This window comes from Lolium rigidum, chromosome 1 (assembly GCF_022539505.1).
Source record: "Lolium rigidum isolate FL_2022 chromosome 1, APGP_CSIRO_Lrig_0.1, whole genome shotgun sequence".
Classification (NCBI taxonomy): Eukaryota; Viridiplantae; Streptophyta; class Magnoliopsida; order Poales; family Poaceae; genus Lolium; species Lolium rigidum.
This window is the reverse complement of record NC_061508.1, coordinates 201460588-201524182: the sequence shown is the minus strand read 5'-3', so window position 1 is coordinate 201524182 and position 63595 is coordinate 201460588. Positions and strand designations below refer to the sequence as shown.

The following is a 63595-nucleotide window of genomic DNA, read 5'->3' as shown; positions in this document are numbered from 1 at the left end:
AGGAAAAAATTGAGGCAATTGTACCAAAGCTTGTAGATGCAATTGAAAAGGTCAGAAAGGGAGAGTACATTCCCGATCGAGAGAATGACGAGCTGACACTCGCTCTGGGGAACCCTGAACACGTTGGACGGGTACGAGCTCGCCCAGGTCTCACCATGAAGGAAGCGTGGCCGGACAGCGCTGACACTTATAGAAGCCGTTCGTGAAAGAAGAAGAAGAAGGACGCCGACACATTAACGGAATTGTTAAATAGGGTGGAGGCTCTTGAGAAAAATCAGAGGCCACCTGATCAGCCGCTGTTTTTACAGGATCCACAAGCCGATGCTGCCCCATCTCAGCGAAGAAGCAGTGTCGGTTCCTCGCATCTTGACGGATGTGGAGGAAGCTACCCCGTGGATTATGTCACGGAGAAGACAGATTGCGAGCTACATATGTTATTCAGGACCGCGTCCGTTAAGGTGGCGGTCGGCTATGTGTACCCAAGTGAAGATGGAGCAATGCACCATCATATGCCCATTCCACCTAGCTGTGTTCGTGTCGGGGTGGATGAAGTTGTTCAGGGTTTTGAAACAGTGGAGCTTGATATTCCTAGAAGTGAAGATGAGAGGACACTGGCCGATGTCAAGCACGGTTTCGCCCTATGGCCGAAGAAGTACGTCGTCCTTTTGCAAAGGCCACCGACTCTTACACATGAGAAGCAAATGCCATCGACTCTTCCTGGTGGCAGTCCTCGTGAGCAGCCAAGTCCACACCTACCTGAGAGGGACCCCAGCGTGAGTCCACCATCTCGAGATCCTCCGCGTAAGACAGCGTCCGTTAAGCGGAACGGTACGCCGCCCAGGAAGAGATCTAGAAAGGAGAAATCACAGCCGCCCATTGAGAAGTTACCTTGGGAAAAAAGAGTCGAGGAAAACAGGGAAGCCGTTCAGGCCGAGGTGAAAAAAAATTTTGCACCGAAAGTGCCAGAGATACCTTTCGAGAAGACACTAGATCCGGTGAAAGTTGTGCGTACCGTTCAGAATCTATATGACCCTGTACCATCGCCGCCATCTGACTATGCGCGTTCTATTGAAAGGTCGTATGACAAGATGATCGAGGCGACAAAACCCGTTCAATCAGGTATCAGGGAGATAAAAGGGATACACCAAGTCTACCAGCTCGGACAACAACCCGTTCAATCGGTCGCCCCTCTCAAGGTGTTTGACGGGAAGCCCGTTCAAAGTTCTCGACAAGACACAACTGATTACGCATTCGCTGAACGAGCATATCAATTTGTTCAAGGGAAAGATTTGGTCGAGAATCTCAGGAAGGTACCAACATGTATGCGTAACTTGCATTCGTGGTACCTTAATGCCTCAAAGGAAGGGATCGAGACTATCATGGTGCGAGTTAGGGAAGAGCACTACTTCCAGGAATACTGTGTGAACGTTGACTTCGGCGAACTCTTTCAGTTATACAATCTCCGGGACCTCGACAAATCAATCATCAGTTTCTATTATCTGTAAGTGATTTATTTATTTAATTTGAGAAGTCTTTAGATTAGCTCGTTCATTGTCTGCAGATTATAATCTTTTGTGCGCTATATTATGCAGATCGAAGATGCTCGAATGCAGAAGGGACGAAATCACAGACATTGGGTTCATTGACCCGCACACAATGCATGTTAAAACCATAGAAGATCCCCTCTATAACAAGGATACACCGGATACTTTGCTAAGGTTTTTGAAGCGACAACGTGACAAAAAGCTAATAATTTGGCCTTACAACTTCGAGTGAGTCTTACTGTCTTATAACTGTTATCACCAGATTTTGGCCAAATTAGGAGGTGGGCCGCGATCAAGATGGGCTTGGAAGATTACACGTGAAAGATCTCTGAAGCGGCCTTGCTCGGTGAAGTTGGGCCAGATTGCCCGTGTATCTTTAATTATAGTAGATTGTATCTAGATTAAAAGTTAGAGTTTATCTCGTGCACGGTTTAGTGCACGCCCACATTAGAAAGTCCGCTGGACTATAAATATGTATCTAGGGTTTATGGAATAAACAACAACCAACGTTCAACCACAAACAAATCTCGGCGCATCGCCAACTCCTTCGTCTCGAGGGTTTCTACCGGTAAGCATCATGCTGCCTAGATCGCATCTTGCGATCTAGGCAGCACAAGCCTGCCTACGTTGTTCATGCGTTGCTCGTACTGAAGCCTTTTTGATGGCGAGCAACGTAGTTATCTTAGACATGTTGGGGTTAGCAGTGTTCTTCGTGTTACATGCTATCGTAGTGCAACCCTTGCATGTCTAGCCGCCCTTACACCTATCTTAGGTGTAGGGGCGGCACCCCGCTTGATCATTATTTAGTAGATCTGATCCGTTACGATTGCTCCTTGTTCTACAAGGATTAGTTTAATATCTGCAATAGTTAGGCCTTACAAAGGGGGGAGGATCCAGCGGCACGTAGGGTGTCGTTCGTTGGCCCTAAGCAGGATGTTCCGGGGATCAACCTCGTGTTGGTTTTTAGGCCTTGTTTAGGATCGGCTTACGATCACCGTGCGTGGCCGCGAGGCCCAACCTGGAGTAGGACGATCCGATTATGCGGTGAAAACCCTAAATCGTCGTAGATCTCATTAGCTTTATCTTGATCAAGCAGGACCACCATATATTCGGACACCTCGTCTGAATCATGGGTGGATCGGCTCTTGAGCCGATTCACAGGATAACCTGAGAGCCGATCGAGGCTCGTATTTAACGTTTACGTGTGTGCCCTGCAGGAAACTAAGCGAGGCATCATCCACACCTTCCTGACCAGGTATAGGTCAGGTGGCACGCCCTTGTGATAAACATCGGTCGTGCGACCGAGGAGGCTTTGCGGGCCGTCGCTCGAGGGACTGGGGCCAGCCGCAGCCCTAGTTGTTCCCGGCTCTACCGTGTTGACTGTCTCTGCCCGCCAGGGGGTTTCTGACGTCAACACATTCTGGCACGCCCGGTGGGACAACCTTCGACATCCGCAACATCGCCATCTACATTCGAGATGGCGGAAGACACTCCGGTCACATACGAGGATCTGCCTGATAAGCTCAAGAAGAAACATGACGAAATCAAGGCGGTCCTCGAAGCCGAACTCATCGGCTCTTTCCACCGAACCCGCTCCCATGGCGTCAGGTGGAAGGGTTTCGCACCTGAAGGCGCACTCGATGGAGTGGATCTGTCCGCCCCGTCAGAAGAACGCACCAGGTCACTGAAGTACGAGGATCTGCCCGAGGAGCTCAAAAGAAAACATGACGAGATCAAGGCAACCCTCGAAGCCGAACTCATCGGCTCCTCTGAGAAGACCCGTGCGCACGGTAACACACGTTTGTTGCCTGGCGACAACATGGTGGATCTCAGCCACTCCATAGGCCAGCCAAAGTTCTCCTTTGGTGTTAACATGGCCGGGCTTGCGAGCCGCCATGACAAAGATGAAGCAGAAAGCAGCCACTCCCGTGGCAAGGATAAAGAGGAGGCCGATCCACGCGACCGGCCCCAAGATGATGACAGGCGGTACCTGACAGGGGAGGGAATGAGAAGCGTGCGGTATCAACATCCAGTCTCCGAGCACCTCCTCAACAAATATGAGCAGCAGTACGATCGACGTCGGCACTACGACGTAGGTGATGAGAGAAATTGTCGGTCTGATGCAGAGGTCAGGAGGTACCGTCAACATGATAGAAGCAACGACGGGTACAATCGTCGCGCTGAAGGAAGGCCGAGGGGGCAGGATTACATGGATAGGCACTGGGACTGTCCGTTCTTCAAACATTGCTGGGACTCAGGAATGAGCCGATTGCCAACAATCGAGAACTGCCCGGAATGCAAACAAAGGAAGAAGGATGCCGCTAACGTGTCCGTGTTCAGCCGTCTAGGGCCTCTCCCGCCTCGGAATAAGCATGCTCGAGTCCGCTCGGGTGGAAGATCTCGAGGAACTAGAGGACGATGATGAAGAAGACAAATATCATCGGCCCGGGTGGTGCCCCGATGGGCTCAGCCGTTCCCGAAGTGAAGGGTTCAGCGTCCGCGTGGGTTGGAAGAAGCCGAAAGATTGTACCTGCACACGCTAAGGAAGGCACGGCCTGATCCGGCCGCCGGAGTCGGCGAACCCCGGACGAAGAAGGTCGGCCACAAAGAAAAGAGTGGCGCCCCAAGCGAGAGGAAAGCCGATGATGATACATCGGCTGGCACAAATATGGTCTTCATTCTTCCAACGGAGTTTAGCGCTCCAAGATTATATGAAGCACCCGTGGCGCAATTAGATCGCGGCCCACGGCCGGTCATCTTTGAGAAGCCGAAAGAAAGAAGTTACAGGCATCTGAAGGCCCTGTACTTGCGAGGATACATCAATGGGCAGCATGTCAACAAGATGTTGGTAGACACCAGAGCGGCAGTCAACATTATGCCATACTCCATGCTACGTCGGTTGGGACGCTCCAGCTCGGATCTGATCAAGACCAACGTAACACTGAGCGATTTCAACGGCCAAGCATCTGACGCGCAAGGTGTCCTGAATGTGGATCTGACCGTAGGAAGAAAAACTGTCCCTACGACGTTCTTTATCGTCAACAGCAAGAGTACCTACGCTGTCCTACTAGGGAGAGATTGGATCCACGCCAACTGTTGCATTCCATCCACGATGCACCAATGCCTGATACAGTGGGATGGAGATGAAGTAGAAGTCGTCCATGCAGATGATTCAGTCGAGGTTTCAACGGCCGGCATGGACATTTGGGAGACATCAGGCCAAGAGCCGCTCTCAGGCATCAATCTGGACGACTGTGAGCGCATCGACGTGACAAAGAACGGGGTTAGGCTGGTTTTATCCACCGGCCTGACCGTGTAGCAAGAGCAAAATGTCGATGGATAAACGTGGCGAGACTGATCCTTGTGATCGGCCCCAAGAATTTATGAAGGGACATCACAAAACCTTCACCGAGAAAGCAACAGGAGGCCGATTCCAGCAATCGGCCAAAATTATCCTCACCATCCATTCTCGCTCGGGTTCAACATGTTATCCAACGAGCCGATACCATCAATTCTCTTGACAGAATCGGCTCCGGGGGCACCCGGTGGATAAAACACGAGGATATGCAGTGGAAGCGTCTCATCCTTTGATGATGGGTATTGGAGTATGGGGGCCGATACATAAATCGGCCGAAAATTCAATTTTTTTTGGTGCAGTCGACTTGAGGATGCCCAAATGCAAGTCATCTTCGCGGAGGTTGTTGTGCCTCGAAGACGATGAGTCGTCGCAGTCAAGGATTGAACTGAAGAAGCTCGGGGGGGGCAGCTCGCCCGGAAGGTGCTCTGCTCTTGGGGCCCGATTCTGTCGGGATCGGCTGGCCCTGCTCTACAAGTCGGAAACCAAGGATGGCTGAGTTGGTCGGTTCACTGCTGTCCTCACTCTGGCTGAGGCTCGGGGGGCAGTCTGCCCTGAAGGATCCTTTACTACAGGAAGCCGATTTTGTTGGAATCGGCTGGCTCTGCATCACAACTTGTCTGAAGAATGGGGCTGATATTGCATAATTATCAGTTTTCAGCATGCCAGTCGATTCAGCGACAAGCCCAGGGATCTGTCGTAGATACCTGCCTGAAGCCAGATTGCCAACCTGGTAGATGGGCTGGTTAAATTAATGATCAGATTTAATGATCCCTTTTGAGGTGTTTCGTGATGCAGAGCCGATGCACGGTTATCGACCCCAGTACAAGTGCGCGAGGTTGCCAGGTTGCCAGTTCAGCAGTACTATCAGAGGAATGTTGGCATGCAAGTCAGCCGTGTCCACGGAGCTGTGGGTAATCATCCACCATATCGACTGCCAACGAAAGAAAGGTGATCGGCTGGTGGCTCTGCAGGATAGCTCTCTTGGACGTAATTGAGCCCGCCCTGAAATGTCAATGATCCGGGAAACCGATTTGTTGGAATCGGCAGATGTGGCACCACGGTTGGAAGCTGGTGATGGTCCATTAGACTGGTCCATTTTTTAAACTCGCCTTGGCTGAGGCTCGGGGGGCAGCTCGCCCTCGAGGTTTAGCCGATTTTGTCGAAATCGGCTCACTGTTCATAACAGCTCGTTTGAAAGACGGTGGATTATTGCAGAAGAAAGCTGCCGGAGCTGAGTGAGCGGAATTTGGAGAGGATAATGCGGCAGAAGAATGTCTGAAATTTAAAGTTAATGAGGAGACTGGACATTATTTCAGGAGTTTTGCTGCTAAGTTTAACATGCCATCCTGTGAGATCTGCATTTACAAGTCCTAGGATTTGCGCGATTATGGCTTGGCCTCGTTTGACCGGGAGTTTGGGTCCGGGTGTATCCATCTCGAAAGTTATCGTGAGGGACCGACGCGCTGCCGTCGGCTCACTGGGCTTTGACTAAATTGACAATCGGCAGAATCAGCACAAAGGACAATCGGCTAAATTATCCTAAGGGGAATCGGCAAAAATCAAAATGGGGAGTTTCTTCATTGATAAAACAGGTTCCTTACACAAAAAAGCTGATTGCTCTCAAAAGGGAGTATTAAGGGGATACATTGCCCCGGCTACTGCTACGGATCCTATGCTAAGGGCCCTATCTATGGGCCGTTGCTGCCCTCGTCGTTACCGTCACCGCCGCTGTCGGCGCTGCTCCCGGCCGGCTCGTCGTCGCTGCTCCAGCGGCCGCCGGCAGGACCTTCGTTGTCCTCGTCTTCCTCGTCGTCGTCGTCGTCGCTGTCGAAGTCACTCAGATTCCCCGGCCAGGGGCAATGGCGCTTGGCCGGCGGCTCGTCGGGGAAGCTGTCGTCGTCGTCGTCCTCCTCTTCCTCCTCCTTCACCTCCTCGGAGGTGGTAAAGTCGTCCCAGGAGAAGCGATCGTCATCGCTCTCCTCCTCCGATTCCCCGTCGACGAGGAAGTGGAGGTCACTCTCCCCATCCGTCGAGGATTTGTCATCCTCCGACCAGAGGGAGAAGTCATGGCTCGACTCTTCCCCGGCCTCAATAGCGCGGCGGATGTTGGCCGCGTGGACCACCGCTGGGTTCGGCTCCGGCGTCGTCTCGCGAGACGAAGAGGACTGGGTGGAAAGATCCGACGAGGCGGAGGAGGAAGAAGACATTGTGGCAGAGGAGGGTTTTTGGAAGTGCTAATGCGAAGAGGATGAAGAGGAGAACTGTTCGATGCGGTTAAATAAAGGGGATGGAGATTTAATTTTCGAACAGTTTTCGAGGACATGGTGCCAAAACTGTCAAATTGTGCAGAGAAGTTGGGAAGGCAAGTCGTCATGATGAAACATACTGCGACGGTTCTGCTCTGCCACGACATGACCCTTCGAAGGAAAAACAGAGTGGTTTTGAAATTATCATTACCAAAACCAGGGGGGCATGTGTTATCACCAGATTTTGGCCAAATCAGGAGGTGGGCCGCGATCAGGATGGGCTTGGAAGATTACACGTGGAAGATCTCTGAAGCGGCCTTGCGCGGGGAATTTGGGCTAGATTGCCCGTGTATCTGTAATATAATAGATTGTATCTAGATTAGAAGTTAGAATCTTACTCGTGCACGGTTTGGTGCACGCCCACATTAGAAAGTCCGCTGGACTATAAATATGTATCTAGGGTTTATGGAATAAACAACAACCAACGTTCAACCACAAACAAATCTCGGCGCATCGCCAACTCCTTCGTCTCGAGGGTTTCTACCGGTAAGCATCATGCTGCCTAGATCGCATCTTGCGATCTAGGCAGCACAAGCCTGCCTACGTTGTTCATGCGTTGCTCGTACTGAAGCCTTTTTGATGGCGAGCAACGTAGTTATCTTAGACATGTTAGGGTTAGCATTGTTCTTCATGTTACATGCTATCGTAGTGCAACCCTTGCATGTCTAGCCGCCCTTACACCTATCTTAGGTGTAGGGGCGGCACCCCGCTTGATCATTGTTTAGTAGATCTGATCCGTTACGATTGCTCCTTGTTCTACAAGGATTAGTTTAATATCTGCAATAGTTAGGCCTTACAAAGGGGGGGAGGATCCAGCGGCACGTAGGGTGTCGTTCGTTGGCCCTAAGCGAGGATGTTCCGGGATCAACCTCGTGTTGGTTTTTAGGCCTTGTTTAGGATCGGCTTACGATCACCGTGCGTGGCCGCGAGGCCCAACCTGGAGTAGGACGATCCGATTATGCGGTGAAAACCCTAAATCGTCGTAGATCTCATTAGCTTTATCTTGATCAAGCAGGACCACCATATATTCGGACACCTCGTCTGAATCATGGGTGGATCGGCTCTTGAGCCGATTCACTGGATAACCCGAGAGCCGATCGAGGCTCGTATTTAACGTTTACGTGTGTGCCCCTGCAGGAAACTAAGCGAGGCATCATCCACACCTTCCCGACCAGGTATAGGTCAGGTGGCACGCCCTTGTGATAAACATCGGCGCGTGCGACCAGGAGGCTTTGCGGGCCGTCGCTCTGAGGGACTGGGGCCAGCCGCAGCCCTAGTTGTTCCCGGCTCTACCGTGCTGACCGTCTCTGCCCGCCAGGGGGTTTCTGACGTCAACAACGCCGCACTACATCCCGCTCGCCGTATGTCAAACCTTCAACTGATGACTTCATATATGACACTACCTACTTAACGTGTATCGATTAAACCTTGGTCTTCTGTCATCAATATGAAACTTGCCGCTGTGCGCATCACACCTTCCTCTTGGGGTTCCCAACGGACGTGTCAATTACACGCATCAATTGGTTATTGGTCGGAGTGAGTACTCAACCATGTCCGCATAGTTCGCGAACCGTAGGGTGACACACTTAAAGTTGGATGTTGAAATGGTAGAACTTGAATATGGAATGGAGTTCGAATATTTGTTCGGAGTCCCGGATGAGATCCGGACATCACGAGGAGTTCCGGAATGGTGCGCGAGAAGTAAGTAGTTCATACATAGGACCAGTCATTTTATAAGATTATAAAATGATCCGAAGGTTCTGATGGAAGGTTCTAGAAGGTTCTAAAGAAAAGTCCGGAAGAAACCACTAAGGAAGGCGGAGTCCCGGAGGGACTCCACCTCCCATGGCCGGCCAACCCTAAGGGGGAGGAGTCCCAAGTGGACTCCCTAAGGGGGCCGGCCACCCCCACATGGAAGGGGGAATCCCACCCCAAGTGGGATTCCCACCTTGGGTAGGTTTCCCTATCACATGGAAGGTTTTGGGTTCGGGTCTTATTCGGAGACTTGTAGTCCAACACTTGGGGCTTCCACCTATATAATGAGGGGCCAAGGGGAGGGGGCCGGCCACCCCCAAGACCACAAGGTGGCCGCACCCCTTAGTGGCCGGCGCCCCCTCTCCCAAACCCTAGCGGCCCTCTCTCCTCCACCACATCCCGCACGCTTAGCGAAGCTCCGCCGGGTTTCTCCACCACCACCGACACCACGCCGTCGTGCTGTCGGATTCAAGAGGAGCTACTACTTCCGCTGCCCGCTGGAACGGGGAGGTGGACGTCGTCTTCATCAACAACCGAACGTGTGACCGAGTACGGAGGTGCTGCCCGTTCGTGGTGCCGTGATCAAGATCTTCTACGCGCTTTTGCAAGCGGCAAGTGAACGTCTACCGCAGCAACAAGAGCCTCATCTTGTAGGCTTTGGAATCTCTTCAAGGGTGAGACTCGATAATCCCCTCGTTGCTACCGTCTTCTAGATTGCATCTTGGCTTGGATTGTGTGTTCGCGGTAGGAAATTTTTTGTTTTTTATGCAACGAATCCCTACATTATATACACCTGAGCTAGATTTTCTAGTCTTTTCTTTCTTTCTGCCAATAATCTTTTGTAGTTTCTCTTTTAGCTTTCCTCATTATTCAGAAAAACACTTCAACATCAATAACTTCTAGGTTTGTTGGTCAAATACCAATAACCTTGAGGTTCTTACTTTGAAGTTGATCATCATATGATAAGTGTTCCGGATTTCACTATTAGTAACCTTTTAATATGATGAACAATTTCACTCATAATTTTATCCATCATATCATGACGACTTTTCGAGACCATGTCTGTACATGCTAGACTCGTAAAGTTTAACCTCAGTATTCGCACGTGCAAATCTGGCTTGCACCCGTTGTATGCACACGTAGAATCTATATCTTAGTATTCGAAACGACGAGTCTTAGCAACGGTGCATACTAAGGACGATCACTTCATGGATATGCGAATATCGTTAGTGCCCCAATAGTTGGAGGATTGGGACGCCTTGCGTCTTCAACCTTCGTACATTCCCATAAAACTTATGAGTTTATGTAGTCTCACCAAATTATATTCTATCATCTTGCAATAAGGTCTTAGATATCACATATATCTCATACCTTGATTATTTCTGAAAACTAAATTTTCAGCTCCTTACTTTTCAAACAGATTTGAACTTCAAGTTTCACGGAGACAAGATAACTTTAGGTACTAATTGAAACCATACTTCTTTGAATCAACAATGTGAGGTTTACTAAAAGTTTGCAATAGGATTTAATCATTTCTTGATTCTTTAACAATACGGTACCAGTCCGTAAAGTTTATTGTCAGATTTTAATAGTATTTCTATCTCAATAACAAGACTAACGCTTGGTAGAAAACGGATGCCAATACTACAAATTAATTCAAAATACTACTCAGACTATGTTTATGATAATTAGTTCATGTTTTAATCTAATTACTAATGAACTCCCACTTAATACAACATCCCTCATAGTTGTTAAGTGGTACACGATCCAAATCCACTACACCAAAACCGGTCATCACGTGAGATGATGTAGCTTCAATGGTGAACATCAACATGTTGATCATATCATCCATATGACTCGTGTTCAACCTTTCGGTTTCCATTGTCCCGAGGCCATGTCTCGTACATGCTAGGCTCGTCAAGCAAACCCAAGTATTCCGCGTGTGCAACATGGCTTACACCCGTTGTATGTGAACGTTGAGTCTATCACATCCGATCATCACGAGATGCTTCGAAACGACAAACTGTGCAACGGTGCATACGAGGGGAGAACACTTTATTATCTTGATATTAATGTGAGGGATCATATTATAATGCTACCGTCGCGATCTAAGCAAAATAAGATGCATAAACGATTAACATCACATGCAATTTATATGTGATATGATATGGCCCTCTAATCTTTGCGCCTTCGATCTTCATCTCCAAAGCACGGACATGATCTCCATCAACAACGGGCATGATCTCCATCATCGTCGGCGTAGCTTCAAGGTCCATGGCGCCGTCTTCATGGTTGTTCACCTCATGTAGCAACTATTACAACTACTTTGAAATACTACTCAACATGAAATTTAAAGACAACCATAAGGCTCCTTCCGGTTGCCACAATACAACAATGATCATCTCATACATATTCATCATCACATTATGGCTATATCACATCACCAAACCCTGCAAAAACAAGTTAGACGTCTCTAATTTGGTTTGCATATTTTACGTGGTTTAGGGTTTTCGAGTGAGATCTAATCTACCTACGAACATGAACCACAACGGTGATACTAGTGTTGTCAATAGAAAGAGTAAATTGAATCTTCACTATGGTGGGAGAGACAGACACCCGCAAAGCCACTTATGCAATACAAGTTGCATGTCGAACGTGGAGCAAGTCTCATGAACGCGGTCATGTAAAGTTAGCCCGAGCCGCTTCATCCCACAATGCCACAAAGATGCAAAGTACTCAAACTAAAGACAACAAAGCATCAGCGCCCACAAAACATTTTTGTTCTACTCGTGCAACCATCTATGCATAGACACGGCTCTGATACCACTGTTGGGATTCGTAGCATAGAAAACAAAAAATTTCCTACCGCGAGAACGCAATCCAAGCCAAGATGCAATCTAGAAGATGGGAGCAACGAGGGGATGAACGAGACTAACCCTTGAAGATTTCCAAAGCCTACGAGAGTAGGCTCTCGTTGCTGCGGTAGACGATCACTTGCCGCTTGCAAAAGCGCGTAGAAGATCTTGACGGTGTCACAATCCGGCAGCACCTCCGTACTCGGTCACACGTCCGGTGTTGATGAAGATGACGTCCTTCTCCCCGTTCCAGCGGGCAGCGGAAGTAGTAGATCCTCCTCGGAATCCCGGCAGCACGACGGCGTGGTGGCGGTGGTGGTGGAGAACTCCGGCAGGGCTTCGCCTATGCGCTGCGGGAGTTTGTATGCGGAGGAGGGGAGGCTAGGGTTTGGGGAGAGGGGGCTATGGGCGCCGGCCTCAAGGGGGCAGGGGTGGTGCGGCCAAGCCATGGGCAGCCCCCTCCCTCTCCTCCTCATTATATAGGTGGAACCCCAAGGGTTTGCCCAAAGTCTTCGAATAAGACCCCAACAGAAAAACTGCCTTATGGACGAAACCTAGAGGGACAGGGACTCTCCCCTTCCCTCTTTTCTTGGCCGGCCAAGGAGGTGGAATCCATCATGGACTCCACCCTCCCACTTGGTTGGCTGGTTAGGGTTTGTGGAGTCCCTCCGGGACTCCTCCTTCCATAGTGATTTATTCCGGATAATTCTAGAAACCACCTTCCATAAATTCACCGGATCATTTCCAAACTTGGAAAGTGACTTCCTATATATGAATCTTATTCTCCGGACCATTCCGAACTCCTCGTGATGTCCTGGATCCCATCCGAGACTCCGAACAAAACTTCGAACTCCATTCCATATTTCCATATCTACTTAAACGACATCAAACCTTAAGTGTGTCACCCTACGGTTCGCGAACTATGTAGACATGGTTGAGACTTCTCTCCGACCAATAACCAATAGCGGGATCTGGAGATCCATAATGGCTCCCACATATTCAATGATGACTTTAGTGATCGACTGAACCATTTACATATGATACCAATTCCCTTTGTCACGCGATATTTTACTTGTCCGAGGTTTGATCATCGGTATCTCTATACCTCGTTCAACCTCGTCTCATGACAAGTACTCTTTACTCGTACCGTGGTATGTGGTCTCTTATGAACCATTCATATGCTTGCAAGCTATTTAGACGACATTCCACCGAGAGGGCCCAGAGTATATCTATCCGTCATCGGGATGGACAAATCCCACTGTTGATCCATATGCCTCGACTCATACTTTCCGGATACTTAATCCCATCTTTATAACCACCCATTTACGCAGTGGCGTTTGATGTAATCAAAGTACCTTTCCGGTATAAGTGATTTACATGATCTCATGGTCGAAAGGACTAGATAACTATGTATCGAAAAGCTTCTAGCAAATAACTTAATGACGTGATCTTATGCTACGCTTAATTGGGTGTTTCCATTACATCATTCATTAATGACATAACCTTGTTATTAATAACATCCAATGTTCATGATCACGAAACCATGATCATCTATTAATCAACAAGCTAGTTATACAAGAGGGTTACTAGGGACGCCTTGTTGTTCACATAACACACATGTATCAATGTTTCGGTTAATACAATTATAGCATGGTATGTAAATATTATCATAAACACAAAGATATATTATAATAACCATTTTATTATTACCTCTTGGGCATATCTCCAACAAAGCCCTCGGACGTTAGAGTCCCTCCGAAAAAGATGGAACTACATCAAGCAAGAGACAGCCAAGTTTTGCTCGGCGGTCGAACATGTTGTTAACAACCCCGTAAGCGGCGCTGGCGTCATGACAGTGGTAAACACGATAGAACCATCATCATTCAACACTATGTGCATCATTGTATGTACATCATTGGCGGCTATGAATGCAGGTATCCCGCGCCTTGGAGAAGTTCAGGGCGACGCATAAGAAGGGCTTCCATATGGTCCATTGCTGGGACGTGCTCAAGAACGCCAACAAGTGGATGACAAGCTATGCGGCCTACAACGAAGCTGTGAGGAATGGGACAGCGATCAACCTCGACGGCGAGGACGACGATCAAGGCCGTCCAGCCCTTCCACCTCGTCCACGAGGCCACAAGGCTACCAAGGCCGATCTACGGCGGGAGGCGCGAGGCCCTTGCGTTCACCATGAGCATGGAGAAGATGATGGCCGACAATCATGCCGCCATGGCTGCTAGGGACGAGAAGAGGCGTCTGGAAAAAGAGGTCGCAGCTGCCATCTACCACAACCTCGCCAAAGAGGTAATTGAGGTCCAAAAGGCAGACGCCGAGACCAAATTGCTTGACGCCGAGGCTAGGAGGATGGACGCCAAGGCCAAGATCCTTGCGGAGGACACTAGGATCATGCTAGCCGACTTGAGCAGCGTCGACGACGACACCGGGGCCTGGTTCATGAAGAGGCGCGCCGAAATCCGCGCGCGAGACGCTCGATCGCCGGCGCCATGCGCCCAGCACCTTGGCCTCCTTTTGGACATTTTTATTGCTGCACGGGCCTTGTTGTGCCCCTTTTGGTCTCCACTTTGCGCAGTCCGATATGCAAAGTGGGGTGAACTTGTTTCAGCCCTCAAAATGCGGCTGTAAATTTGGTGCAAAAGTTTATGCGTGCTTCTATTTTTTGAATTCTGGCCTGCGCCCAAAATGCGTCGCCCCGCTGGAGTCAGCCCCAGACGCAAACGGACACGCGGCCATTTCCACGTCCGCCTCGCGACGCAAACGGACGCCCGCGGATATTTTAGGTGTTCGAAATGCGTCGCGCCGCTGGAGATGCCCTTACAGGAAGGACGAACACATTTACTGAAGTGCTGCATTGATCGAATCTTGCCGGCCGGCCGGCTGGCTCAAACACGTCGGTCGAGTTAAAGCGATGTCGCGTCCTGCGCTATAGTTATTGCTCTGAAACGCGGACGGAATACACCGAATACACATATCCTAAATCTCTGGACAAAGTCGGGATACAGACTTAAGGCCTAATACATTACTAATCTCCAGCCAATGGACGATGGCAATGTCATCCTCGCCCGTTGCCAGATTCCGTTCAGCATTTCCGAGATTGTTACCTTATAAATATTTATTAGGGTCACTCTATGTTTCCTTTATATTGGGATGACAATCTTTTATGGATGCGGCTAGCTAGCATCCGGTGCTGGTTTGTCCATGCCAGCATCCGGGTGCCGGTTTGTCCGGCCCAGCATCCGGGTGCTGGCTCGTTCGGCCTAGCACTCACCCGAAAAACAACAAACAATGGATCAGATTCCCGAACGCTGGACTAGCCCTCACGTGCTGGTGTAGCCCCATCCGCTCGTCCATGTCCTCTATCAGGTTCCCACATTGGACAAGCCCTCACGTGCTGGTGTAGCCCCATCCCACGAGCGCTAACCAAGCCCCAGCTCAGGACCATGTGACGCCCCTTCCCACCACTTTCTCTTCTTCCTCCGTTGCATATCACCATTAACCCTGCAATTTATCAATGATTCAAAATTTAGCTCCAAAAGAAAACAAAACGAAGGAGGTAATGTAATCACAAGAACCTAACTTCCTCTATCCCCCTTTATGTCTCTTCTTGTTTTACTCTTGGCTTAGGATCTGCATGTCTCTAGAGTTCTGGAGGAAACCTATTCCTGGAACACAACTATCAAAATTAAACAAGCATAAACTTCCATGCATATTAGATCCATCTAGAACATACGCTAGGTATAACTGTGGCAGACCCAAGAGCTTAGCAGATACTTTGTACACAAGTTAGCAGAAATTAAGGAGCAACTTGGCAGAAATTGGGGAGCAACTTCGCAGCAACATAACTGCAAAACTTAGTTGTGCTTAGGGGAAAACTTAGGAGCAATTAAGGTGCAACTTAAGAGTTTCTTTGTCTCCGACTTAGCAGCTACTTTGTACACAACTTAACAGTAAACAATGTGCAACTGGCACCTACCTAGAAAGCAACTTAGCATCAATGTACACCCAAATTAACCATTACCAGAAACCAACTTAACAAAGCAGTAGTAAGTTAATTAAAAATGGATAAGAAACCTGCGTTCCTCAGGAGCCATGGCAGGCTTGCGCTCGCGCTAGCCGTCAGTCCTGGGCGTCGCCACCTGCTCGAGCTAGGCGCCATGGCGTCCTCCACCACCGCGCTCAAGATGGTACTAGCTGTGCAGGCGTGAAGCCCTACATAAACACTTTAAGCGTGCTGACAAAGCATCTTAATTAGAATAGTGACCAACTTATGCGTGTTGCTCGAAAATGAAAACCTATATAGATTGTACCAATACCGAACAATTTAAGCATACCGAAAAGAATCAACTTAATTAATTTTCACATCTCAACTTAAGCATGTTCACGAGGCAACTAATTAAACTAGCTGACAACTTATGCATGTTGCTCAAAAGGAATACCTAGATAGATTGTACCAATACCCAACAACTTAAGCATGCTCGAGGAACCAAGTCAATTAATTTCACTAGTCAACTTAAGCATGTTGACAAGGCAACTAAATAACCCAATAATTGTGGCAAACTCAACAACTTAAGCATGCTCAAAGAATCAAATTAATTTATTTCAGTACACAACTTAAGCATAGTGATAAAACAACTTAAGTAAATTTCTAGACAACTAATCCATATAGCTCAAAAAGGAATCGGAAGAACTAAAACTACCCCTATAAGTATGTATAATCTGTCCAGTTTGGTAGTGGTGAGTAACATAAGGAGCTGATGCACTCTCTATCCACTTAATCATGTTGATAAGGCAACTAAATGACCCAGTGGACAACTTATGATGCTCAAAAGGAACACCTAGATAGATTGTGCCAAACTCAACAACTTAAGCATGCTCGAGGAATCAACTTAATTTATTTCAGCACACAACTTAAGCATAGTGATAAAACAACTTAAGTAAATTGCTAGACAACTAATCTATATAGCTCAAAAAGAAATCGGAAGAACTAAAACTACCCCTATAAGTACCTATAATCTGTCCAGTTTGGTAGTGGTGAGTGGAAAATGTAGTCATTTTCACGTTACCAGATTTCAAGCTTGTCTCTAAAAAAGCAAGTTTCTAAATAAAAATAAATTTTTAAGTTCAAGAAGGCCGTTAGTTGTTTAACCAAAAATTAAATGCATGTTGGAAAGACCCTTAGTTAGGTGATATAAAACAACGCAGCCAGATGACAAGAAGCAACTTAATTAAATATGTATACTACTAAGAGGCATTTTTGTGTAAGTCAAAAACTTAAAGGATGTTGACAAAAAGCAACTTAGGTAGATTAATAGAGAACCTGAGGCATGCTGACAAGCTGAATCATTCTTGCAATAAAGTAACTTAAAATATATACGTAGTAATGTAGTATGTAACTAGGGGTAGTGACCATAATCAACTTAGTTTAGATGACGAACCAACTTAGTGAGATGATAAAAGTAACTTAGGCATGTTGTCAAAAGCAACTTGATCAATAAAGAAGATGATAGAAGCAGAAAATAGAAAATATCTCCCCCTCGACAGACATTTCGCACTTGCAACTAAAAATACCATTTTACAAAGCAAGTAGCTGCACATTAAAAAAGCGTAACCAAAAACATGACAGTGGGAAATGGGTTGTGGAAAAACAACTTCCTAAATACATGGATAAGCAATTAGAAATCCATGACTTCCGCCATCGCTTGTAGGGTGCCACTCTGGCCAGACTCCACAAGAAGTTGTTCGCCAAGTCGTCTGCCTTCGGATGCGCTCGTGGCCTACGCTGGCCGGCAATGACCACCGGATCACGTGCGGCCCCACCATGACCACGTCACCGTCGTCATGGAAGAGCAGGTGCATCTAGAGAAGCTGAATGGAGACCGCGGCGACGAGGTCATATCCCACCCTCAGGTCTCACTTTTCTGTCCAGGGAATTTTCTTGCAGATCTGGATGATGCCTTCCTTGCGGATCTTCTATATGCTGGTCAAGCAGCTGAGCTTGCCGCCCAACAGCCAGAGGAACATGGTTGAGACGAAAATGAGAAAAGCAGAGCTCGACGAGTGTGATGAACAAGAGCGCAAGGCACCGTCAGTACTAAATGGTTTCGCGATGCAATAAATATTGACACATGTTAACAGTGCAACACTGCAACTAGCAACTGGTATAGAAACTATTTACAGTGGGGCCTCTTCATGCCCTGGCCCCACTTCTCAGGAACTTGTACATTCGAATACACTGGACAGTGCATCCGAATACATAACTTATAACATTCCAAAACATGTCCATGAAGTGGGCCAAGAGACAGATGGCATGCAATGCCGTTGGGCAGTGTACTAGAACCTGTGAGCACCCATGCATTTTCCCTTAGTTAACCCAACTTAAGCATGCTGAATAAACACAGCAACCATATATCAGTAACTGACTTAGTTGATGTTGCTATACAAAACATGAAGCTAAGCTAAATTTTAGGGTATTCTAACAACACTCCCTAGCTACTTTAGCAGCAACATCGGGGTTGGGCATGTTGATTTTTATCCACATCATTCCCTGAGACATAGTCGAACTTTGAGCCATTATGGAAAACACTGTGAATCTACTTCACCCTCGCCCACCATTTACTTTACAAATCCCCCTGATAGGCATCGACAGCAAAAATTACTACGAATTAAAAATCGACATCAATTCTACAGAAAATACATGTTGTGCTCAAAAATAGAGATGGAGCGGGACAGCCGCTGGCATAAATTTCATCTACGAGCCCCAAAAATCATACACAAACCATGGCATCTATGAGAAACACAAACATGGCGTGCTATTTCATACCTTAATTGCAGATCTCTCGCGCCCAATAGACTCTGGGGTCAATCCCTGAGGCTCTTGCACACAGGAACCCTCCGGGGCCAATCTGTGACCGCCTGCGCACGAGAAGCCCTCCACCGACGAGCTTGCGCCGCCCTCTCGCGTGCGACGCTCTCCGCCGACTAAATCCCCGCCACCTGCGCGCTCCCTCTCTCCACCGACGAGCAAACCCCCGCTCGCTCTCCGGCGCCGAGGTCGAAGCCCTCCCGCCGCTCCCTCCCCGCCGACGACCAATCCGCACTCCCGCGTGGCTCGCCCTCCGACGAAGTGGTCGAAGTCCTCTCGCTCACCGCCAGAGCAATAGCAACCTTGCCGCCGAGAGATTCGTCGGGGCAATCACGGGAGAACCGCCGGTAAGGCACATCGGGGAGAATGGGGAGAAGAAAATCGAGAGTGTATACTGGAGAAACACGTCACGCCAGCCCTGGTGTGAACGGTCAGGGTCCAGGTGGGATATGGTCTGGCCCCAGGTGTCGGTATGTCAGATCAGGGCTCAGCCGTGGGACGCCGGTTCGCTCGATCGCGCGCGTGACTTTCGCATCGGACGGTCAGAAACCGGATGCTCGGTTGGACAGATAGCATCCAAGCACTTTTTAGCACTTGGGATCTTTTATTATTTCCTTTTCCTGGATCATATCGTATCTCTTCTCGTACAAGGAATTGCAAAAATGGAATCAGAGAATTAGGGCGTCTTATTAGTATTGGCAAGTCCACGATGGGTCGCCTCCGATAGGTCCATTTCGAAATTCCCTACCGTTGCTCCTGCCTCCCCCCTCCCCCTCCCCAACGGCTACCCTCTCCACAGGAGAGAAGCATGGCGGCGGAGAGCCCCACGTCCGCGCTCCGACGGGCGGCGGCGGAGGCCAAGAACGGCGCCGGCCTTCTCAGCCCCCGGTTCCGCTCGGTCGCCGAGCTGGCCGGCTGGGACGAGGAGTCCATCCTCCTCGCGGCGCTCGTCGTCGAGGACACCCCGGTCCGCGAATCGCGCCGCAAGAGGCGGCCCTCCTCCTCCGCCTCCGCCGGGGGCAGCGCTGGATCTAACACCAGGTAGCAGTTCGCGCACCCCACGAATCCCTCGCCTTCGTTTCTTGGCTGGTTTCTTCTCGATCCATCCGAATTAACGCTTTCCTGCAGGAAGCGGAGGTCGCGGAGGCAGTCGCCCGGCGAGACCCCGATCCCGCCCGTGACGCTTGTGCTCGACGACGACGACGGAGACGACGACAAGCCGAACAACCCTGCAGGTCGGTAACTGCTTCCTCGCGCCAGTCCCGCCTGTTTGGGAATTTTCGATCTGGCGTGGTTAACTTGGGAATTTGCAGATGCCAAGAAGGAGGAGGAGCAGAACAAGGTTTCTGCGTTGGAGGGGAAGGAGGCGTCCGGATCCGCCAAGGATGCTGTGGCGATGCCGTGCATGGATCGGCTGAGGGAGGAGCTGTCTTGCGCTGTAAGGGCATCTCACAGATCGATCTGTTTGTTGTCGTCTGCATATATGTGATAATCTTTGGGTCTGATGATTGGTGTTTGATGTTAATTGCACAGATCTGTTTGGACATCTGCTTTGAGCCCAGCACCACGCCTTGTGGTCACAGGTAAATTTGCATTTATTTGTTAGTTGTGACTTATATCCATGTTAGCTGGAGCAGAAACGAGTTCTCCTACTGAATTTAGAGATGAAATACTGAATTCTTGAACCTCATAGCATGGTTGCTCCTTTCACTGATTAGCATCCATGTTAGCTTGAGCAGACACGAGTTTCCCTACTGAACATATCGATAACAACTTTTTATCTCACTTGATGCTTTACCCATCCCTGGCCCTGTAATTTAGAGATCCAGTACTGAATATTCTTGAACCTCATGGCACTGTTGTTCCTTTCACTCAACAGCTTTTGCTTGCAATGCTTGAAACATGCCGCCTCTAAGTGTGGAAAGCGGTGTCCGAAATGCCGTCAATTAATCAGGTAAGCTTCAAGCGTTCAAGTCTTTGCACTTTCCCAAAAATATGATAGAAAGAACAAGCATGGGTTAATCAACTAATTTTTTTTCATTCTGCAGCAACTCAAGATCTTGCACTATCAACACAGTACTCTGGAACACCATTCAACTCCTGTTTCCTAGCGAAGTTGAGGCCAGGAGGACTTCGATTGCGTCATGCTCGGCAAGTATGGACGATGATGTGAAGCAAAGCGTTCCAAGAAGCAGCAACTTCACACAAGGTGGCATGAGAACTAGGAACACCAGTACCAGCTCCGTTGTGCAAGACAGCGCCAGAACAAACAGGAGCTTCGTGACTCCAGGTAGCAGAAGAAGCATGCAGGGCCCTGGAAGCATGAACACCAGCACTGGGAGTTTCGACACACAGGATAGGAGGAGCACAAGAAGCAGAGGCAGCAGCAGAAGCTTTGTCCAGGCGTCGCAGCTGCTCGCCACCGGGGGGTCAGCCCAATCTGATGACTCTGCACTGGCATACAGGTTGCAACAGGAGGAGTTCATGACGGCTTTCCATACTGAAGATGGAGAGAGGCAGCCGCAGAACGCAGTATCTACTGCCCGGGATAACCTGAGGGCTATGGCATCTCGGATGACGGCTTTCGATACTGAAGATAGAGAGAGGCAGCCACAGAACGCGGTATCTACTGCCCGGGCAAACCTGAGAGCTATGGCCTCTCGGGCTGTTCGCCTCCGTGCTCGAGGCTGGCCTCTTTAGATTTGCCTGCTTTTCAGTTTCCCAATACGTGAATCTTCTTCTGGAAGACCATACTCACCTGTACTAGCTTCACTTTACTTGTCAGTGTCTTCAACAGTTTGCATTATCCTTCTTTGTTTCAGAAATCCTTTATGTGGCGTGTATTCAGTTTACATTTCATTAAAGTCAAGTCAACATTGTTGGCTCAAACTGTAGCCGGTTCATCGTTTCAATGACTCTTTAACGGTTATCATATTGTATATTGCATTATGGTCTACATTGTTGGATTAACCTGTAGCTGGTTCAGGTATTTGATGTATGTTTGCAACTCTAGTACACTACTATACCGGTTTATGCCTTTGTCTTGCGTTTGAGAAATATTGATTTCAAAGAGGACTGCCTACTTGCCGTCCTGTGTAAACCAAACCACATCAGTGTAATGTGCTCCATTCCATGCAACTTGTTATTATTTGTATTTACTTATTTATGTATGTGCTTGCTGCCAAAGTCCTTAAAAAGCAACTGTGAGTCTAAGCGTTACTCCAATTTGAGCCTTCCAATTCACCACTAAATATATATCAGATCACATGATGGTCTTGCTTTATTTGTTTTCTATGAAAGATATAATGATATATTTAGTTCTCTTGCTATACAGTACCGTACGTGAATGAGTTATTTGTTCAAGATATATGGTATGGGCTTGTAGTTTCCTGGAAATTAGGCTGTAGCAGATTTGATTGACGCTGCAGGCAGGTGGGATGAGACTAAAATCAGGAAATCTCTTTTTAATGCTACTGATGCCGAAGCAGTTCTGTGTATCAAGAGGCCAAGTGGTAATTTTGATGATATATGGTCCTGGGTTTAAGAAACGTCAGGTATCTATTCAGTTAGATCAGCTTACAGAATGCTAATCAGAAATGCTAGTTTAAATTCAGATGATGCTAGCTGTTCTAATGCTGAGGGTGACGGTGTGTGGATGAAGCTTTGGAATCTCGCTGTTGTTCCAAAAATTAGAGTTTTCTCGTGGCCTGTCGTGAAAGATCTTCTACCCTGTTATAGTAAACTAACAATGAGACTTTTTTTTATCCAACTACATGCGAGCTTTGTGGGACTGCGGAGGAGACCCTTTTTCATGCTTTAACTGAATGTGACCATGCCAAGATGTTTTGGTCAGCCTTCGAAGAACAGCGAGGTGTTTCCCTTCCTTGGCTTCATCCAAGGAGTTAGGCCTCGTTTTTCTCAGTTCATGATGCTGTCTCCAACAATGACAAGGATTATGTATTACTCTCAGGTGGTGTAAATGGACTAGCAGGAACGAGTTTGTCCATGGAGAGGATCTCTTTGAACCACTTCGGTCCGTGCAGCTTGTGGAAGAATTGGTGTCAAGTTTTGCATTGTCCCCAAAATCTTCAGCTACAAATGCTAGTACCCCCTCCTGGAACCCGCCACCGACAACAAGAGTGGCCGTGTCAGGCTATGTGATCCGTGATAGTGATAGAAATCTGGCTTCTCTGGTCATCTCTACGTTGACGATCCCAGGGCATCTTGCAAACAGACTCTGCAACTTTGGTTTCAGTTTGGCATGATGTGAGACAGGTGCGGATAGATGGTGTCCACATTCTGAATGAGCTCAAGTCTATTAGTCGAACCTTCCAGGCTTTCGAGCTTCTCTATTTAAATTTTCCCCTTCAAATTTTGCAGCCCATGTTTGATGGACCGAGTATCAACCGACCGGATCAAAGCCCCGATCCGATCCTACGAATAAGCGGTTGCCGTTTTGGTCTCATAAGCCAATCCGGTCCCGTGATTCCCTTCCTCAACCCTAGATATCCCCAGTTCCCAACATCCGTCCCCGATTCATCTTCTGCATCTCGCCGGTGCATCCCGTCCCCCGGCTGGCGTCGTGCCTCCCTTCCCGTTAAACCTTTGCTAGGCCGCGGATTTAGTTGCGGGATGTAAGTGTATCTTTTCTTCTCTCTGCTTCTGTTCCAAATTGAGTTTATATTGTTCACGTCGAACTGTAGTTGGGTTATCTCTGGATCCTCGAAACGATTGTCTACGAGTTCTATTTTTCAAGTGAAAATATGGATTGCTCCACCTTTGTTATGAGGCTCTGTTTCAACCTGGAAATAACGTTTAAGATAACATCCATCCATGCATGTGGGGCCTTTTTTTTTCTTGGTTTATTAATATTCCAACAATATAAACCAGTATTTCATACTGATTTTGAGCATAAATCATGTAAATTTATTTCCTCGGAATACACACTTCTTCACTGTATTATTATTGCTGTGGTATACTGTTATCCCAGGCTCCCAGCACCCTATTTTTTGATGCTGGGGCTTTATGATGAAACCTTACACGAGCCCTTAGTTGCTCAACCAAGCTTCTGCATTTGCTTCCTGCTCCAGGACTGCAAAGACCTTGAGAAAAGAGGGGGGAACTGATTGCACAGAAAACGAGCGGAGAGCCAGCCCTAGAGCGGCTAAACAACATGCATTGATGAAAATTCGGGCATTAACAACTTCAAGTGGGCGTAATCACCAAAAACCAGGGAGTAATGGCCAAAAACCAGGAGGCGCCACTAAGTTGAGCAAAGCCGTGAGAAGCATGTTAAGATGTGAGTCACATTGATGCTGAATTTGCAGGTTCTTGCTTTTCTTGCACCTATTGGTCTAATAGAACACTCACAGTTGCCATGCATCATGTTTGTTAATCAGACCGTACGCGTGAGGAGGCGTTGTCTGCTGCTGTGAAGAAAGAATGTGATGCTGAGGAGGAACATTATGGTCGACTTCCTGATCGTTCTGTTCCATGCACTACCTTTGAGGAGAGACAGTTTGGTGATCTAGTCACAAGTGATATCGCTCGAGATTTTCCTTGCACTGTCGTCTCACTTGCTTTGTTTGATGGTGTGATTGTGCTGCCATATGTTTATGTATTTTCCTAATCTATTTTTAGTCGTCACTTAATGATTTGAATCATATTCTTGTGCAGGAGATATGATGTTATTTGCATGCTCAGGCATACCTCTACCACATGGGAGAAGTAAACTTCAACTTACTAGATATGTGACTTCAGCATGTTTGGCTACAGAATATATCAGCAAAAGATATAGAGATGATAAATTGAGGGTTGGCGCTGCTCATTATTTTTCCTCCCATCTTGCTTTGTTCATTCAAACCAATTATTTCCATTCTATACTGATGTGCAGGGACGGAGACACGGGGGGACGAGGGGGGGCTGAGCCCCCCCTATGGTTTGGATTTTATGAAGAATATTGCTCACTAGAACTGTAATTTCTTGCTGATTTAGTTTACTCTGCCCCCCTCATGAAGTTTACAACACTATTTTGCCCCCCTTAAGGTCGAAAGCTGGCTCCGTCCCTGCTGATGTGCTCCTTTTATCACTATAGATTGAAGTGCGCCTTCCTAATGGCCAAAAAGTTGATGGGTTCTTGGAGCTATATAATCGTCACATTGCTATTGTCACTTCGTTGGGGGAGCAAGATGTCTACTCTGTGGATGTGGAGCTTCAGGAAGTACTTCCCTCTTCTGATGGTGAGATGCTAGCTGCCGGGCGTACCTTTAGGTCGGGTTGTTTGATGGCCGCAAAGGTAAGGCTTGTGCCCTGTAGTGATGACCTTGGTTGGTTTGATCAAATCAGACTTCTGGTCGATCTACCGACTGCCCAGGAACGTCTCAACATCTGGAAACCTGTCGGCGGCTACGAAGGTGGCCCAGTGGTATGTTGTTGATTTATTCCTTACTGTTTGGCATGATGGAGAATTTGAAACAATAAATGCATTGTAATATCAGTTGATGTATCACTGTGTGCACTGGAATTAAATTGCAATATTCTGTATAAACCATAGCACCTTGCTTTTGTATAGGCTGTCCTTGGAGGGCCAGTTCTTGGAGAAGATAAAAGAATTATTGGGATGAACACTGATTTTGGTCATGATGGTCCACGCGACATTGCATATGTATCATTTCTACCACTTACACTACTGTGTAGATACTTGAAGCACTTTCGGATACTCAAGTATGTCTTCTACATTTCCAGTATTTATGAGCTACATCTTCCACTGTTAGCCTATATTAAACCCTTGTACTTACAAGCATTGGAGCATTAGGATTTTAACACGGTAATCTGCAGGTTCATACTAATTTGGTTCGTGATACCTCTACCAGCTGATGGATACCTCCGTCACTATATCACTGACATGTCTCTTGTTGCTAGTTTAGTGCTCGTGCATAATGTTACAACTAGGATTGTTGTATAAATGAGTTAAAACTTTAACAATTCACTTTGAAAATATAGACAATGCAATGTATGTTAGTCGGATCTGAATTTGCTCAATCCTCTCGTGTCTTCAGTTGAATGTTTGTAGGCCTGATTCATAAGCCTTTGTTCCATAAATATTTTTTTTCTTTATTTATTTTTCATAACAACTATACTGCGTTCATCGCAGTCCTAAAGAAATCCACTTCCGTGGATATTTGTTGCCTTCTGGTGTACACACCATAGTCCATTCAGGTAAAAAAATAATGATTCAAGCCATCATTGTAAATGTTATCTATTGATACATTTCATCTGAGTGCTATTATTGATCGCCACTGCATCAGGATCTATGAAAAGAATTAACCGGATAAAACACTATGGCTATCCCATGCCACCGCCTCTTGTGCTCGAACGTAAGTTCATTGCTTTTCATGTATGCTGATGTCTCCCTTGTGCAGTTCTGCATGTTTACCTTCTGAGCTTGTTTCGTTGAACAGTTAATGGGAAATTGTGTAATAATTTTGAAGAATGCTTTGGTGAATCACTTGCATGGAAAGGGTATCCTTTTAATGTACGCTGTTGTACTAATCAGGGTGTCTGGATGCAACTTCGAAAGGATGTTGTGAAAGATATATCCCGCCGTGTTGTCTCAATTGCTTCATTCCATGGTGATTTTTACAGCTGCATGCTCACTATTTTTCCGTGCTAGTATTTGATACTTACCAACTAATAATTAAGTTCATGTTGTGTAGGATACGAGAGGTATTTTGTGTGCACAGGCTTGCTTATAAACTGGCATCGACGCACAGTTGTTCTAACTTCAGCCAGTTTGGTTAGGAGTTGCAGTAATGATGAAGAAATTGATAATGCCTTGAAGGTTGATACTCTTAACCATTTCTCATAGTCTTTTAAGTTATACATGATAGTTAGCTGAGCTCACTTTATTATTGCAGATTGAGGTGTTCCTCCCACCAAAGCAACGCGCTAGTGGGAAATTGGAATTCTATAATCTAAACTATAATATTGCTATTGTTAGCGTTGAGAAGAAATTCATTTCTATTTGTCCAGAAGACATTTTCAACCAGGACTCAACGCCGAAGTTGTCTAGAAAAGTAGTAGTTGTGGGGCGTGAGTCTCGAAAAGGATTATTAATGGCCTCAACTGGTGAAATGAAGCGTAGAGACAAGGATTGCAAACTTGATTGCAAAGATCTTAAGCTGTCCACTTGTAAGATCAAGAAGGTATTTCTGTAAATCTTTCCCTGTTTTTATGCTTGGTAGAGCTAGAATAAATAGTCACACCAGCTGAGTTATCTCTCTTTAATCATGGTAATACATCTCCTGAACTATATATCAGGATTTACAAGATTAACCTCGTGCTGGCATTTTTTTTTTCTTCATTTGCTAGGTTGGAATTGGAGGTCCTCTTATCAGTTTTGATGGGAGTTTTGTTGGCATGAACTTCTTTGATGGAAGGATGTTAACTCCTTTCCTGCCAAGGAGTAAGATTGTCCAAGTTTTAGGATCTAAGATTAGTCTATCGCTTCCATCGGAAAGGTACCTTTTTTCTGTTGTCTCAGTTCTAACTGGGTACTTGTTCTACGAACTTACACTAAAAAAATAAATAGGGGGGATCACGTTCCTGTGCACTTAAAAGATACCGGTGGGGAGCCGCGAGACAACAGGTATTCTTTCTGTTTTCTCATAGCCTCTTTGGTTGTGTTAACTTATATGCTGTATATACTATTTATTGAAGAGCCAGCTGACATTGGAAAAATAACCAAAGATATTGGATTGCAGGTGGCCTGTGCCCGAGCTATATTGGTACCATGGTCTACTTGATGTGGATAGGAATTTTCACAAGCATATCGGAACGATACTCCAATAAACGTTTTCATGCTGCTCATCGTCCTCGTTCTGCTCATCTAGCAACAGGTTTGAACACTGGGGTATGTGTTCTCTCATGGTTTTCCTTGTTCTGTTAGTCCACATCTAGCTCGTGTCTTGCTGACAACTGTTACTTCTTGTCTTATGGTTGTCCTTGTTCTGTTAATCTCGTACAGGCCCACGACGTGGGGTCCAGCGAGGTGTTGCGGTTGCAACGGCAGAAGCTTTGTCTAGGCGTCGCAGTTGGTCGCCACAAGGGGTAAAGGCCAATCTGATGATTCTGCGCTGGCATACAGGTTGCAGCAGGAGTTCCTGAAGGCTTTCCATACTGAACAGCCACAAAACGCGACTGCCCGGGCGGGCTATGGCCTCTCGGGCTGTCGCCTCCGCGCTCGCTGCTGGCCTCTTTAGATTTGCGCCTGCTTTTCAGTTTCCCAATACCTGAATCTTCTTCAGGACGACTGTAAATCTTTTTTACTAGCTTCGCTTTCACTGTTTTGAACAGTTTGCGTTAATTATCCTCTCTGTGGGTCTGTGGTATTGTCTTTCACTACTTGTCAGTGTCTCCAACTCAACAGTTCGCATTATCCTTTCTGTTTCAGTAATCCTTGATGTGGCGTGTATCCAGTGGAACTCTATGATGTCAAGATTATCAATTTTTATTTTATTATAATCAACTCGACATTGTTGGCTCAAACTGTAGCAGACTCTAAGAGCATCTTCAGCGGCGTGACCCAAAATGATGACCCATTCGATCCGATTCTGCCAGTTTGGGTCACGTTGTGAACAGAAAATGGGTCACGGTCTGGCCTATCCCTAGCAGTGCGACCCATTCGATTTACGATGGCAATTTTGGCCCATTGGCCAAAGAGAGCAAACTAATTAAATTCAAATAAAAACTAAAAGCACGCCAAATTTTGAAAAAAAATCATTCATTTAAGCATAATTTGCATAGGAAATAAATAAAAGAAAAATTACTAAACCCTAGCTACGGCTTCTGCCCTCGATGGCGTCGCCGCCTACTCGTCTCCGTCGTCCTCGGTGAGGTTGATGAGCGTGGGCGGTGTCCATGGCCTCTGATGCGGCCACGCAGGGTACTCTGGCGCCCCATTTTGTGGCAGTGGCCACGCAGGGTATGTCGGTGCTGCGGTGGAGGCGGAACCAGCTTCCCTTTCCACGCGGCCAGCGGCGGCGCATGCAGCAGCAGTGGTGGTGGCGATGGCAGTGAGGCGGTGTGCTCCGCCACCAAGGCAGTGAGCTAGACGGTATTGTGCAGCCCGTCCCATGACCACTTGGCCTCCTCCTCGGCCTTTGGCTCCTCGATGGCTCGGGCGATGGTCGCGGCCTTGTCGTAGTCGTCGGGCATGAGCACCTCCTACTTCACCGCAGTGGGAGGCGCATCGTCCTCCTCTTCCTCTTCGTCAGTGGACGCGGTAAGGTCGCCGTAGTCCTCGATGGGCTCGAAGTCCCACACCTCCCTGGATGCCAGCCGCGTCTCGTGTTCCTAGGCGAGGAAGTCCCGCTAGAAGTTTGCCCCATTGATACGTCTCCGACGTATCGATAATTTCTTATGTTCCATGCCACATTATTGATGATATCTACATATTTTATGCATACTTTATGTCATATTTATGCATTTTCCGGCACTAACCTATTAACGAGATGCCGAAGAGCCGATTCTTTGTTTTCGCTGTTTTTGGTTTCAGAAATCCTAGTAAGGAAATATTCTCGGAATTGGACGAAATCAACGCCCAGGGGCCTATTTTCACACGAAGCTTCCAGAAGACCGGAGAGCTGACGAAGTGGGGCCACGAGGCGGCGCCACGCTAGGGCGGCGCGGCCCAAGCCCTGGCCGCGCCGACCTACTGTGTGGGCCCCTCGTGACGCCCCTTGACATGCCCTTCCGTCTACAAATAGCCTTCGTCGCGAAACCCCCAGTACCGAGAGCCACGATACGGAAACCTTCCAGAGACGCCGCCGCCGCCAATCCCAACTCGGGGGATTCAGGAGATCGCCTCCGGCACCCTGCCGGAGAGGGGAATCATCTCCCGGAGGACTCTACGCCGCCATGGTCGCCTCCGGAGTGATGAGTGAGTAGTCTACCCCTGGACTATGGGTCCATAGCGGTAGCTAGATGGTTGTCTTCTCCTCATTATGCTTCATTGTCGGATCTTGTGAGCTGCCGAACATGATCAAGATCATCTATCCGTAATGCTATATGTTGTGTTTGTTGGGATCCGATGAATAGAGAATACTATGTTATGTTGATTATCAATTTATATCTATGTGTTGTTTATGATCTTGCATGCTCTCCGTTATTAGTAGAGGCTCTGGCCAAGTTTTTGCTAGTAACTCCAAGAGGGAGTATTTATGCTCGATAGTGGGTTCATGTCTCCGTGAATGCAGGGGAGTGAGAGAAACCTCTAAGATTATGGATGTCTTGTTGCCACTAGGGATAAAACATTGATGCTATGTCCGAGGATGTAGTTATTGATTACATTACGCACCATACTTAATGCAATTGTACGTTGTTTGCAACTTAATACTGGAAGGGGTTCGGATGATAACTTCGAAGGTGGACTTTTTAGGCATAGATGCATGCTTGGATAGCGGTCTATGTACTTTGTCGTAATGCCCAATTAAATCTCACAATACTCATCATATCATGTATGTGCATGGTCATGCCCTCTCTATTTGTCAATTGCCCAACTGTAATTTGTTCACCCAACATGCTATTTATCTTATGGGAGAGACACCTCTAGTGAGCTGTGGACCCCGGTCCATTCTTTACATCTGAAATACAATCTACTGCAATTGTTCTACTGTTCTCTGCAAACAATCATCATCCACACTATACATCTAATCCTTTGTTACAGCAAGCCGGTGAGATTGACAACCTCATTGTTTCGTTGGGGCAAAGTACTTTGGTTGTGTTGTGCAGGTTCCACGTTGGCGCCGGAATCCCTGATGTTGCGCCGCACTACATCTCGCCGCCATCAACCTTCAACGTGCTTCTTGGCTCCTACTGGTTCGATAAACCTTGATTTCATACCGAGGAAAAACTTGCCGCTGTACGCATCACACCTTCCTCTTGGGGTTCCCAACGGACGCGTGATGTACGCGTGTCAAGCAGATTTTCTGGCGCCGTTGCCGGGGAGATCAAGACACGCTGCAAGGGGAGTCTCCACATCGCAATATCTTTACTTTGTTTTTGTCTTGCTTTACTTTATTTACTACTTTGTTTGCTGCACTAAAACAAAACACAAAAAAATTAGTTGCTAGTTTTACTTTACTTGCTATCTTGTTTGCACTCTATATCAAAAACACAAAAAATTTAGTTACTTGCATTTACTTTATCTAGTTTGCTTTATTTACTGTTGCTAAAATGGGTACTCCTGAAAATACTAAGTTGTGTGACTTCACAACCACAAATAATAATGATTTCTTATGCACACCTATTGCTCCACCTGCTACTACAGCAGAATTCTTTGAAATTAAACCTGCTTTACTGAATCTTGTTATGCGAGAGCAATTTTACAGTGTTAGTTCGATGATGCTTGCTGCCCATCTCAATAATTTTGTTGAATTGTGTGAAATGCAAAAGTATAAAGATGTAGATGGTGACATTATAAAATTAGAATTGTTCCCTTTCTCATTAAGAGGAAGAGCTAAAGATTGGTTGCTATCTCTGCCTAAGAATAGTATTGATTCATGGACTAAATGCAAGGATGCTTTTATTGGTAGATATTATCCCCCTGCTAAAATTATATGTTTGAGGAGTAGCATAATGAATTTTAAACAATTGGATAATGAGCATGTTGCACAAGCATGGGAAAGAATGAAATCTTTGGTTAAAAATTGCCCAACCCATGGACTAACTACTTGGATGATCATCCAAACCTTTTATGCAGGACTGAATTTTTCTTCGCGGAACCTATTGGATTCAGCTGCTGGAGGTACCTTTATGTCCATCACTCTTGGCAAGGCAACAAAGCTTCTTGATAATATGATGATTAATTACTCTGAGTGGCACACGGAAAGAGCTCCACAAGGTAAGAAGGTAAATTCTGTCGAAGAAACCTCTTCCTTGAGTGATAAGATTGATGCTATTATGTCTATGCTTGTGAATGATAGGACTAATGTTGATCCTAATAATGTTCCGTTAGCTTCATTGGTTGCCCAAGAAGAACATGTTGATGTAAACTACATTAAAAATAATAATTTCAACAACAATGCTTACCGGAACAATGCTAGTAACAACTATAGGCCATATCCTTATAATAATGGCAACGGCTATGGTAATTCTTATGGGAATTCTTACAACAATAATAGGAACACACCCCCTGGACTTGAAGCCATGCTTAAGGAATTTATTAGTACACAAACTGCTTTTAACAAATCTGTTGAAGAAAAGCTTGGAAAAATTGATATACTTGCTTCTAAAGTCGATAGTCTTGCTTGCTGATGTTGATCTTTTGAAATCGAAAGTTATGCCTCATGAAAATCATAATAATAAAATTGTTACTACAGCAAATGCCATCCAAGTTAGAATTAATGAGAATATAAGATTGATGGCCGAATTGCGTGCTAGGTGGGAAACGAGAAGAAAATGAAAAAGAAGATAATATAGCTAAAGTTTGGACTATTACCACCACTAGTAATGCTAATGCTACACATGTTGCTGCACCTCCTACTAATAATGGTAAAAGAATTGGTGTTAGCAATGTTTCCACTTCAAATGCAAAGCGCGAAAAGCTGCTCGAAGCTGCTAAAGCTGCTTGAAACTGCCTGTGATAAAACTGCTGAAATTTTTTCCAACATTGGGGATGATGATCCCATTGCTTTAGATTATAATGGTTTAGATTTTGATGATTTCCACATCTCTGAAGTTATAAAGTTCTTACAAAAACTTGCTAAGAGTCCTGTCGTTGCCTAATCGACGGTACCTCGGAGGAGGGATCCTCACGAGGGGGAGAAGAAGTAGGGGCCATAGGGCGGAGTGCACACGGGACGGTGGTACGCGAGTTACCCAGCTTCGGAACACCTGCACGATGACGGGGCCTCTCTGCTGCTTGTGCGGAATTATCCGGGCGCTTTCGCGTTGTTACAATGAGTTGTGGTTGTCCCTCTAGGGCTCCCGGGATCCGGCTTATAAAGGCGCACGGATCTAGGGTTTACATGGAGAGTCCTAGCCGGATTACAGATAGCCTAGCTACGGTACAATATCTTGCCGTGCACGCCACGGATCCGCCTTCCATACTCGTCGTCCTGGATCCGGGTCCCTCATGGGCCTCCATGGATCCGGGTCACTCCTACGTCGGTACGGATCCGGCCTGCTGATCCTGGGCTGGACTTCTTCCTTCATGATCAACAGCAACTGGGCCGCCCGATGGGCCACATGCCTCATCACCGTCTGTGGGCCACCCGGGCTTGCCGGATCTAAGCACTGTCGATGGTACACCCATGAAGTATACCCACAACAGTAGCCCCCAGAGTTCTCCGAGTTTCGCCTGTAGTTTCCGCCATGCTTGCTCCTTGGGTTTCCGGCATCGTCGGCAACGCGGAGAAACTTGAAGAGCTCCAACTTTGCATTTTCTTCTTTTTCCAACTTACAGCCGGAAAATGCTCTCATCCTGCGGGACTTCATCCATCGATGTTCCAAAGAACATTTCCGGGTTACTCCCTGCTCGCGAACGAGAGCCAACTTATCTTCACGCAATTACCCGGAATCTTAAAAGACTCAAACGGTTCCGCCAATTCTGGCGCCATTTTCGCGCGATTCGCGCGGTAACTTATCTCTAGCCATTTTTACCGCTAGGGTTTGGGACACGTGTCACGCATCCAACGGCGCGACGCTTGCGTTCCGACCACAGGATGCGGAACACGAATCTTATCCCCTCAGCCTATAAATATCGGCCGTCGACCCCTTTACCCCTCATTCACCCCCTTCTCACCTCTCTTCCGAGCGCCGCCCGTGAACCTCTTCTCCGCCGCGCCGGAACCCGCCGGAAAGCTGCCGGAGCATCGCCGGAGCGAGCCCTCCGCCGCAGTATTCTTCGTGTTCTTAACTCCGGTGAACCTACTGCGCGAAAAACTCGCCGCCGGCAACTCCGACCACCGCACGCGCCATTACGGTAAACCCTCGAGCTCAAACTTCGCGTCGTAGTTGGTAGGGATGAATCTGGGGAAGACGAAGTGGGATCCGACTGAGGAAAGTTTCCGCCAAACTCTTTTTCTTCAGATGTCTTCAACAACTCCGCCTCCGACCTCGGAATCGATCATGGCGACGCCAATCTCCTCCGCCCCTCCTCCCTTCGCTCCAGTGAGGCTGGATCCTTCAAAGGATTCCGGCAAGGAGACTGAGGGGACCTCAGCTCACCCGGAAAAAACCTCCGGGGCGGGTCAGACGGAGCAGCAGGCGGAAGAGGCTGCCAAGAAATCGAAAGCTCGGAAGCGCGACTCCGAAGCTAAGGGAAAGTGGTGGCCCTGTACCACCACCGAGATGGAATTGAAGAACCTCGAGGCGGAGGGTTTCCTGCAACCCGGAAGCTGGAGGTCAGTTCCAAACGAACCAGCTCCGGCTCCAAGGGACGACGAGATGGTGCTGACGAAGGCACTGGTGGAGCGCGGATTTTCGTTTCCGCCTTCGGATTTCTTCCGGGAGATTCTGAAGACGTATGGGCTCCAACCCCATAACATATCTCCGAATAGCTTGCTCGCCATCAGCAACCACGTCGCTCTCTGCGAAGGCCACCTCCGGGTAACTCCAGAGCTTCCTCTCTTCCAATACTACTTTTCTGTCAAGAAGGAGAAGATCCGCCAAACTTCCGAATTGGCGACTTGCGGATCCGTCACCTTCATAATCCGCCGGGCCGCGTCTACCCCCTACCGACCGCCATGAATCCGCGAGGTACTGGTGCGGGGGTTTCTTCTACTTGAAGGACGTCTCCGACCCCGCGAGCGACAGGAAGCTGCCGCCATTCAAGAACTGCCCCGCCACCGAGCTTCCGTCATGGACGCACTGCCCCCACTTCTCCGACTCGCCTCAGCTGACCCGCGCTGTCAGGCGGATCTGCAAGCTTACGGAGGAGGGGCTGACAGGGAAAGACTTAACCCTTTCCTGGTTCACGAAGCGGATCCAGCCGCTGCAACACATGGATCGCCTGATGTTTGAATACACAGGGTGCGACGATCCAATGCGCGCCACCAAGGACAATCTCTCCACCGACGCCATCGACAAGAGGATCCGGGTCCTCATCAAAATCCCACGTGAACTCCACGTTCACGTATGCAACAAAGACATCCACACGGAGGGATCCGGAACTGCGGTACGTCGTCTTGACTTTGGTTTATCGCTTTTCTTCAAACTTTTGGCTAAGTGTAACTTTGAACTAGCTCGAGGCGCTTGAGGAAAATCAACTCGGAACTCTCCTCCGAGTCCCATCCACCGGCCACGCGGATCCGGAAGCCACGTCAGAGGCGGAAGCTCCTGAAGCTCCTCGTCCCGCGAAGAGGAAGAAGCCAGCCCCTTCCAGCCCTCACGCGAAACGCCCCCGCGAAACGCTCAGCATCGCGGCTACCCGGAAAGCTGAGGCGGAAAGAAGCGCCTCGCGGCTGATTAATACCGGCAACAAGGGGCAGCCTGCCATCCGGCACTTTTTCAAACCTTCGGGTAAGCGTCTTCTTCCGAGACCCAAGTTACGGTTTAACACTCGCTCTTATATTTGTATGTTTTCTCGAAGTTCCGGAAGCCAGCCTCCCAAGGCCCCAAGGGTCCTTAAGAAGAAGGCCAAACCATCTCCGGCTTCCTTCCCTATCACTCCTGAGGTGGAAGTTCCGCCTAAAGCTTCATCTGCCAGCAAGCCGGATCCGAAGAACATCATTGACCTTGATGATCTTCCGGAGGACCCTGCCCACCATGGCGACTCCGCCCAGGGGACCTCCTCACCCACTCCTCCACCAGATCAACCAAGTTCCGCTTTCGCGGGACCTACTGAAGAAGAGCAAGAGCAAAAGGTCAAGCTCCTCCAAGTTACCAATGCGACCCGAGTCAGCCTCGAGCCAACTCCATCCCTCCAAAAACTTTCCCTCGCCGAGCGTCACGCGGAAGTTTCCGCCATGCTGAATAAGGTATGGGGGAAGCCGGAAGAGGAGGTGGGTTATCTCGCGGAACTGGAGGACAGCTACGAAGGAATTTTTCGCCAAGCACAAGGAAGTGCGGCGAGGTAATACTAGCCCCCAAGCATTGGGTGATATAGTTCCGTGTAACATGTATTAGCCGATGCTTTCTCCAAATGTCTTGTTAGGCGGAAATTTGAAATGTTTATCCAAGCCTTTGAAATCTTCGCCAGCCCCCCAGATTTTAATATCCGACTAACTCTCTGCTGCTTCTCAGTCCACGCGGAAACTGCACGAAGATTTGCGCATTCACGTGCTGGAACAAATCAAGGAGATCGAGGGACTGCGCGAACACGCGGAAAATAGCCGAAAGGCTATCCAGCTGCTTGAGACCCGACTTCAAGGTACGAGATCCGGATCTTTACTTTTTTTGTGTGCTGACAGTTGTTCAGGGTGCATAACATGTTCAATTCTGCTTTCAGAAGAAGCGCCAAGCATTCCTCGCTTGATGAACTATCCGCCAAGGTCAAGGTGCTTGAGGCGGAGAACGAGTCCCTCCAAAACTTCGTGAAAGAATCTTCAAGCAAAGAGACTGAGGCGAGGAAGGAGCTCTCCGAGAAGCATGCCCGTGGGAAGGCGGAACTGATCGACAAGCTGGAGAAAAGCCAAGGCCGCGTGCTCTCCATAATTGCCAAGAACAGAGCCCTAGAAGCGGAGGCGGAAGCCATTGACAAGCTTATCTTTCGTAAGCATTTGTCCGCGTCGTTGCTCCGACCACCTTGCATGTTTTCTCTGACGGAACTGAACCTCTCTCTTTCACAGCAAGCCTCGGCTTTGAGTGGACAAAGGACTCAAACCTGACGAGGACGGAGGCGTACGATGAAGCGCGGATCTCAATTGATGCGCTGTTTGGAGCCTATCGCGGAATCGCCACGGCTCGTCGGCGAAGAAGGCCAAAACCACGGTCATCGACACGATGACCAAACTCATGCGACGAGTGCCGGAGTTCATCAGGGCTGGCGAAGTCTTCAGCACGCGGAGCCGCCTCCTTAGTCTTGGCCACCTGCAAGGCTTTCTTCCCCTCACTCAACCTGGCGCAAGTTGCACGCGGAGCCCCCGAGAGTTCCGACATGAGCGCCCTCCTCGCGGAGACTGAAGGCTATGAAGAGCTGTTTGTCAGGCGAGTGGATCACTCGTTCTGGTACAAGCAGCACAATCTGCCCGAAGGTTTTCCGATGCGAGAGGAGGAAGCGAGGCGAGCGAGTATTATGGGGAAGGATCCGGGTCCGGCGGCGAGCACTCCGGAGAAAACTGCGGAGACGACTGCGAAGCCGGATGCGGCGGCGGCGACGACGGCTCCAGCTACCAGCAATCTGAAGAGGAGGACTCCGAGTAGAGTTCCTGTTTGAAACAATGAAACAAGTTGCATCATTTTGGCCCCGGCGAGGGTTTGTAATAAGACTTTAAATTCTTAAGTAGCTAGGAACGAAACGATTATGCATGGGGCGGAAACACTTATCCTGCTATCCGTTAAGTATTATGTGCATGTTTCGTTTTATGTCGGAAAGCAAGTGCTGACTTCGTTATTTTCCGGCTTGCCCGCTTGACCTTCCACGAGCCGGAAAACCTTAGCCGGAAACGCTCGCCAGCGGCGACGAAGCCCAATGGCAGTCCGTCCATAACCGCGGAAACAAGCCCCCAGGCATAGGTGCCGGAAATCGCTACTAGGAATCCACGAGTTCGCAACAGATAACAACTTAATCGAGAAAACTTAAGCTTACGTCCTAAAGGACGATTTTGAAAATCACAACTTTCATACACGCCTAGGCGGAAATATCCAGCCCTGCGGTTTTAGTCGGAAAAAACATACACGATCTAAAATGAACAAGTAAAGGAGGTAAAAGACTCAAAGAGTGAACCAGAAGCTTTATTTCATTGATCATGTATAACTATTACAGAGTTTATAACTCGGAAAAAATATGCTAAGTGTAGAAAGGACGTAGCTGTGCGATATTCCAAGGGCGATCTGTTTCATCGTAGATGTCATCCGGATCCTCACGCTTGCGTTTCCGGTGCCAGTTAGCAGGTCTATCCCTTAGCTCGCGGAAATCAACAAGGTAATACGACCCGTTATGAAGCACTTTGCTAACGACGAAGGGTCCTTCCCATGGAGATTGCAGCTTATGGTCTTTCACTGTCGAAGGCGGAGGACCGGGTCTCCTGCCATGAAGGAGCGTTTCCGAACTCGACGGCTGTGATAACGTCGGAGCTTTTGCTGGTAGATGGCGGATCTCGCGGTCAGCTAAGTTCCGAGCTTCCTCGATCAGGTCCACGGATAGGCTGTGCGGCCTCGTCGAGCTGTTTCTTCATTGTAGGCGGAAACTCGCGGTGAATCGTGGATGATGTCGGAGGGAAGCACGGCTTCGGATCCGTATACCGGGAAAAAAGGGGTAAACCCTGTTGATACGGTAGGGGTAGTTCGTAAACTCCACAGAACAGCTTCCAACTCATCAGCCCAAGCTCCAGCTGCTCGTCGCAGCGGTCCTTCAAGGCGTGGTTTAATTCCTGATAATATTAGGCCGTTAGCCCTTTCAACCTGACCGTTAGATTGTGGATGAGCCACAGATGCAAGGTCCAGTCGGATCCCCATTGTGTCACAATAATCCCTTAACTCTCCTTGAGCGAAGTTTGTGCCATTATCTGTGATTATGCTGTGTGGGATGCCGAATCTCATTACGAGGCTGCAGACGAATTTTAGTGCCGTAGCACCGTCGTCTTTTCTCACTGGCTTAGCCTCGATCCATTTGCTGAACTTGTCAACAGCGACCAGGAGGTACTCAAAACCGCCAGGAGATGATCTTTCTAACTTACCAACCATATCGAGCCCCCAGACCGCAAACGGCCAGGTGATAGGTATGGTCTTCAGCTCTTGGGCTGGAGCGTTTGGTTGAGTAGCGTAGTACTGACAACCGCGGCAGGTCTTGACTATTTTATGAGCGTCTTCTTTAGCTGTAAGCCAATAGAAACCCAACCGAAAAGCTTTTGCAACGAGTGATCTGGGAGCGGCGTGATGCCCGCAATCCCCTGCGTGGATCTCTCTGAGGATTTCAATGCCATCTTGGTTGGAGACGCATTTAAGAAATACCCCTGCTGCACTTCGTTTGTAGAGCTGACCATCAACTATTGTGTAGGTTCTTGCTCGTCTGACGATCTGTCGTGCGAGGACCTCGTCCTCCGGCAACTTCGATCGATGAGGTAGTCCAGGAAAGGCTGGGTCCAAGCCGGAATGATAGCCATCACTTCCCTAGCCGGAGACACCGCCACCTCTGGGTTTTCCGGGTTAGCGCCCTTAACTGAGGGTATCCGGAGATGCTCCAGGAAAATGCCAGGCGGAATTGGTTTCCTGCCGGATCCGAGCTTGGATAGCATGTCTTCCGCTGTGTTATCATCTCTCCTGACGTATTTGACTTCGTATCCGAGGAAGCCCTTGGCGATCTCGTCAACTTCGTCTCTGTAGGCCGCCATGACGGAATTTCTGGCGTTCCAGGTTCCGGCTACTTGCTGTGCCACCAGGTCGGAATCTCCACAGCATATGATGTGCTTGATCCCCATTTCCTTAGCGATGCGCAGACCGTGTAGTAGAGCCTCATATTCCGCCATGTTGTTAGTAGCTTCGAAGTGGATCTGCAGAACATACTGCAGTTCTTCTCCGGTAGGGGATTTCAGGGTGACTCCGGCTCCTGAGCCTTGATGCTGCTTGGATCCATCGAAGTGCATAACCCATGTCTCTGGTTCCGGCTCCAGACTTGCATCCGGAGCTTCTGTCCAATCTGCAACAAAATCTGCCAGAACCTGGGATTTTACCGCAGTCCTTGGCTTGTAAGCGATGTCGAAGGCGGATAATTCGATGCCCCATTTAGCCGTACGTCCTGTTGCGTCAGCGTTGTTGAGAATTGTTGACAGCGGAGCCTTGCTCACGACTGTTACTGGATGCTCTTGGAAATAATGCCTCAGCTTCCGGCTGCCTAGGAACACGCCATAAGCTAGCTTCTGAAAGTGAGGATATCTCTGTTTTGATTCCGTCAGCACCTCGCTAATGTAGTAGACAGGTCTCTGGACGTCATACTCATGGCCTTCTTCCTTTCGCTCCACCACAATGACGAGGCTGACGACCTTGTTGGTAGCTGCCAGATAAAGGAGCATTGGCTCTGACTCTACTGGAGCTGCCAAGATAGGCGGGGAGGTGAGTATTTCCTTCAACCCTCGAAGAGCTGCATCAGCTGCGTCGTCCCAGACAAATTTGTCTGTTTTCTTCGAGCAGCTTGTACGGAGGTAGTGCCTTCTCGCCAAGACGGCTAACAAACCTACCGATTGCTGCGACACAACCGATTAGTCGTTGCACATCTTTGAGACAAGTTGGCCTTTTGATACACAGGATTGCCTTGATCTTTTCCGGGTTAACCTCAATGCCTCTGTGAGAGACTATGAAGCCAAGGAGTTTTCCGGCTGGCACGCCAAAAACGCACTTCAGCGGATTTAACATCATCTTGTACCTGCGGAGGTTGTCGAAGGTTTCTGTGAGGTCGCTGATCAAGTCGGATCCTTTCCGGGTCATGACCGCGATGTCGTCGACGTAAGCGTGCACGTTCCGGCCGATTTGGTCCTTCAGGCACCGCTGCATCGTACGTTGGTAGGTAGCACCTGCATTTTTCAAACCAAAGGGCATAGTAACATAGCGAGTAAGTACCGAACGGGGTAATGAATGAAGTCGCCTTTTGGTCGGATTCCTTCATCCGGATCCGATGATACCCGGAGTACGCATCAAGAAAACACGAAGTTCCGCCCCCGCCGTCGAATCAATGACTTGGTCAATGCGCGGCAAGGGGAACGGATCCTTCGGGCAATGTTTGTTCAAGCCAGAGTAATCGATGCACATTCTTAGTATTTCAGTGTTCTTTTTGGGTACAAGGACGGGATTCGCGGCCCAATCAGTATGGATTACTTCCATTACAAAACCTGCTTCTAGTAACTTTGCTAGTTCCATTCCTATGGCGCGGCGCTTCTTATCTCCAAAGCGTCGCATAGCTTGCTTCACTGGTTTGGCCCCCGGATTTATGTTGAGGTAGTGCTCGGCGAGTTCCCTAGGTACTCCGGACATGTCGAGAAGGTTGCCATGCGAAGATATCCATGTTAGCGCGGAGGAACTCGACGAGCGCGCTTTCCTATTTGGGGTCCATGTTGGCTCCGACTGAAACCTGCTTGGAAGAGTCACCTGGAATGAGGTCATGCTTCTTGGTTTCTATCGCGGGCTTGAAGGAGGTTTTCTGCTCGGAGATCTGCTTCTTGGTGGTCTGCATCTCAGTCGGATCCACCGCGGCTCTGTAGCCTTTCAGCTCTTCTCCGGATATCACAGACTCGCGAAGGCGGCTTCGCCTAACTCGCACTCATGAGCCTTTTTGTAGTCTCCGGATACGGTAATCATACCTTTAGGACCCGGAATCTTGAGCTTGTTGTAGATGTAGCACGCTCTTGCGTGGAACTTGTGGTAGGTGGGCCTGCCGAAGATGACGTGGTAGGAGCTCTTGAAGGGCACAACTTCAAACGTGATCTTCTCTTCGCGGAAATTATGAACATCGCCAAAAGCCACGGGAAGTGTGATGCTGCCGAGGGAGTTTGCCTTCTTACCCGGAACCACACCATGAAACTCGGTGGTGCTATGTTTGAGCTGTTCCTTGGTGAGGTTCATCCGCTCTAGAGTCTCCAGGTACATGATGTTCAAGCTGGCTCCGCCATCCATGAGGCACTTGGAGAAGTCATACCCGTCTATGCGGGGACTTACAACCAAGGCGTAGCATTCCTTTGGCACAATTGCGGGATGATCCTTCCGATCAAATGTGCACGGAATTTCCGACCACCTGACGTACTTGCGGCACGGCCGGAACTATGGCGTTCGGGATCCGGGTAGCCGACTTGGAGGCGCGTCTTGTTGGGGTTCCGAGGAAAGTGTGGTAAGCCCCCACGCTCTTTTTGTCGAATGGATTGGATTTACTGCGGCTCCTGCCTTGGGATCCGGCGAGTTATCATCCTCATCCATCGCCTCGGAACTATCGTCCTCCTTGTCTTTGTTCTTGCCCTTGCCACCTTTTCCGCGAGGGCGGTGCTTCCGGGCGCGCTTGTATCCGGCCTCCAGGTCTTTCTTTAGATCATTGACCCACTTGCAGTTGCGGTTAGTATGAGTGGACTTCCCTGTAACCGGATCCAGATGGGCCAGGCAGGGCATGTCTCTGTACTCCTCATAGGTTTGCGGTGCGCGGGATCCGGCAGCAGTGACCTCGGAGGTATGCTGCTGACCCCTGCCGGCTCCGCTTCCGCGTCCGCGTCCTCTTCCGCCTCCTGGACCTCCGCGTTGAAACACCATGGCGACCATCTCGGATCCGCCACTCTTCTGGTCATCAGGGTTCTTGCGCTTATGGCTGCTGCTGCCGTCGTTGTCACGGTTCTTCTTTTGTTGGTGCAGGGGGATTGCTGTAGCTGCGAGATCACCGCCTGCGTCGTCATCGGCGGCAGTGTGATCGCTAGCGATGGTGATCATGTCATCCAACGTCAATTTATTTGCATTGACCAAGCAAGTTAGCTTGTGTCGCAGCAATCCTCCTCGCTGCAAGCCCCCAATGAAGGCGTGCATTGCTGTGCGGTTGTCAACGTTCTCGCACTCGTTTCTGCATGCCAACCATCGGGTGAGGAAATTCCTCGATGTTTCGCCCTTCTTCTGGATGCAAGCCCGTAGGTCGCTTGTTGTGGCAGGTCTCTTGTAGGTGCCCACGAAGTGTTTCTCAAAAGCGTTCTTCAGGTCGAACCAGCAAAAGATGGAGTTCTTCTCGAGGTCGCTGAGCCAGATCCGGGCTGGACCTACAAGGTACAACTGGAGCATGCGGCAGGCGATGTTAGGGGTTCCTCCGGCGAAGGTTACAGCATTGTAGTAATCCTCGATCCAGGTATCCGGCCTTTCGGTGCCATCATAATGCTTCAGATTTCCGGGTAGCTTGAGGTTCATCCTTGGCTTTGGTTCCTCTCGAATCATCCTGCCAAAGCACTTCGGGCCAATGTAGTCGGTTCTGTACTCGTTAAGGCGGTCCCGTGCGTCGCGCGAGCCGTGGCGAGGAGACTTTGAGCGAGAGCGAGATCTCCGGCCATTGCCTCCGCCTCCACCTCCGCCGCCACCGCTAGGTGGTGGTGAGGAGACCTGCGAGGTGGGCGGTCCGACTTCTTGCTTCCGCCATCTGAATCTCCTCGGCCTTCCTGGTGCTGACTCCGGCTCCTGTGGCTGCCTTCGCCTTGGCGCTGGCTGCCCTGGTCGTTCCGGCGAGGCTCCGGGTCACGGCTCCGACGAGGCTCTGGGTCCCAGCTCCTGCGAGGTTCTGGGTCGCGGCTCCTGCGAGGTTCTGGGTCGCGGCTCCTGCGAGGTTCTGGATCGCGGTTCCGGCGAGGCTCTGGACCGCGGTCTTCATTCCGACTCCTCCTGGGCTCGGGCTCATGAACATTGTTCTGATTCCGGCGAGGTTCCGGCGAGCGCTCCCTGTTTCTGTTTCTTGGCAGCACGTTGTCGCGGATAACAAGCGCACCATGCCCTATGGGCCTGGTGTTTCCGGCTGGACTACGGCGGCGAGGGGGTCGCGGGTAACCGTTGGGTGGAGGTGAGGGGTTGCGGTATTTGTCTCTCCCGGAGTACATCGCGTCCTTTCCCTTCCTTGGATCCGACGGAGGCGTCTGTGACGGAACGGGGATCGGATTTGGGTGCTCCCTGGCCCTTCTTCTGCGCTCCGAGGATCCGGTGTGCGATTCGTCATCGGTTCGCCGATCAGCGCGGGCGTCCTTCTGCGCGGTAGATATACAGATATCCGGATTGGATTCCAACCTGCGCGAAGTATCCGCCTTGCTTTGCTGCTGCATTGCTGAAGCGACGAGTGTGCGAAGATAGTTGATATCGACCTCTTCGTCCTTCTTCTGCAGTAGTTCCGCAGCTTTTAGCATGTTGTCCTTTGGAGTTTCCAGCGGCTGGTGATCTGCGGGCGTGTTGAAGGGTATCCTGCGAGGCGGAATTGCTTCTCTAACAATTCGATCGGCCTCCGCCTGCGCATAGGTCATCTTTACCTCCCACTCAGCCCTCATGTTCTTGACCAGCTCGAGTGTGGCAGTAATCTCGCGGTCCTGTCTCTCGAAGTTTTCCGTCCGAGGCTGCATGATCTGCCCTTCCTATCCTTAACGCAGCTTCGGTATCGGCGAGCCTCTTGGCCGTGGCCAGCATTTCCTTTACGGCGGTCTCTAGAGCCTCCGGATCTGCGGCGTCGCCCGGGGTTATAGGTGTGTTAAGAACTGCTCGCGCGGCCACCTCCTCTGCTGACAGGATTTCCTCCGGGGAAGAATCCCTTTGGGGTCGCACCCGAGACATTGGAGATCCTTGATGGGATGGTTGGGGGTCAGATTGGCTGACTTGGGCTCCGGATCCGGTTTGTCCCAGCGCTGCTACCGTTGCGAGAACCTGCTTGGGCTGGGCAGAGTCGACTTCAGGCTGATCACTGTATCCGTATTCCCTTATCTTGCGAACGAAGTCATCAGATTCCGTAGAGGGAGTATCTCCGGAAATTGGGCTCAGGCTGCCCAAAATTGACTCTTCAACCGGAGTCTCGCTCTCTCCGACAAGCTCAGCCTGATCCGGATCCGCGTTGAGTTCCGGTGCCTCTTCCTGCTCAGGACCAGCTCCGTCTTCCTGAGGGGCGGTTCCGGCGGTATGGGCCAAGAAGTGTACGAAGTGGCACCTCTGCTTTTCTAACACCTAGGAGACCCAGGCGGATCTGCATTGGTCTTCCACCTTTGTTTCCTGCTCAGGGGCGGATTGGGTGGGCTTTGAAATTTCCAGATCCGAGGCGGAATCTTCCTTGGGAAGCTCCTGCGTCTCAGATCGGATTTTCGCGACAGCGTCCAGCTCTGCGGCGGTCGCGTCTGCGTTACTTACCAGCGGGTTTCCGTCGGAATCGACGGTTTCCCCGATGAAGATGTGTATGCCGCCAATTGGGACGATGGAGAGCTTGACGGGGTTTGTTCTAGCCGGAATCCAGCACTCATCCGGAGGGACGATCGGCAGATTTCCGGCGTAAAGGACGCGCCCCACAGCGATGGTGTCGTCGTAGCTTCCCATGGCGGAACCCTCCCGGTTCCGGCCTCCAGACGCCACAGGCCCCACGGTGGGCGCCAACCGTCGTTGCCTAATCGACGGTACCTCGGAGGAGGGATCCTCACGAGGGAAGAAGAAGTAGGGGCCATTGGGCGGAGAGTCCTCGGGACGGTGGTACGCGAGTTACCCAGATTCGGAACACCAGCACGATGATAGGGACTACTGCTGCTTGTCTGGAATTATTTGGGCGCTTTCGCGTTGTTACAATGAGTTGTGGTTGTCCCTCTAGGGCTCCCGGGATCCGGCTTATAAAGGCGCACGGATCTAGGGTTTACATGGAGAGTCCTAGCCGGATTACAGATAGCCTAGCTACGGTACAATATCTTGCCGTGCACGCCACGGATCCGCCTTCCATACTCGTCGTCCCGGATCCGGGTCCCTCATGGGCCTCCATGGATCCGGGTCACTCCTACGTCGGTACGGATCCGGCCCGCTCGATCCTGGGCTGGACTTCTTCCTTCATGATCAACAGCAACTGGGCCGCCCGATGGGCCACATGCCTCATCACCGTCTGTGGGCCACCCGGGCTTGCCGGATCTAGGCACTGTCGATGGTACACCCATGAAGTATACCCACAACAAGTCCTAATGCTAGTGCTATAAATTTGGCTTTCACGAAACATATTACAAATGCTTTCATAAAAGCTAGAGAAGAGAAACTAGAACGCGAAGCTTCTATTCCTAGGAAGCTAGAGGATGGTTAGGAACCCATCATTAAGATGAAGGTCAATGACTTTGATTGTAATGCTTTATGTGATCTTGGTGCAAGTATTTCTGTTATGCCTAAGAAGATTTATAATATGCTTGACTTGCCACCATTGAAAAATTGTTATTTGGATGTTAATCTTGTTGATCATTCTACAAAGAAACCTTTGGGGAAAGTTGATAATGTTCGCATTACCGTTAAAAATAACCTTGTCCCCGTTGATTTTGTTGTCTTGGATATTGAATGCAATGCATCTTGTCCCATTATATTGGGAAGACCTTTCCTTCGAACTGTTGGTGCTATCATTGATATGAAGGAAGGTAATATTAAATATCAATTTCCTCTCAAGAAAGGTATGGAACACTTCCCTAGAAAGAGAATGAAGTTACCTTTTGATTCTATTATTAGAACAAATTATGATGTTGACACTTCGTCTCTTGATAATACTTGATACACACTTTCTGCGCCTAGCTGAAAGGCGTTAAAGAAAAGCGCTTATGGGAGACAACCCATGTTTTTACTACAGTATTTTTGTTTTATATTTGAGTCTTGGAAGTTGCTTACTACTGTAGCAACCTCTCCTTATCTTAGTTCTGTGCATTGTTGTGCCAAGTAAAGCCGTTGATAGTAAGGTTCATACTAGATTTGGATTACTGCGCAGAAACAGATTTCTTTGCTGTCACGAATCTGGGCCTAATTCTCTGTAGGTAACTCAGAAAATTATGCCAATTTACGTGAGTGATCCTCAGATATGTACGCAACTTTCATTCAATTTGAGAATTTTCATTTGAGCAAGTCTGGTGCCTCAATAAAATTCATCTTTACGAACTGTTCTGTTTTGACAGATTCTGTCTTTTATTTCGCATTGCCTGTTTTGCTATGCTTGATGGATTTTTCGATTCCATTAACTTTCAGTAGCTTTGTGAAATATCCAGAAGTGTTAAGAATGATTATGTCACCTCTGAACATGTATATTTTGATTGTGCACTAACCCTCTAATGAGTTGTTTTGAGTTTGGTGTGGAGGAAGTTTTCAAGGATCAAGAGAGGGAGATGATACAACATGATCAAGGAGAGTGAAAGCTCTAAGTGTTGGAGATATGCCCAAGAGGCAATAATAAAATGGTTATTATAATATATCTTTGTGTTTATGATAATGTTTGCATACCATGCTATAATTGTATTAACCGAAACATTGATACATGTGTGTTATGTAAACAACAAGGAGTCCCTAGTAAGCCTCTTGTATAACTAGCTTGTTGATTAATGGATGAGCATGGTTTCATGATCATGAACATTGGATGTTATTAATAACAAGGTTATGTCATTAGGTGAATGATATAATAGACACACACCCAAATGAGCGTAGCATAAGATCAAGTCATTATGTTCAATTTGCTATAAGCTTTCGATACATAGTTGCCTAAGTCCTTCGACCATGAGATCATATAAATCACTTACATCGGAAGGGTACTTTGATTACATCAAACGTCATTGCGTAAATGGGTGGTTATAAAGATGGGATTAAGTATTCGGAAAGTGTGAGTTGAGGCATATGGATCAATAGTGGGATTTGTCCATCCTGATGACGGATAGATACACTCTGGGCCCTCTCGGTGGCACGTCGTCTGATTAGCTTGCAAGCATGTGATTAAGATCACAAGAGATGACATACCACGGTACGAGTAAAGAGTACTTGTCGGTAACAAGGTTGAACAAGGTATGGAGATACCGATGATCGAACCTTGGACAAGTAAAGTATCGCGTGACAAAGGGAATCGGTATCGTATGTAAATGGTTCAATCGATCACTAAGTTATCGTTGAATATGTGGAAGCCATTATGGATCTCCAGATCCCGGTATTGGTTATTGCTCGGAGATGAGTCTCGACCATGTCTACATAGTTCGCGAACCGTAGGGTGACGCGCTTAAGGTTCGATATCGCATAAGTAGATTCGGAATATGAGATGGAGACCAAAGTTTGTTCGGAGTCTCGGATGGGATCCAGGTAATCACGAGGAGGTCCGGAATGGTCCGGAGAATAAGATTCATATATGGGAAGTCATTTTCAGGGTTACCGGAAAAGTTCAGGATTTTTCGGTATTGTACCGGAGGTTCTAGAAGGTTCCGGAGGGTACCATAGTGGGGCCCACCTATCCCGGACGACCAACATGGACCGGAGGGGTCGCATAGGCCCACATGGGCCATGCACATCGATACGTCTCCGACGTATCGATAATTTCTTGTGTTCCATGCCACATTATTGATGTTATCTACATGTTTTATGCACACTTTATGTCATATTCGTGCATTTTCCGGAACTAACCTATTAACAAGATGCCGAAGAGCCGTTGCTATTTTCTGCTGTTTTTGGTTTCAGTAAATCCTAGTAACGAAATATTCTCGGAATTGGACGAAATCAACGCCCGTGGTCCTATTTTGCCACGAAGCTTCCAGAAGACCGAAGAGGAGACGAAGTGGGGCCACGAGGCGGCCACACCCTAGGGCGGCGCGGCCTGGCCCTTGGCCGCGCCGACCTGTGGTGTGGGGCCCTCGTGTGGCCCCCTGACCTGCCCTTTCGCCTACTTAAAGCCTCCGTCGCGAAACCCCCAGTACCGAGAGCCACGATACGGAAAACCTTCCACAGACGCCACCGCCGCCAATCCCATCTCGGGGGATTCAGGAGATCGCCTCCGGCACCCTCGCCGGAGAGGGGAATCATCTCCCGGAGGACTCTACGCCGCCATGGTCGCCTCCGGAGTGATGTGTGAGTAGTCTACCCCTGGACTATGGGTCCATAGCAGTAGCTAGATGGTTATCTTCTCCCCATTGTGCTTAATTGTCGGGTCTTGTGAGCTGCCGAACATGATCAAGATCATCTATCTGTAATTCTATATGTTGCGTTTGTTGGGATCCGATGAATAGAGAATACTATGTTATGTTGATTATCAATTTATGTCTATGTGTTTTTTATGATCTTGCATGCTCTCCGTTACTAGTAGATGCTCTGGCCAAGTAGATGCTTGTAACTCCAAGAGGGAGTATTTATGCTCGATAGTGGGTTCATGTCTCCGTGAATCTGGGAAGTGACAGAAATCTCTAAGATTATGAATGTGTTGTTGCCACTAGGGATAAAACATTGGTGCTATGTTCGAGGATGTAGTTACTGATTACATTACGCGCAATACTTAATGCAATTGTCTGTTGTTAGCAACTAAATACTGGAGGGGGTTCGGATGATAACCTGAAGGTGGACTTTATAGGCATAGATGCATGCTGGATAGCGGTCTATGTACTTTGTCGTAATGCCCAATTAAATCTCACAATACTCATCATAATATGTATGTGCATGGTCATGCCCTCTTTATTTGTCAATTGCCCAACCGTAATTTGTTCACCCAACATGCTCGTTTATCTTATGGGAGAGACACCTCTAGTGAACCGTGGACCCCGGTCCAATTCTCTATACCGAAATACAATCTACTGCAATACTTGTTCTACCGTTTTCTCGCAAACAATCATCTTCCACACTATACATCTAATCCTTTGTTACAGCAAGCCGGTGAGATTGACAACCTCACTCGTTTCGTTGGGGCAAAGTACTTTGGTTGTGTTGTGCAGGTTCCACGTTGGCGTCGGAATCCCCGGTGTTGCGCCGCACTACATCCCGCCGCCATCAACCTTCAACGTGCTTCTTGACTCCTACTGGTTCGATTAAACCTTGGTTTCTTATCGAGGGAAACTTGCCGCTGTGCGCATCACACCTTCCTCTTGGGGTTCCCAACGGACGTGTCAACTACACGCATCAAGCAAATTTCCGGCGCCGTTGCCGGGAGATCAAGACACGCTGCAAGGGGAGTCTCCACTTCCCAATCTCTTTACTTTGTTTTTGTCTTACTTTATTTTATTTACTACTTTGTTTGCTGCATTATATCAAAACACAAAAAAATTAGTTGCTAGTTTTACTTTATTTTGCTATCTCGTTTGCTATATCAAAAACACAAAAAAATTAGTTACTTGCATTTACTTTATCTAGTTTGCTTTATTTACTACTGCTAAAATGAGTAATCCTGAAGTTGAAGTTCGTACGTTTAAGCAACGAGGGGGAGAATGTTTAAGAGATGCTTGGTACAGAATTAGTGATGCCTATAATAGGTGCATTAAGAAACACTCCACCACTATCCTACTCAGGAATTTTTATGTTGGTATCTCTAGCTGGAACAGGTATGTTCTTGATAGTCTCGCGAAAGGTAACTTCCTAAGTACTCCTGCATTAGAAGCTAGCTGCATTATTGAGAGTCTATTTGGAATACCCCCTGTTGATGAAGTTAAAACTGAAATCTCTCTTGAAGATGTTATGAAAAAATTGGAAACCTTAGAGAAATTTTTTCCAAGTATTGAAGCTAAATTGGAAATGTTACTTGATAAAACTGATGAACTTGATAAATCCTTAGGAGGAATTGATGAAAGAATTAGTGTCCTAGGAACTTGTGCTGTCCATGACGATCAAAGCAATAGGATTGACGAACTTGAAAAAGCTATGGGAACCTTGGGTTCAACATTTTCTTCTCTTAAATATAAGGAGAAAGCTTATGTGGGTAAGGAGCAAAAGTTTATGTATGTCTCTAAAGTGCCTAAAGCAAAGAAGTATTATTATAGGCCTAAAATTGACAAAGCCCTTAGTACCACTACGGATGGGGGAGCTCATGATAACGATGCACCATCTCTTGATAACACTTGATACACACTTTCTGCGCCTAGCTGAAAGGCGTTAAAGAAAAGCGCTTATGGGAGACAACCCATGGTTTTTACTATAGTACTTTGTTTTTATTTTGTGTCTTGGAAGTTTTTTACAACTGTATCAACCTCTCCTTATCTTAGTTTAGTGTTTTATTGTGCCAAGTAAAGTCGTTGATAGTAAAGTTCATACTAGATTTGGATTACTGCACAGAAACAGATTTCTTTGCTGTCACGAATCTGGGCTGTTTTCTCTGTAGGTAACTCAGAAAATTATGCCAATTTACGTGAGTGATCCTCAGATATGTACGCAACTTTCATTCAATTCGAGCATTTTCATTTGAGCAAGTCTGGTGCCTCGATAAAATTCGTCAATACGAACTGTTCTGTTTTGACAGATTCTGCCTTTTATTTCGCATTGCCTCTTTTGCTATGTTGGATGAATTTCTTTAATCCATTAATGTCCAGTAGCTTTATGCAATGTCCAGAAGTGTTAAGAATGATTGTGTCACCTCTGAACATGTTAATTTTTATTGTCCACTAACCCTCTAATGAGTTGTTCTAAGTTTGGTGTGGAGGAAGTTTTCAAGGATCAAGAGAGCGAGATGATACAACATGATCAAGGAGAGTGAAAGCTCTAAGCTTGGGGATGCCCCGGTGGTTCACCCCTGCATATATCAAGAAGACTCAAGCATCTAAGCTTGGGGATGCCCAAGGCATCCCCTTCTTCATCGACAACATTATCAGGTTCCTACCCTGAAACTATATTTATATTCCATCACATCTTATGTGCTTTTCTTGGAGCGTCGGTTTGTTTTTGTTTTGTTTGAATAAAATGGATCCTAGCATTCACTGTATGGGAGAGAGACACGCTCCGCTGTAGCATATGGACAAGTATGTCCTTAGGCTCTACTTATAGTATTCATGGCGAAGTTTCTTCTTCGTTAAATTGTTATATGGTTGGAATTGGAAAATGATACATGTAGTAAATTGCTAAAATGTCTTGGATAATGTGATACTTGGCAATTGTTGTGCTCATGTTTAAGCTCTTGCGTCATATACTTTGCACCCATCAATGAAGAAATACATAGAGCATGCTAAAATTTGGTTTGCATATTTGGTCTCTCTAAAGTCTAGATAATATCTAGTATTGAGTTTTGAACAACAAGGAAGACGGTGTAGATTCTTATAATGTTTACAATATGTCTTTTATGTGAGTTTTGCTGCACCGGTTCATCCTTGTGTTTGTTTCAAATAACCTTGCTAGCCTAAACCTTGTATCGAGAGGGAATACTTCTCATGCATCCAAAATCCTTGAGCCAACCACTATGCCATTTGTGTCCACCATACCTACCTACTACATGGTATTTCTCCGCCATTCCAAAGTAAATTGCTTGAGTGCTACCTTTAAATTTCTATCCTCTACCTTTACAATATATAGCTCATGGGACAAATAGCTTAAAAACTATTGTGGTATTGAATATGTACTTATGCACTTTATCTCTTATTAAGTTGCTTGTTGTGCGATAACCATGTTCACTGGGGACGCCATCAACTATTCTTTGTTGAATATCATGTGAGTTGCTATGCATGTTCGTTTTGTCTGAAGTAAGAGCGATCTACCACCTTATGGTTAAGCATGCATATTGTTAGAGAAGAATATTGGGCCGCTAACTAAAGCCATGATTCATGGTGGAAGTTTCAGTTTTGGACAAATATCCTCAATCTCATATGAGAAAATTAATTGTTGTTACATGCTTATGCATAAAAGAGGAGTCCATTATCTCGTTGTCTATGTTGTCCCGGTATGGATGTCTAAGTTGAGAATAATCAATAGCGAGAAATCCGATGCGAGCTTTCTCCTTAGACCTTTGTACGAGGCGGCATGGAGGTACCCCATTGTGACACTTGGTTAAAACATGTGTATTGCGATGATCCGGTAGTCCAAGCTAATTAGGACAAGGTGCGGGCACTATTAGTATACTATGCATGAGGCTTGCAACTTGTAAGATATAATTTACATGATACATATGCTTTATTACTACCGTTGACAAAATTGTTTCATGTTTTCAAAATCAAAGCTCTAGCACAAATATAGCAATCGATGCTTTTCCTCTATGGAGGACCATTCTTTTACTTTTATTGTTGAGTCGGTTCACCTATTTCTCTCCACCTCAAGAAGCAAACACTTGTGTGAACCGTGCATTGATTCCTACATACTTGCATATTGCACTTATTATATTACTCTATGTTGACAATATCCATGAGATATACATGTTACAAGTTGAAAGCAACCGCTGAAACTTAATCTTCCTTTGTGTTGCTTCAATGCTTTTACTTTGAATTATTGCTTTATGAGTTAACTCTTATGCAAGACTTATTGATGCTTGTCTTGAAGTACTATTCATGAAAAGTCTTTGCTTTATGATTCACTTGTTTACTCATGTCATATACATTGTTTTGATCGCTGCATTCACTACATATGCTTTACAAATAGTATGATCAAGGTTATGATGGCATGTCACTCCGTAAATTATCTTTGTTATCGTTTTACCTGCTCGGGACGAGCGAGAACTAAGCTTGGGGATGCTGATACGTCTCCGACGTATCGATAATTTCTTGTGTTCCATGCCACATTATTGATGTTATCTACATGTTTTATGCACACTTTATGTCATATTCGTGCATTTTCTCGGAACTAACCTATTAACAAGATGCCGAAGAGCCGATTCGTTGTTTTCCGCTGTTTTTGGTTTCGTAAATCCTAGTAACGAAATATTCTCGGAATTGGACAAAATCAACGCCCAGGGTCCTATTTTGCCACGAAGCTTCCAGAAGACCGAAGAGGAGACGAAGTGGGGCCACGAGGCGGCCACACCCTAGGGTGGCGTGGCCTGGCCCTTGGCCGCGCCGACCTGTGGTGTGGGGCCCTCGTGTGGCCCCCTGACCTGCCCTTCCGCCTACTTAAAGCCTCCGTTGCGAAACCCCCAGTACCGAGAGCCACGATACGGAAAACCTTACTGAGACGCCGCCGCCGCCAATCCCATCTCGGGGGATTCGGGAGATCGCTCTCCGGCACCCTCGCCGGAGAGGGGAATCATCTCCCGGAGGACTCTACGCCGCCATGGTCGCCTCCGGAGTGATGTGTGAGTAGTCTACCCCTGGACTATGGGTCCATAGCGAGTAGCTAGATGGTTGTCTTCTCCCCATTGTGCTTAATTGTCGGGTCTTGTGAGCTGCCGAACATGATCAAGATCATCTATCTGTAATTCTATATGTTGCGTTTGTTGGGATCCGATGAATAGAGAATACTATGTTATGTTGATTATCAATTTATGTCTATGTGTTGTTTATGATCTTGCATGCTCTCCGTTACTAGTAGATGCTTGTAACTCCAAGAGGGAGTATTTATGCTCGATAGTGGGTTCATGTCTCCGTGAATCTGGGGAAGTGACAGAAATCTCTAAGATTATGGATGTGCTGTTGCCACTAGGGATAAAACATTGGTGCTATGTTCGAGGATGTAGTTACTGATTACATTACGCGCAATACTTAATGCAATTGTCTGTTGTTGGCAACTTAATAATGGAGGGGGTTCGGATGATAACCTGAAGGTGGACTTTTTAGGCATAGATGCATGCTGGATAGCGGTCTATGTACTTTGTGGTAATGCCCAATTAAATCTCACAATACTCATCATAATATGTATGTGCATGGTCATGCCCTCTTTATTTGTCAATTGCCCAACTGTAATTTGTTCACCCAACATGCTCGTTTATCTTATGGGAGAGACACCTCTAGTGAACTGTTGACCCCGGTCCAATTCTCTATACTGAAATACAATTTACTGCAATACTTGTTCTACTGTTTTCTCGCAAACAATCATCTTCCACACTATACATCTAATCCTTTGTTACAGCAAGCCGGTGAGATTGACAACCTCATCTGTTTCGTTGGGGCAAAGTACTTTGGTTGTGTTGTGCAGGTTCCATGTTGGCGCCGGAATCCCCGGTGTTGCGCCGCACTACATCCCGCCGCCATCAACCTTCAACGTGCTTCTTGACTCCTACTGGTTCGATTAAACCTTGGTTTCTTACTGAGGGAAACTTGCCGCTGTGCGCATCACACCTTCCTCTTGGGGTTCCCAACGGACGTGTCAACTACACGCATCACACACCAGCCCCCCAAGGCCCATGTGGCTGTACCAAGTGGATAAGATCAAATCCCTTGAAAATAGGGACTTAACTTGGGGGGAAGTTCCCCCCCTTGTTTTGGCCGACCCTTGGGCTTGGAGGAGGGGCCAAGGCAGCCCCCCACGCCTATATAAGAGGGAAGGGAGGGCTGGGGCACAGTATATCATCCCCCCCAAGCCCTAGCCGCCACTCTCTCCCTCCTCCTTCTTCTTGCGCAGGCTTGGCGAAGCCCTGCAGGAATTTCTCCTCCACCTCCACCACCACGCCGTCATGCTGCTGGGATTCCGTGGAGATCTACCACACCTCCGCTGCCCGCTGGAACTGGGAGAGGACGGGCTTCATCGACACCGTACGCGCGACCGAGTACGGAAGTGCTGCCAGATTGCAGCACTGGGGATGATCATCTACACCAACAACGAGATCTAATCTCGTAGGCTTTGGAAATCTTCGAGGGTTAGTCTCATATCAATCTCGTTGCTTCGATCTTGTAGATTAGATCTTGGGTGTTCCATAGATTAGATCTTGGATTTATTCATCTTGCGGTAAGAAATTTTTTGTTTTCTATGCTACGAACCCCATCAGTGGTATCAGAGCCATGTCTATGCATAGATCTGTTGCACGAGTAGAACACAATGGTTTTGTGGGCGTTGATGCTTTTGTTGCTTTAGTTTGTGTACTTTGCATCTTGCGGGATGGTGGGATGAAGCGGCCCGGGCTAACTTTACATGACCGCGTCTCATGAGACTTGCTCCACGCTTGACATGCAACTTGTATTGCATAAGTGGCTTTGCGGGTGTCTCGTCTCTCCCACCATAGTGAAGATCCAATTTACTCTTTCTATTGACAACACTAGTATCACCGTTGTGGTTCATGTTCGTAGGTAGATTGGATCTTACTCGAAAACCCTAAACCACGTAAAATATGCAAACCAATTAGAGGCGTCTAACTTGTTTTTGCAGGGTTTGGTGATGTGATATGGCCATGATGTGATGATGATTATATTTGATGTATGAGATGTTCATTATTGTATTATGGCAACCGGCAGGAGCCTAATGGTTGTCTTTAAATTTGTTAAGACCTGCGTGTCTATTCATCATGTAATAGCTTTATTTCAAGTAGTTGTTATAGTAGCTATAAGTGATGGACAACCATGAAGCGGTGCCATGTACCTTGGTGCAATGCTGGTGATGATGGAGATCATGTTCGTGTGCTTTGGAGATGGAGATCAAAAGCACAAGAAGAAAGGCCATATCATATCACATATTATGAATTGCATGTGATGTTAATCCTTTATGCATCTTATCTTGCTTAGATCGCGACGGTAGCATTATAAGATGATCCCTCACATTAATATCAAGATAATAAAGTGTTCTCCCCTCGTATGCACCGTTGCTACAGTTCGTCGTTTTGAAGCATCTCGTGATGATCGGATGTGATAGACTCTACGTTCACATACAACGGGTGTAAGCCATGTTTGCACACGCGGAATACTTGGGTTTGCTTGGCGAGCCTAGCATGTACAGACATGGCCTCGGGACAACGGAAACCGAAAGGTTGAACACGAGTCATATGGATGATATGATCAACATGTTGATGTTCACCATCGAAGCTACATCATCTCACGTGATGATCGGTTTTGGTGTAGTGGATTTGGATCGTGTACCACTTAACAACCATGAGGGATGTTGTATTAAGTGGGAGTTCATTAGTAATTAGATTAAAACATGAACTAATTATCATGAACATAGTCTGAATAGTATTTTGAATTAAATTTGTAGAATTGGCATCCATTATCTACCATGCGCTAGTCTTGTAATTGAGATAGAAATATTGTTAAGTCTGACAAGTAACTTTACTGACTGGTACCGTATTGTTAAAGAATCAAGATATGATTAAGTCCTAATGCAAACTTTTAGTAAACCTCACATTGATGATTCAAAGAGCAATGGTTTCAATTAGTACCAAATCATCTTGTCTCCGTGAAACTTGAAGTTCAAATCCGTTTGAAAAGTAAGGAGCTGGAAATTTTGTTTTCGGAAATAAGCAAGGTATGAGATATATGTGATATCTAAGACCTTATTGCAAGATGATAGAATATAATCTAGTGAGACTACATAAACTCATAAGTTTTATGGGAATGTACGAAGGTTGATGACGCTAGGCGTCCCGATCCTCCAACTAGTTGGGCGCTAACGATATTCGTATATCCATGAAATGATCGTCCTTAGTATGCACCGTTTCTAAGACTCGTCGTTTCGAAGCATCACGTGATGATCGGGTGTTATAGATTCTGCGTGTGCATACAACGGGTGCAAGCCAGATTTGCACATGCGAATACTGAGGTTAAACTTCACGAGCCTAGCATGTACAGACATGGTCTCGGAAAGTTGTCATGATTTGATGGTTAAAATTGTGAGTGAAATTGTTCATCACATTAAAAGTTACTAATAGTGAAATCTGGAACACTTGTCATGTGATGATCAACTTCAAGGTAAGATCCTCAAGGTTATTGGTGTTTGACCAACAAACCTAGAAGTTATTGAAGGTGAGGTGTTTTATGAGAATGAGGAAAGCTAAAAGAGAAACTACAAAAGATATTTTGGCAGAAAGAAAGAAAAGACTAGAAAGTCTAGCTCAGGTGTATATAGATGATATACATGTTATTGATGTACTCCTTGTTTGGTCACATAATGAAATTCTTGGGTATTTTTACCAGATTGGTTGGTATGAGATGTCATACAATACAACGCAATACAAGAATATGATGGCCTAAGTGACTGATAAGGAATATGGTAATAATGCACGTCTGGAACATAATAAAGTGTTATTATGTTTGTCGTTGGCATTCTACCTAGCCCTTAGAATTTATAATAAAGAACTTAATAAATTGTTATTTTGCTCTGGTCGAATGAAAACAATGAGTTGTTCAAATTATGACATTGCTCCATGTACGATGGATAAGTTATTATAAATCTTAATGGTGAAACACACATACATAACACTGACGCTAAAATGCCATAAGGCAAATGATTTGAATTCCACTTATTTGTGGAACCGCCGTTTAGGTCATGTTAGAGAGGAACGCATGAAGGAACTCCATGCAAATGGATTTTTAGAGTCATATGATTTTTGAATCATTTGGCGCTTGCAAATCTCTTCTAAAAGGAAATGACTTAAATATCGTTCATAGGCCAAGAGTTGAACGGGCAACTAACTTAGTGGAAACATACATGGTGATGTATATGGTTCATCGGGCATAGTTGTGTGCGGGAGATTCTTCTACTTCATGAAAACTTCCAACAATGAATTGAGTATATATATGTGGATATATTCGATAAGGAAGAAGTTTGAAACATTTGAATGGATTCAAATAAATTTCAGCATGAAGTGGAAATCATCGTAATAGAAAAGTCAAATATCTATGATTGGATCATGGCGGAAATATTTGAATTACGGGTTTTGGCGAACATCTAAGAGAGTTATGAAATCGTTCTACAACCTCAGGTTTCTTGGAGTATCATAGTGATGATGGAGTATCCGAGAGACGTATCCAAACCTGTTGGGTTAATGATGAGATAATATAAAATGACGCCATTATATTTTTTATGGATTATGCTTTAGGGACTACCGCTTTTACACTGAATAGAGCATCATCATGATCCGTTGAAGTGACATCATACGAGTTATGGCATGGGTATGAACCCTAATAGTCCTTTCTTAAATTTTGGTATGCATAGCATAAATAAATAAGTTTACAACCAAAATCGGATGAATGTCTTTGTTGGTTATCCCAAGAGAATGGATTGGGAATTCTTCTCACTATGAAGTAAAAGACAAAAGTGTTTGTTAATATTACTTGCTTATTTCCAAGAAATTGTTTTCTAGCGAAGTATTTGAGTGGGAGGACAATAGAACTTGATAAGGTTTACGAACCTGAGCATAATGATCAGAGTAGCGCAAGCATCGGAAATGGTTCTGGAAGCGGCTACGACGATCATGGCTCCCATGTCTACAAAGTGTTATAGTCATGGAGATCAAGTACTTATTGAACCTTGTAGGTATGGTTTACTTTGTGATCAAATAAATGATTTGTGGACAAAGGATTGATTTTTGAACAATAATAAACCAACTACATACAAAGAAGTTATGATGGGCCCTGACTCCGTTAAAATGGCCATGCGCCATGAAATCCAAGATAGATGAATGCTTTTTGAAAGTAAATGGATCTATAAAATAGATGGACTTGGATGGAATATCCTTAAAGAAGCTTGACTTATCGAAAAGTTGTTTACGACAAAGTTCAAAGAGTTGACTACGATAAGATTAGATCTTCCGTGGCAATGCTTAAAGTCTATGTGGATTATTCTAGTAATCACTACATATTTCTTTTATGAGATATGATAGTAGGATGGCAGAAATACATTCCTTGCCAGAAGTGTGTATGAAGGGGTATACTAGATATAACCAAGAGTTTTTTGCTAGTCCGTGGAATACTAGATAGATATACGAACTTCAATTGGATGAAGTGAGTATCGTGGAGTTGGAATCTTCACCGGATGAAATAGTCAAAGAGTTTTTGATTTCATCAGAAACGATGAAGATGCTTGCATTTGCAAGAAATTAAGTGGGAGCGCTGAGACATATTTGTAATACTTTATGTGGATGACATATCGTTGATTATAAATAATGTAATTATATAATTGATTAAAAAGGTTTCATTGAGGATTAACTTCAATGAAAGGATATGGACTGAAACATATTTAGTGTCAAGATCTATGAAGATAGATTGAAACACATAATAAGTTTAAGTCAAAGTACATAGAATGAATATTGAAGTAGTTCAATATAGAAATATTAAGAAGGTGTTCTTTTCATGTGAAGGTTTAACAAGACTTGAGTGTATTTGACACTCAATGAGTAAAAACACATGAGTGACTTTCGATCACAAACAATATGTACAAAGTTAGATGTCCTGTGCTCTAAAGTATTACGAGCATATACCAGAATGATTCATGTGATGATTATTGGACAACAGTAAGAATATCCTTGAGTACTTTAGAAGAACCAAGGATATATATATAGTTTTGTATGGGGTAATGACAAACAAATCGCTGTAAGGTGTTACACCGATATTAGTTTGGTCACATATGAAAATAAAATTTCAATCTCAATTAGGATAAGTGTTGAGGTAGCACAATGAGCTAGAAGTTGTCTATGCTAGATTTAGTTGAGTTCTAAATATTATGACGGATTCTACAAACGAAGGCAGAGTATGTCATTGTTTTGACAATGACTAAGGATGTTAAGTCGAGGAGTTCTTTGAGAACTTGGTGTAGTTCCGATAGTGTCAGAACTTTGAAGCTATATTGTGTATGACAATATTAGTGACTTATTTCAGACCGCGGAATTAAGGTTCCACCAGAGGACTAAGCATATACAATTAATACCGACTCATTTGGAAAATGAGTGATGCGTTGAGACGCAAATGAATTGCAAAATACATACGTTTTCGAGTGTGTCGAACCGTTGACTAAAACCTCTCCCGTGAGCAAAACATGATAAAGCACCAGAAGGCCAAGGTGTTATATCTTTACAAATGTAACCTAGATTATTGACTCTAGTGCAAGTGGGAGACTGTTGGAGATATGCCCAAGAGGCAATAATAAAATGGTTATTATAATATATCTTTGTGTTTATAATAATGTTTGCATACCATGCTATAATTGTATTAACCGAAACATTGATACATATGTGCTATGTAAACAACAAGGAGTCCCTAGTAAGCCTCTTGTATAACTAGCTTGTTGATTAATGGATGAGCATGGTTTCATGATCATGAACATTGGATGTTATTAATAACAAGGTTATGTCATTAGGTGAATGATATAATAGACACACACCCAAATGAGCGTAGCATAAGATCAAGTCATTATGTTCAATTTGCTATAAGCTTTCGATACATAGTTGCCTAAGTCCTTCGACCATGAGATCATGTAAATCACTTACATCGGAAGGGTACTTTGATTACATCAAACGCCATTGCGTAAATGGGTGGTTATAAAGATGGGATTAAGTATTCGGAAAGTGTGAGTTGAGGCATATGGATCAATAGTGGGATTTGTCCATCCTGATGATGGATAGATACACTCTGGGCCCTCTCGGTGGCACGTCGTCTGATTAGCTTGCAAGCATGTGATTAAGATCACAAGAGATGACATACCACGGTACGAGTAAAGAGTACTTGTCGGTAACAAGGTTGAACAAGGTATGGAGATACCGATGATCGAACCTTGGACAAGTAAAGTATTGCGTGACAAAGGGAATCGGTATCGTATGTAAATGGTTCAATCGATCACTAAGTTATCGTTGAATATGTGGGAGCCATTATGGATCTCCAGATTCCGCTATTGGTTATTGCTCGGAGATGAGTCTCGACCATGTCTACATAGTTCGCGAACCGTAGGGTGACGCGCTTAAGGTTCGATGTCGCATAAGTAGATTCGGAATATGAGATGGAGACCAAAGTTTGTTCGGAGTCTCGGATGGGATCCAGGTAATCACGAGGAGGTCCGGAATGGTCCGGAGAATAAGATTCATATATGGGAAGTCATTTTCAGGGTTACCGGAAAAGTTCAGGATTTTTCGGTATTGTACCGGAGGTTCTAGAAGGTTCCGGAGGGTACCATAGTCGGGCCCACCTATCCCGGACGACCAACATGGACCGGAGGGTCGCATAGGCCCACATGGGCCATGCACACCAGCCCCCCAAGGCCCATGTGGCTGTACCAAGTGGATAAGATCAAATCCCTTGAAAATAGGGACTTAACTTGGGGGGAAGTTCCCCCCCTTGTTTTGGCCGACCCTTGGGCTTGGAGGAGGGGCCAAGGCAGCCCCCCACGCCTATATAAGAGGGAGGGGAGGGCTGGGGCACAGTATATCATCCCCCCAAGCCCTAGCCGCCACTCTCTCCCTCCTCCTTCTTCTTGCGCAGGCTTGGCGAAGCCCTGCAGGAATTTCTCCTCCACCTCCACCACCACGCCGTCGTGCTGCTGAGATTCCGTGGAGATCTACCACACCTCTGCTGCCCGCTGGAACTGGGAGAGGACGGGCTTCATCGACACCGTACGCGCGACCGAGTACGGAAGTGCTGCCGGATTGCAGCACTGGGGATGATCGTCTACACCAACAACGAGATCTAATCTCGTAGGCTTTGGAAATCTTCGAGGGTTAGTCTCATATAAATCTCGTTGCTTCGATCTTGTAGATTAGATCTTGGGTGTTCCATAGATTAGATCTTGGATTTATTCATCTTGCGGTAAGAAATTTTTTGTTTTCTATGCTACGAACCCCATCACTAAGCTTGGGGATGCCCCGGTGGTTCACCCCTGCATATATCAAGAAGACTCAAGCGTCTAAGCTTGGGGATGCCTTGGGCATCCCCTTCTTCATCGATAACATTATCAGGTTCCTCCCCTGAAACTATATTTTTATTCCATCACATCTTATGTGCTTTGCTTGGAGCGTCTGTTTGTTTTTGTTTTTGTTTTGTTTGAATAAAATGGATCCTAGCATTCTTTGTGTGGGAGAGAGACACGCTCCGCTGTTGCATATGGACAAGTATGTCCTTAGGCTTTATTCATAGTATTCATGGCGAAGTTTCTTCTTCGTTAATTGTTATATGGTTGGAATTGGAAAATGATACATGTAGTAATTGCTAAAATGTCTTGGGTAATGTGATACTTGGCAATTGTTGTGCTCATGTTTAAGCTCTTGCATCATATACTTTGCACCTATTAATGAAGAAATACATAGAGCATGCTAAAATTTGGTTTGCATATTTGGTCTCTCTAAAGTCTAGATAATTTCTTGTATTGAGTTTGAACAACAAGGAAGATGGTGTAGAGTCTTATAATGTTTACAATATGTCTTTTATGTGAGTTTTGCTGCACCGCTTCATCCTTGTGTTTGTTTCAAATAGCCTTGCTAGCCTAAACCTTGTACCGAGAGGGAATACTTCTCATGCATCCAAAATACTTGAGCCAACCACTATGCCATTTGTGTCCACCATACCTACCTACTACATGGTATTTCTCTGCCATTCCAAAGTAAATTGCTTGAGTGCTACCTTTAAAATTTCTATCCTCTACCTTTGCAATATATAGCTCATGGGACAAATAGCTTAAAAACTATTGTGGTATTGAATATGTACTTATGCACTTTATCTCTTATTAAGTTGCTTGTTGTGCGATAACCATGTTCCCGGGGACGCCATCAACTACTCTTTGTTGAATATCATGTGAGTTGCTATGCATGTTCGTCTTGTCTGAAGTAAGGGAGATTTAACACTAAAATGGTTAGAGCATGCATAATGTTAGAGAAGAACATTGGGCCGCTAACTAAAGCCATGAATCATGGTGGAAGTTTCAGTTTTGGACATATATCCTCAATCTCATATGAGAAAATTAATTGTTGCTACATGCTTATGCATATAAGAGGAGTCCATTATCTGTTGTCTATGTTGTCCCGGTATGGATGTCTAAGTTAAGAATAATCAATAGCGAGAAATCCAATGCGAGCTTTCTCCTTAGAACTTTGTACAGGCGGCATAGAGGTACCCCTTTGTGACACTTGGTTAAAACATGTGCATTGCGATAATCCCGGTAATCCAAGCTAATTAGGACAAGGTGCGGGCACTATTAGTATACTATGCATGAGGCTTGCAACTTGTAAGATATAATTTACATAACACATATGCTTTATTACTACCGTTGACAAAATTGTTTCTTGTTTTCAAAATCAAAGCTCTAGCACAAATATAGCAATCGATGCTTTCCTCTTTGAAGGACCTTTCTTTTACTTTTATTGTTGAGTCAGTTCACCTATCTCTCTCCACCTCAAGAAGCAAACACTTGTGTGAACTGTGCATTGATTCCTACATACTTGCATATTGCACTTGTTATATTACTTTACATTGACAATATCCATGAGATATACATGTTATAAGTTGAAAGCAACCGCTGAAACTTCATCTTCCTTTGTGTTGCTTCAATTCCTTTACTTT

At 46.6% G+C, this 63595-nt stretch overlaps 3 protein-coding genes across 3 annotated transcripts; all 3 read left to right on the top strand.

Moving 5' to 3' along the window:
• The first annotated feature begins 19509 nt into the window (after positions 1 to 19509).
• Positions 19510 to 21401, top strand: LOC124682984 (E3 ubiquitin-protein ligase RING1-like). The gene is made up of 7 exons (XM_047217576.1): positions 19510 to 19742; positions 19830 to 19936; positions 20015 to 20139; positions 20235 to 20284; positions 20581 to 20655; positions 20750 to 21217; positions 21308 to 21401. Exons 1-7 carry the CDS (start codon positions 19510 to 19512, stop codon positions 21399 to 21401), a joined length of 1152 nt encoding a protein of 383 aa, XP_047073532.1.
• A 1868-nt stretch (positions 21402 to 23269) lies between these two features.
• Positions 23270 to 26060, top strand: LOC124682983. The gene is made up of 6 exons (XM_047217575.1): positions 23270 to 23335; positions 23792 to 24000; positions 24101 to 24292; positions 24378 to 24514; positions 24796 to 25125; positions 25273 to 26060. Coding segments are annotated over exons 1-6 (1113 nt in total). The 5' UTR covers positions 23270 to 23333; the 3' UTR covers positions 25516 to 26060.
• A 699-nt stretch (positions 26061 to 26759) lies between these two features.
• Positions 26760 to 27551, top strand: LOC124654281. Its single transcript, XM_047193298.1, has 4 exons — positions 26760 to 26905; positions 27072 to 27220; positions 27292 to 27348; positions 27464 to 27551. The coding sequence occupies exons 1-4, from the start codon at positions 26816 to 26818 to the stop codon at positions 27549 to 27551; spliced, it is 384 nt and encodes a 127-aa protein (XP_047049254.1). The 5' UTR covers positions 26760 to 26815.
• Positions 27552 to 63595: the final 36044 nt, after the last annotated feature.

Coding starts and splice junctions, on each gene's coding strand:
- LOC124654281 (XM_047193298.1), top strand. CDS start 26,816: ATGGCCTCAACTGGTGAAATGAAGCGTAGAGACAAGGATTGCAAACTT. Junction 26,906..27,071: donor CCACTTGTAAGATCAAGAAG/GTATTTCTGTAA, acceptor TTCATTTGCTAG/GTTGGAATTGGAGGTCCTCT. Junction 27,349..27,463: donor GGGGAGCCGCGAGACAACAG/GTATTCTTTCTG, acceptor ATTGGATTGCAG/GTGGCCTGTGCCCGAGCTAT.
- LOC124682983 (XM_047217575.1), top strand. Junction 24,001..24,100: donor CGTGAGAAGCATGTTAAGAT/GTGAGTCACATT, acceptor TTTGTTAATCAG/ACCGTACGCGTGAGGAGGCG. Junction 24,515..24,795: donor ATAGAGATGATAAATTGAGG/GTTGGCGCTGCT, acceptor TTATCACTATAG/ATTGAAGTGCGCCTTCCTAA.
- LOC124682984 (XM_047217576.1), top strand. CDS start 19,510: ATGGCGGCGGAGAGCCCCACGTCCGCGCTCCGACGGGCGGCGGCGGAG. Junction 19,743..19,829: donor AGCGCTGGATCTAACACCAG/GTAGCAGTTCGC, acceptor GCTTTCCTGCAG/GAAGCGGAGGTCGCGGAGGC. Junction 20,140..20,234: donor GGGAGGAGCTGTCTTGCGCT/GTAAGGGCATCT, acceptor TTAATTGCACAG/ATCTGTTTGGACATCTGCTT.